Source organism: Physcomitrium patens, chromosome 12 (genome assembly GCF_059467195.1).
Source record: "Physcomitrium patens ecotype Gransden chromosome 12, ASM5946719v1, whole genome shotgun sequence".
In the NCBI taxonomy this organism is placed as follows: Eukaryota; Viridiplantae; Streptophyta; class Bryopsida; order Funariales; family Funariaceae; genus Physcomitrium; species Physcomitrium patens.
Window position 1 is genome coordinate 14,423,508 of NC_143421.1, and position 71,892 is coordinate 14,495,399.

The window sequence follows — 71,892 nt, forward strand, 5'->3', positions numbered from 1 at the left end:
TTGATTTTGACAAAACCTACTCTTCACTGGGTGTCAATGAGGCGAATGGAGATGTTCATCTCCGTTGAAAATTCAAGCAGTGAAATTCAATTTTTTTAGCAGCCAAATCTGTGTAGCACGCATACATCGACAGACATTGCATATAAAAATGCATTAGTCTATTGGTCAATGAGATGGCTTGTTTATATTTTTTATATTTTATCTTTGTTTTTATTTTCTTTTGTATATAAGCATATTATTAATGGTCTTGGACCCAATACCTCAACATGACACAAAAAAATTATATTGTACATAATGGTGATAAAAGAAGACAAATTAACAATTTTGGCTATAAATTAAATGTGATTTATTTGAACTAAATTTTACAATTAACATATAGAATTGTGTGTGCATATATATATATATATATATATATATGAAATTTATTTGGTTTAAGTTTCAATAATTATTTTGCATAAAATTAGCTAAATGTTATTCTATATGATAAACATAATAAAAGATTACACGATATTTGAGCTCTTCTTGCAAATCACTTAAGATAAAACAAAAATAATATACATTTTGAGTGCATAAAAAATAGATGAAAAATACATTAATTTTAATTTTATCAATTGTAGAATTTGACGTAAAAAAAAATAAAAGGCAATATTTATTAGAAAACTTGAATGAAATATTTTGATTGCAACAACAATGTTTCTGATTTCTTATGATATATGTACAATCTATCAAATTTTAAAGCTACAGCTTCTACAATGAGCTTTGAGCCAAGAATGTGCTATTTTGAATAAAAGTAGGGTCATAATATTTAATAAGGTTCTAACGACCAGCAATTGATCCACAATCCACGTTAACTATAGTAAAATGAATAAAAAATTACAATCAAACCTAAAACAAAGTATGGTTCATCGTTTTGATCACCTTCTTACAAAGTTGGCATGTACTATCTTACAGGTTGAAACTTTTGGTGGTTGTTGAAACAGAGTCATAAACAACATGAACATCACTGAGTAGCTCTTGACACAGGTTAACATGGCTGGACTTCTGACAGGTATCAGATAGCGTTCAAGTGCCTTCAGACTTGAAATCCTCCCCCACATGTTTCTCGTCGTAATATATTCCAACGAAGATTTTTCCCCCATCCTTCCACACTCTCAATGCACCAGTGAACTGAAAAAGGTATGCAGAGATCCGCAGTAGAATTCGAAATACAGAGACAAGGTGACCACAAACTAGCTCTAACTATGGTCGTATATCATGGTAAGCTGTAATCTGGCATCGAAGGCTAAACTCCGCAAGATCGCGGAGTGCTCATGGAGAGAGCAACTTAACAAAGCGAGTCACCAGCGTTAATCACAGTTGAGAGCATCCAAGAGGCAAGAGTGTCTTTTCTAATGGAATTAGTGGTCATGTCTGGTTTAGCAAGCAGGTTCTATCTCTGGGTTATCGGAGTCGATACAGAATACACATTAGTTCGTATAGTCTCAGATTTATCGCCAGCACAAAGGAATGATGAAAACTCCGCGATCTTGCGAACTCCATCTCATTCCTTCCATCATTGAATTTGCGATAGTCATGTGGTGAATTTGAGATGAACGGAGCAACCAACCGGACTGTGGTGAACGGTTTTCATAGTTTACCCCAAATAGTTGCTCCTCTGCCAACTAGTCATGAAAGCAAATTCGTACTTGTTTCCTTTCATATCAATGGTAAGAAGCAAATTTTAGAGAAACTGTTGAGCACCGCAAGATTGGATCTTAGGTTCTCCCTGGACGATAATGGGACCCTAGTCGAAGAAACATGAATATTGTTGTGGGATGGCTTCACCTCTCGATTTTACAATTGACATTGTTCTTGGTGCAATGAGAAGTCGTAGCTTGAAGAATATTCCCTAATGGGCAGCAGTTCTAACGAGCAGCACGAAAGTTATCTATAACCCTCCATCTCCTGTTCTGAGGGTGGTTCTTTCATGGTCCTTTCTGCAGAAAAAATACACACGAAATAATGTCGTCAGGAATTTCCTCAGAAGGACTCAATGATCTCAACACATTTTATTTCTGTTTCACATATCATGGAATGAAAGTTCAACCTGCAGCTATACATTTTGCATTCCGCTAAGAGAGTACAAGAAGAACTGGGTGGTATACTTACCTTGCTTCTCCCGGAAACGAAGCTCATGGAGCTCTTGTAAAACAGCACAACAGCAGCAGCAGACATGCGCCCAATAATCGCTAAAACAATCACCCTGCATAAATTCACTTCATAAGTATTTGTACGATAGGAATTTAGCAATAGGGATTTACACAACCATACCCTGGTATATAACTTCATGAAAGCATTCCCTGTAGCACTTTCTCTAATCCAGTTCAAATTCGTTGACATTCAGACGTACATGGATCCTATCAGTTTCTCCAGGTTTTTCAAGAGGCTTACTGGGATATCGAATCGGCGACGGACCTTTCTTCGTATGCAAGAAGTGTAACAACAGCACCCACCGTAGAGTGAGTGAAACGCCAGTTGACTGCATGCAGAGTCTTCAGCTGTATACAATCCCAAGTTAATGAGCAGTAACTTCTGCTCTGGTTTTTCAGAAACAGCAGCACAGTATTTACCTCAACAGTGGACATAAATAAATAGTGATATTCAGATGCTACTGACTTCCTGCGTTATAGTCACATCAATTCTTTTTCCTGAGCAAAAGGACGAGAGGTTCGAAAGAGCAACGTACAAGTGCCGCCATCTGTAACTGAACTTGCAACAAGAGTAAACGTCCCGCAAGGATAGCAGAAAGTTTCGATACCTGTTCCAAACCATACAAACCACAGTCTACCTCAACAAGGTGGAAGAAATCGGAGTGTGTATATTAGTAAAAGTCACTATTAGATTTGATGCGCTCCACGTTATCTCTACAGCCAAACGAAATTCTATCTGATACTGTGATATACACTTTACGTACACGTATCCATGTTGAATGTTCTAACTAAAATTCGAGGCATAGTAGATAATTTCACATGATAACTCACACAAGCAGGGGTCAACGCAGCAGTCGAAAAGGTCATAGCGCCAGTCTTTGACATAATAGTTGCTATAAACGCTGTTGCAGGGCAAATCTTTCCTAGCCACTTCATCGCACACAATCATCTGCTGGTAATCAGAAGGGAAGCCTTGCCTGCAGTAAAGCATCCCTCAATCCATGAGACTACAGTATATTTCCAAAAGATCCATGTCTACCTCACTGTCCTCATGTCTGCATTGCACAACTTTTTGTGAGGATAATGAAAGTGTAGAGCTAAGTTACATGAAGGTGCAGGATGCGAATTCAATTTAGAATTCAAGCTCGGCACTTACAACGACGGTTTTAGATGTTTCATATGGCGCTTAGATGACTCCACCACTTCGGTCCTGGTGTGAGGTTTCCGATGTCTCTCTTCCTCCTCGTTATCCTCTTCAGGTATTTCGGCCATGGCCTCTGCAAGGATTACCGGGTCAGCTGCAGCAGCTTCTGTGAAGTCTATCAAGTGCTCAATCACGCCGCATTTTTCTAGCTCCATGCATGCCTGCACAAAGAATACACCAACGCATCATCATATTGCACAGCAATATGCATGCAGGGGCCGGTCCCGAAGTACTCCCTTCCATCATCTTACGCTGAAAATGACATGGCCCTGAACTTAAAGTAGTTCCCAGATTCTTAGGATCAAGTTTCGGACCCAAGTTCAGAGCCTGTCATTTTGATAAAAGCTCTTTTTCGTTTTTAGCTCTATTCAACCAGAAAAGCACGGCTAGAAGGATACGAAATAATCGGCCATCACATCAGAAAGGTGGAGTCAAAATTGCAGAGTACAAAAAGTTACTCACCCTCATGTGTTCCAGCTCCTTCTGCAACTTAGCATTTTCTTCCCGCAAAGCGATGTCTAAGGGCATACCAGGGTAGCGGCGTGACAGTTGTCGTGATAATCGCATGGAATCTCTCCGAGTGTGCTCGGGCTTCAAAAGTGTCTCTTGCACCTTAACATCTGAACGTTCCATCGTGTACGACCGTTTATCTTTAACAATTGCCCGGATACGTTCCTGCACCATTAGACATTGTCTATTGAGGACAACAAAACAACTAGAGGAACTCATAAACATCTATTGGCATAAAAGATTGAGACAAACCGTTCGAGACAACTACACCACAATGTACTCTAAGAAACTGGTTCTTGATCAATGAGCACTGACGTCAGTGAAACCAGATAATGAGCTGAATGTTTAATTGCCACGCAAGCTTGTGTTTGGCAAAATTTCACAAGTAGAATTCTAAACGGCGGCACAAACCGGTAACGTGGTCTGAGACGATTCTGTGTCCTCTTCTCTCTTTCGCCGTAGCAGGTGCCAATTTTACATAAAACATTGTGTAGATTACTCACTGAAACTAGCTACAAAAAATCAATGTGAAGCAAAGGACCTGATTCTAAGAATCTGCCACGATTCCATGCATGAAAATTTAGCTGAAACCTCGGCACTGAAGATTTTGGAGATGATTCTGTGTTCATGTTTAACATTTCGCTTGCTAGCGCAGTCGATCATTTCACCGACGAATTTCTACGTCAATCTCTACGATGAAATGGTAGATAGACATACCCGACTATTTTCAACGAGGGAGATGAGAGGAATGAGCTTGAGATATTTGTCGATTTCGTCCTGGTAGTCGCGAAACTTGGTGACGTACATCCACCCCATGGCCACAAGATACAAGTAGCTTTTGTCACGGCAGCTTTCCACAAGCACGACCGCCTTGCGCAGCGCTTGCTCTAGGTGCTCCAGCGGCTCCCGGCACTCGGGACGCTCTTTAAGATCCGTGAGGTTGAGCTGCTCCAGCAAGTTGGCAATCAATTTGAGGTGTTGTGCGAATTGTCGGCAGTTCTTCTTGTGCATACGTGCGTTGTTGGCGGCTTTCACAATCATTGCAATTAGCTGCACTGCATTTATGCCAGCAAGCTGACCGAAGCTGGCAACGTCACCCAACGCGAGCCACGGCATCCAATTGAACAAGGCCGCCATTGTGACCGCAAACTTGAAGAGTCCTCTCCGCCTATTCAAGAGCCTTCTCAGCTTTCACTAGAAAATTTCATGTTCATTGAAGCATACTGAATGCGCAGCTCTCAACTTCCTCTCCACAAACAAGATCTAGGAGTGAATCGGACGAGGTTTAGACTTGTGATCCAAGGCTAAACCGACTGCAGTCATGACTTCTTCCTGATCTGCAGTAAAATGAAGCATCTCCTAAACTGCTCTTAAAATAGCACAATCGGAACTGTCATCCACGCCAAAAAATACATAATATTGAAGAATCTCAGAACTCCGAGAGCGACTCTCTCAAAATTACACTCCAGATAGGGAATGGAACTGACAATAATTCCACTACGTTTCTTTTGATTCACGAAACGAAAAATAAAAACAAAAATATAAGAGAGAGATGCGGGGTTCTATCTCGCATAACATCCACACATTCTCTACAAGACGAAGTTGCTTCCTCTGTCAAGTAAATGTTGTTTTCAGACTCTTACACACCGCCCCTACACCTACTCCCTTTGAGTACCTTCAAACGAAAGCCTGGCCAGAAATGGCACTTACACTTCAAGCCATTTCTGCAGGGACCTACACTCCGTGACAAACTTTCTGAGCAGACCTTCAGCTGCCATGCGTGCAAAACACATCCCTCATACACCTTGCCTGGTTTGCAGATTTCAAAGATTCAAGAAGACGCCATAGCCAGGTCCTATCGCGTCACGAGCATTAGCGACAAAGGTCGCAATTATGAGTTGCGTGGGTTCTCTTGTACAAGAAGCCAGACTATCAAAACCAAAGCAACAAAATCCGAAAGCCATGAGTACATCGTTGTCGCCAAAATCCCTCACTACGTCTACAACTGTAGGGAGGTCCCACCACATCCATCAACGCAACGACAGTACTGTCTTCTCTCCGCACTATAACACCGTCTCGTCGCAATGCCACAATGATCTCGTTCACTGTATGTACAGGCGTTAAGATTCACAAGTTCACCTCACAATTGCGCAGCATCGGTGCGTAGCGTCAAGGTTGTTGATTGAAGCGGGATGATAGATCGCCGCCGTGGTGCCGGTAATAATTTGATCTGCAAAGTGCAGGGAAAGAGAGTGGGAGAATGATTGATGAACTACGGGCTTCGCCATATCCCATCCGCACATCAACAAAATCCTCCGCTGGCAATGCCTCACGCCATAGCTCATCCCATCGATAAGCTCGTACTTATTGGAGCAACGGAGCTTCACGACATGTCCCGTATTAACATGTGCCTCATGCTCATCACTTATATACCACTATTTGAAACTCGTGCAGTTGGCTACTAAAAAAAACAATGTAAATATTGATTTTTTGTTTGAAGCTTCTCATGAGGTGAAACTCCATGTTGCATGATGTTCCACAATGTGGTGCTTTCAAGCTTCACTCTTAGTGATCTAGTGCTGCTACTCTAGGCAATCTCTATCAATGGCATGCAGCTTTTGATGTCTTATTGATCAAAAGTTGAATAGTTGCTTCACATTTAATGAAAATGATGAAATATGTTGCCATTTAGAATGGTTTTTGTTTCCTTTGGTTTATCCAGATGGTTTATCTCCTTGTACTGTTTTATATAAGAGATTCCTTAAAATAGAAGCCTAAATTAAGAATATTGCATTAAGGATTAAGAATGTTGTAAAATACCATAATATGTTTATTGTTTTGATATTGTTTAAAATATTCTTTCAAAGTGCTGTGTAGAGAGTTTTTTCTTCTTCTTTTTTTTTTTTTTTTTTTTTTCTTTTCTTTCTTTCTTTCTGTTGTAGAAGGTCATATTTTGTAAATTTTTTTTTCTTAGTATTCTTTTTTAGGTGGATGATGTACATGGAAGTGAGAGTAAATCCACCTTTAATTTTGTCAGTGTTTGTTTAGAATGGTATAGCTCTTGTGACTTTGTGCTTTTATGTGTACCTGATTCTGTATTATTGTACTATTGTGTCTATTCTTGATTTTTTATTTTTTTTATGTCATTAATATCAAATCATTTTTTAAAAAACTAAAATTCAAACACAAAAAATAAACAGTGAGGGTAATAATTTCGTGTGGATTTTTAAAATACTATAAAATGTCATCCATATCAAAAGCATATCAATAAAATAATTTGTATTTTTTATGTTTTTAAATGGTAATTTATAAATTAGGTATGCTTACAACATGTTTATTTTAAGATTAAAAAACAAACTAATGATATATTTTTCAACGATGTACCCTCAATAATTAATGAGATTATGAGTAAAATTTGAAAAGTCATTGGTAACATTTTACAAAATCAAAGTATGATTTAATATTAAGAAACTGTTACCATAGAAGTATGATTTCTTTTGTGGGTTCCAACATTTAACTACCAGAAATAAATTATTTAAAAATAATTTATTGTTGGTTTAATATATATACATATATCACCATATTATGCAATTAGATGCAGACCACTTTTGTCTTTACTATCTTTAACATTATTTGGTATGTGTTTTGATATTTGTGAAGCATAAAATGTAAAGTCTTATAAACTATTACAATCCATATACCACAAAAATCTAGGATCAGTGGGTTAGGTTTGGTAGTATGCAATAAAACACACACAAAAAGTTCATGACCCAGATATGTTCAATTTTTGAGGTAAAAAACAAATTGTATAATAAGATGAAATTTTTTGTATGTGAAAAAATGCTTTTGTGTGCACATATGTCTATGATACTAATATTCATTATAACTGTATCGACGTGAAACCTTTTTCTTGCATGAAAAACTTCTTAAGTTTCTGTTCCAACTAATAAATGTTATTTATCTAATTATTCTTGCCATGTAGTTTCCCAAATTAAAATTTCAATGGCCACTGTGTGCACATCAATTCATTTAAAAAACAAGGAACTGTCAACTTTTGACCAACTAAAAGAGTCATGAGAAAAAAACAAACAAACTAATAAACAAACAAATATGTGGTCATGCTCTCTTGCAAAAAGTAGAAACAAATCATTTTCAAAGAATTGTTTGTTGAATGTATTATCAAGTGAAAAAACACCACTTTGACTACGTAAAACAAAAGTTGAAATTTAATTTGATTATAATACTAATGGTAAGGTCAGGATTCGAGGGGACTGTCACGTCATGGACAGGACCTGACGACGTGGCAGAGCCCACCAGAGGCTTCCGGAGGGGGAGCAGTCTTTCTCTCCTTCTGTACGGCATTGCCAACTAGGATTGTAATTGACGGGTCTGGTACCCCTCTGGCGTCCTAGTTGGACCCCCCCCCACACACACACAACTCTGCATCCAATCAGAGGGATCCAATCCCTCAAAAGATCCAAAACCAAACAGTTGCGTGTATCAATTGATTTGTGCTCTACCATATTTGAGAACTCAAATTGTTTTATATATCTATATATATATATATATATATCTATATCTATATATATATTATGAAATGTGTTTTACAATAAGGAAGGAAGGAGTAGACATACTGATCTGTTTATTTATTCATTTGTTTTTGTTGTTGTTGTTGTTTTTTTCTTTTCTTTTCTTTTCTTTTTTTTTTTTTTTTTTTTTTTTTTGTTTTTTTTGATGCAGGGTCTTGTTGGACATTTATGTTCGCCAAGATGAAATGAATTCCCACAAATACTGTGACACCAACCTTGTTAGTTTAAAAGGTTTTTGTTGCATATGCACAGTAGCCAGAATTATGGGGTGCATCCACTTCATCTCTCAAATTGTCTATAAATTTTAAGAATGCATCGGGGTTTCAAGTGTAACAACATACACATACAGGGTCGGCACAAAGTCCTGACCCCACATGTAGGTAACACAAGAGAATGTTGAAGAGAAGCACATTTTTGTTCAATGGAGGGGGCATTACAACAACAACAACAACAACAAATACCACGAGATTGTGGAGGCTTTTTGATGTTCACAAGAAGGTGGAAGGTTCTCATCTTATCAAAGGTGCACTTAGCAAGGTTCTTCTAAAGGATTTCTTGGTTAGATTAATAATGAAATTTCTAGCAAGCTATGTGGTTATTGCTTGTTTTGTTGTAGGATCGCATCCCTTTGTTATCTTATTTTCCTATTTATTATTGGCTCTTCTAACTGGATCACAAAGTATAATGAATATTTTGAAGACTTTGCAAAGCGTACTACATATATTTTATTGTCTTTTCTATTTTTTATTGGATTTATATTAGTTTATTAAAGACACAATAATAAAACCAAACAAATAAGGACTTAGTTATAAAAATTGAAACATAAGATTTTCACAAACTGGTTCTATATTTTTTTCAAAACCATTATTTTCAATATATATATATTTTCTGTGAGTAGGAGAATTTGTATTGTGTCAATATCAAAATGTAAAAATTAACATTTTGTATCATAACATCACAATATAAACATTTTTAGAAATAAAATTTTAAAAAATTGTCATATTTTGTACAAGCTAAAGGATCTTCTTTAGAATCTCTAATGGTTATGTATATTAACCAAGTTAAATGTCAATATAATAAATTTATTACGTTTTTTTAAATGAGCCTCAATCAAAAACTAAACATAATATTGCAATATAATGCATCTTCCATATGATATTAAATTATAAACACCACCAACATACCAACAACATAGTAATCATAATTAAACAAATAAAAATATTATCAAAAATATGGATAAAACAATATTTATTTATGTAAGTTATATTTATATATATATATATATATATATATAATAAAAAATACATTGCTATATAGTTAATGTTTTTACAATTGTTAGTTTTTTTTTAAAACAAGCTCAATATTAGACTCCTACAAGTAGTAGTGTAAAATATAAATTATTAGTGCATGCAATAAATTACATCTTGAGCCTCCAAAACATTATAATTAATTTTAAATATTATTTATATTTAAAGTATCAAAAATGTCTTATATCCTAACTAGAAAGTAGAAGTAATAGCAAAGCAAAAATAAGACCATTGAGAATTGTTGTAGTACACATAGTATACATAAAACCATGCAAAAGGACAAAATAATAATAAAATTACATTAGAAACGCCAATTAAGTATTATTGCACAGAAATAATGGTAAAAAATACATGCATAATATTGCAAGTATATAAGGTTGTCAATCTCTTTCAGACTTAAAAAAATAAGTAAAAATATTATAATATGCCATGGCAATATATATTTTATATAAAAATATTGTTAAATTAGTTAGAGTTGTTACACATCCATTTTATCAAAACAAGCTTAAAATAGAAATTCTTAAAAAATCATACTATAATAATAGAATATTTTTATTTAATAATTTTAAAATAAAAAATAAAAAATAAAAAAATGAAATTTATAAAAACAAACAAATAAATTTTTATAGATACATTTTTTAACTGAGTATGCCGTAATATTTGTGGAAAAAAATTTAGGCTATTATCCCAAAATTATACAATCAAAATTGAAAATCAATTATCTGCTATGGTTGTAAAGAAGCCTATTTTTTAAAAAAATGGGGACCATTATCTTATCTCTTATTTTGTGGTATGCCATATCTCTTGTTATACCACATAATTGATTACTAAAATATGCAATTTTTGAAGAAATAGGAATTTATAGAAATTATCAAAAAAAAAAAAAAAAGTTATGCCTTTTTAGATTCAAAAATGAGTGAGGATTAATATAATTTTAACTTTTAACATTTTAAAGTCTATCTTCAATGCAAAGTATCTTCTTGAAGATAAAACTCAACCTGAATTTTTCTAAAATATCAAAATTGAAGTAATTAGTCAGCTCACAAAACGTACTAGAATAGACTAAATTTATAAAAAAATTACAAAATTATTGTGAAGTTTTTAAGAGCATTCTTTCAAGTTGAAGTTGAAGGTGAAAATGTAGAGGAGTTTTTTTTAACAACCATTTGACATAAAGAGTTTAAATAAGTCCTTACCTATAATAGAAGAAAGAAGAGAGTTGACAATTCTAATTGATACTCTGAAAGTTTTTAATTCCTTTGTGAAAATAAATAATAATAAATACATATATAATATTATTAAAAAATCTAAAGTAAGGATATTATTCTATTTGTATAAGATTTATATATTACACATTGGTAGAAGAAGAAAAACTTATGATTTATAAAATCTCAAGTCATATCTATCACATTAGCTACTATGTAATTTAAATAATATACAGATAAAAAGGTGACACAATGTCAATTAAAATATACAAATTATAATATATGAAAAATAGTCAAATTCTTCAAGATGCTATGGGAAAATATACCACCAAAGAATTTTTGATTAAAAAAAGAAGCATTTATATTATGCTATAATTGTAAATTAATTTCTACATATAATTTTTACCTTAAAAATATAATAACTATTTTTAAAAACTTATATTAGTTTCCTGATAAAATAATAATAATAATAATAATAATATAAAAATTAGATTTGTTTTTAAAGCTCAAGTATCAATACTTGCCAATGCACTTCAAGAATTCTAATTGACCAAGGTAGAAAATATATATATATATATATATATAACTAATTTCATCAAAAAAAAAATTGAAAAAAAAAATTTAAAAGAGTTCTCCAAAGCATAAAAGTCCAAATCAATTATGATGAATATGATACAACTAGCTAACAAAGGGAAGTAATTTTATTCCAATTAATTTTCTGTTAAACCCGTTTATAGCTCCTGATACCAAGAACTTTAAAATAACATTTTTTTTTTTTTTTTTTTTTTTTTTATAATAAAGACAAGTTTAGTATAATAAAAACTATTAAGTTATATTTTTAATAGCTTTAAAAATGACTTAATACTATTCATATTATTTGATAATAATAGAATAAAATAAATTAATTTAAAATATTTTAAGTGTGACCTTACAATGCACCCAAAATTATTAGAATAATTCGAAAAAATTACAAGATCTTATAAGATCTCTATAAAATCAAAATTTTCAATGAAAATTATGATATTGGTAAAATAAAAATTAAGCTCTCGGAAGGAATAATAAAAATAATAAATTGGTTTTATTTCACATGAACGTTCTTAGTGTATTATTGCCAATTACAGGCTGCTATTGCTCTTTATCATTTTTTTTTAATTTTTTAATTTTGAAAAAACATCATAAATTTAATAATTACAAGTTCTAATAAAAATAATCAATATAGACCAATCTAAATTTTTTCTCTGGTTATTTACATTTAATAATCTCATACTAATTCAAACAAATCTTATGCAAGAAAATTAATTAAAACAATCTTTTATCTTCTTGAAGCTTTACTTCACAAAAGCCTAGGTCATTATAGAACATAAACTTGTATTCATTTCAACGTACACAATGAATTTTATTTTAAAAATTATCTTTATTTTTATTTTTATTTTTATTTTAATGTATTGATAATATAAATGTACCATTTGTTTTGTTTCCAATTAAAAGGGAGGTATAGCAAAATTATTTTCTTGTCTTATACATCCTTTTTATTATTGTTAAATTTTGTAATGCAGTTGTTATAAATGAGGTAGAATTTAAAATTTATAAATAAGTTATCCTATCAATATAAAGAATAAAAAAAATTATTATAAAATATACTAACAACAAATTACTTGTGTTATTACTATAAATGAATTGGTATATTATATTCTCTATATTTTAGAAAATTCAAGTTATGTCTTTTACATGGTTATTAAATGCACAAAATCTAATAGCTATTAAATAACACACTAGAAATTACACAAAATTAGATAAAAGAATACATAACATAAAATAAAGGATTTTTTTAACATTTCGAAAAGTTTTTGAAAGATCTTTTACTATTTATTTACTATTAAAGACGTGATTTTTTTTAATTATTATTAAAAAAATTTATAAAAATTATCTTATTGATGCAACAAAAAGATCATTACTATTGAAAGACAAGAAATAGTTTATTTCTTCTTACTTTAAGCTTTGTATTATATTTTTTAAAATTTAAAGAAACAATCAAAAAAGATGTCAACAAAATCAAAACAATTACTATCAACTATTTAGCATCATCTAAAGACATATAGGACAATTGTGTAATAGTAGAATAACTTTAGTGGTGTTAGCATCAAAGAAAATATGACATTAATTATATTGATATACAAGTTGTAGTAGTGGTATGAATAAAAAGTAATATATTTAAAGATTATAAAAATTTGTCTTGTCCAACTTCTATCTCTTGTATAAAATTGATGAGGATAATTTTGGCTTTACAACAGTAGCTAAAAGAATCCACGCTAATTCTTTATTTTTCTTTACAAGATATTAAAATTTAAAAAATATGCTTTAATATAAAATTGCATGACAATGGCATAGAGAACTATATTATTTTTGCATGGTAGAAAAGAATAGTCTGATATTTTTCTTGTGATTGCTTCTAAAATTTGAAGTTGTAAGAGAAAGTATAAAATAAATAAATAAATCTATGGCATACTTGGCATAAGTTTCTAGTGGTCAATATGTAGATAGATGTGATACTACATGATGCATCTATTAATGAAAAAAATTAGTTTAAATTGTATACAACTTGTAATGTAGATGAGAAAGACATCATTATTTATCAATTTTGGAATTACTCATCCACACAAAAATCAAAGACTTAGCACACCAACATATAAAACTAGTCATTTTGGTACAAAGTAAACTACTATTTTGCAACTTCCTTTGTCCCACATAAAAGCACCACATAATATTTCTTTTGTCAACAAGTTGTGACTATTATTTTGTAAAGCAATCATGCAAAACCTCTAAATCAAATACAACAACAAGCATTTTGAAAGATTAATTTGATTTTCAACCAAATTATGTAGAATACATTTATAAAATATAAATAAATAAATAAAATCACCTAAATAAAAGCTACAAAATACACCAAGCTATGCAAAAACTTTCAAAACACATGATATAAAAATGATCTCTTTACCAAATAGATAAAATACTAGCTTCACAAGCATCTCTCCTATCCCAAAAACATTTCTACCACACAAGAAAAGAAGTAGCTAATTATTTCAACAGATTAGGTAGACATCTCTAGAATATCTTCATTTATCAATGAAAGTTCACTCTATCAGCGTTAATTAAAAAACAGAAAACAACAATAACAAAACAAGAATTCACAAACACACGAAGTGCGTGGGAGCTTGGAATGGCCATGAAAACCACACCGAATTGTGGAGATCTGGAGCTCAGGGTGAAGAAAAGCACAAAGAACAACAGCAACAACGAGATCGCGGCGTTATCAGCATGGGAAGGTCGCACTGGGATGTGATTTGAGAACCTACATTGCACGGGAACCAGAGGGGCGCAATGAAATCCGGTAACCTGCCGATGCTGGATAAGGCATCATCCCCAACAATTGATTGTGTGTTGGCATTCCAAATCTCACCTCACGAAAACTTTGCGCTTCTTTGCTGTTGTTGTTGCTCTCAATTTGCCCAACTGGGTGGGTCTCTCTGATAGGGTTTAGCAATTTCATCCCCTAAAACTGTCTGTTTTGGCAGATGCTTTCTGATAGCTAGATCAGCACTTGTGTGGGTTTTGTGTGTAGTGGGCTTCGGCAACTCCTCCCCAGTTTAGGAGTTTCCATGCCGTGGAAAAGTGGGTGGCTGGTTCTTTGACAGCCACATCGTTGGTTACATCTCTAGGGGATGTTGACGAGGTGTTTAGTTTCTGGGAATTGGCGTCGCGTATCCCAAAGCTGAAATGGACGCTGTCTTGTGAGGGGTTGAGTGTGTTTGTGGCGCTTGTGCAACGTGAGGAGTTCCATGCTGTGTTTTGGATTCAAGGTGAGGGTTGTTGGATTCAGGCGTCATTCTCGTTTCTGCGTTCTGTATGGGTTGCATTACAACCGCGTCGTGAATGGTTTTTTTTTTTTTTTTTTTTTTTTTTTTGTCTCTGGGAGTACATTGTAAGGAACGGTCCCTTCCCATTCACGACGCGGTTGTAATACCTTGGCGGTGTTTGTTCGTCGACTTTGTGCTGTAGTGAAATCGAGGAAGAATCCTGTGAATTGGGCGGTAATGCCAGCAGTCCTCATTCTGGATGTCAGGGGTGATCATGAGAGTTTGTCTGTTGCATTGCTGTTGAGATTTTATGTTCTCATCCTCGTGGTGGGTAGTGATCCTGGTCGTGTTTGACGAGCTCTCGCACTCTGGATTCTCTAGTGAGTAGCGCTGTCTTTGCTAGGTTTAGAGTTTTTAGTGACTAATTCGTAAACTGTATGTTATGGAGCCGCAGAAAGTTGGAGCGATGGCACATTCACGCGCTGCGATGAGGCTCGCTGCTTGTGAACCCCTCCAGGTGGAATTCCACTCCGCTCTATCGTGCTTAAGATTGTGTCCGGTCCTTAAAACAATTTCCGTTAATTTTCAGCTAAGCCAGTTACAGTTAGATAGAAATTGGAATGGTTCGCATCCTTGGGGGCAATATGAGAGCGTCTATGCACGTGCTGCGGTGCCTGCAGGTTTTAAAAATCCGATCGAACGCATCAAATTTGATATCTCATGGGGGTAATGGCGGATTTGACCCGATCAAGTTCATATCGTCAATTACTGTTAGAAGAACTGGAAACATTTCAAGTAGTAAGCAAACTATTGGTGTATCTCAATTATCTGGTGTGAGGAGATTGGGGGAGGGAGGTCTGCGAGCACCTCAATTGCCGAAAGCAGAGACAGTCCCTCGGCCGATTCTCAGAGAGAAACATTCCAACCTGTTGACTTGTTCACGTAAGTAATATGTAGATTCCCTCTTTCAGGCCAATTAGTATTTTAGAATAAGCATGTTAAATTGCTCAGAAATCTGGAATGCATCTAGACCAACTTTTAAAACATCTCTACATATACTCACCAGGCAAGGTTGTGGCACATTGGCGTCAAGAAAATCAGTCCTGGATGCCAATTCGGAATTCGAGGTTCCGTTATTCGTCTCTTCAATTTGCTTGTTCCACCTGTGATTGCATCCGATGCTTCAAGTGTGAAGAACATATTATCCGCAAAATTGGATCATGGTTTTAGTAATTTGACACTTGTCTGTGATGATATCAAGTGTCTCCCAGCAGTACTGTGCAAGTGGCGACCTCGATGTTCACTCTTGGCACGGCGTTCGTTGTACCATTCTACACAGCTATGGTTTTTGCCCCGAAGTGGAAATGGGTACTTTCTCTAACTTCGAGCTTTCCTCTTTTGAGAGATGATTTCCTGTAGTATTATATGTAGGTGGGTGCGGCCTACAATTCCCTTACCTGATCATTTGTACGGTTTTCGAAACAGACTAAGAAGCTCGTGGAAAACGATATACCATTTATCGTGTTGGGCGCGATGTACGTCTACCTTCTTTTCCTTTCATGGACACCAGAAACTTTGGGCCTTATGTTTGCAAGCAAATATTGGCTCCCAGAGGTAAATCACCTGTTCTGCTAGTGAATTTGACTTGTTATTACAGTATTAGCACATGTTTTATAACCTTGATTCTTTTCTTTTTGTCAGGGTTTTCGTATTTTTGTTGTAGCCTGGTTACTAACTCCATGAATTGACACGTGAAAGTAGCTTCCGGGCATTACTCGCATGTTTTCAAGCACTATCACGGTCGCTTCAGCATGGATCCATTTGCTTGTAGCTGACCTCTTTTGCGGCCGGTAAGTGACGTATATTTATTTACTTGTTCCTTTGATTATTATTCCCATGAGGTCCTTGTCGGATTCGCAAGCAAGGTCAGTCCCGCTTAGTGCTGGTAGTGAAGATTATATATTGATTTTGTGTAGGTACGTGTATCTGGATGGACTTCAGCACAAAGTAGAGACTCGTCATTCACTTGTATTTTGCCTCATGATGTGCCCTATTGGCATCATCTCTCATTTGGTCACCAAGGTGCATCTCCTAACTCACTCCTTTATTGTTCTGTAATGTTAAGAATTCCTTATGCCCAGAGGTTCAAGTCAGACGTAACATTGTATGCAAGTTAATTAAATTAGAACGGTGGAAGTAGCTCCCCTCAAATCACAATTAATGCATGAGGTTACGAGTAGATTCAGAGGCTCCAAATTAGACTTAAGCCTTATTTCAGTTTCACAACTAGACGTCAGACTTTTAGTTTTGTCAAGGCATTCGTAACATCTCATTCGTGTGTAACGTAAGTCGCGAACACAAGTATTTTGCGTCTCTATGATTTAGTAAGTAGAAAGGGTGTAACTAATCAAACAGGTATATGAAGCAAGTTTTTTAGCTCGAAGCGAATAGAGTGGTCAAGGTAAAGTTCACAGCTTTAAGATTTCTAAGCTCTTCGCTCCGTGTGGTACAAATCCCTAGTTAAAGTACACATTTTTCGAAACCGCAATTGCTTAACTTGGCAAGTTTTTACTCGCATGACAGAGAGAGAGGCTTTGTGTTACATGCTAAAATGGCGTTTTCTTCAGGTTCTTACATCCTTCGCACGGCGCATTGATGGCGAGAGCACAACAGACATAGGAAAAGTACTGGCGTAGGAGTGCTATTCTAGTGCCCCCCCCCCCCCTCCTCCTCTTCGGTTGTACTGGAACGACTGTGTGGTATTCTACCAAGACACGAAAACCGGTGTTCAACTCCTTGTACCACACGAGTGAGAGTCTATAGGGTTTTTATATGATTTAGAAGGTGCTTCTTGAGTTTGTACACTTCTTGTTTTCGTACCTTGTGTGTAGACCAGGAGAAAAAAAGTTAACCTGCCATTAGCATTATCGTGGCCGTCCAGACGCCGAATTTTCCTTTGTACATCAGTGGAAATGACTTGCAAGCAGAGTGATTCTTTGAATGAGTTCCACACTCAGCGGGATATGTCGCTCAGAAACCTCGCATCTACTAAAAGACTACCTACAAATTTCTAAATCATTGAAAATCAGTAAGAGTTGCGGAAAGTGTTGTCCACCTATATAGCCTAGTGTAGACCGTAAAATTGTGATCCTAGGCACATCAAGCACATCCCGGAGCAGATGTTGTAAATGAAGCTCCGGAGCTTGATCACATGTGCTCCATCGCTCCTCTTAAAAATTATTATTGTTATTATTCATCTGCTTACTCCTGTGTGGAGTTCCCCTTTCCCATCCTCAAAACTTCGCTTTTGTCATTACTAATTTTTGCTATTATTCGAATTTGCCTCACTACAGATAATAGTTACAAAGAGAGTGTGATACGAAAGCAAGTTGGTCACAGGTGTCACCCATCTCAATATCCACATTCCTGAACAGCCATGCTGATAATGTACAATACCACAAAAGAAGACGGCCAACTCAGACGAGTTGAGCTGTGACGTGGTATACGTTTTTTTAACTAACTTTAAAAGGAGAGTACTCTACACTGTGTAAATCAACACCCAATTAACAAGTGTGTTGGAGAGCATCAAGGTAACCACTACACTCTACAATTCAATTCACCATAATTATATTGTACATGCCACCTATCACACTAATAAACCATAATAATCAATAAATTTGCTTGACATTGATTACTAGAATATATGCTTGCAAACTATTATTGTATGAAAGCATACATATATTATTATTTATTGTTATTATTGTTATGATAACATATTCTTGTTTGCAAATAATTTATTGTAATATATATATATATACAGATTTATTTGCATATACATGTATAGGATTTAAATGTTTTTATTAATGTATCAACCAAATCCATACAAAATTATAACCGATTAGAATTTTAATAATATATTTTTGATATCACTATAATTTGATCATTATATATTACTGTATGATCTTTAATTACATATGATGTGTTATAAATAGGCCAAATTGTCTTTTATGTATTTTTTTTAACTACACATCTACAACAGATAGAATAAATAAAGATTTTGGTATTCAACACACAAGTATTATATAGGAAAAGACAAGTAGTACAAACGAATTAAATCTATGTTAAGTAAATGATTGACATTGTCATTCAAATTACTATTTTTACTATCTTGAGCGTTGTTATTTTCAGAATGTGTCGTTGGAATGAACTACTAAATGATATGTTGATGATTATGTTCATTTGTTCGAGTTTTATCACAAAGTCCAGCAGAGTTTTTTCGCAGTTCCGTGTGGAACCTGGGAAAACTGCACCCTTACTTGGAATAATTTGTTCCCTTGTGGAGCCTTCGGAGTGGGACAAGCGGCAGCAATGCGCAACCTCAAGCTGAATTCACGTGTAGCAAAGGGGAATTTGTTGTCCGATGTGGAAGCTTGACTTGCAGGGGGTAACAAATTTTGTGCGGCCTGTGCTGTGCAAGCAGGTGGGTCTGTTACTAAACTGGATTGCGGTCTCCCAGGTCTGCTTTTTGCGTTCATGTGAGCCGCCGCCACTGCCACGACACTCCCTCACGTAAAAGGATCTGTGGATACTGAAGATCCACAACGACTACAAGGTTCCAAGATGTGGCAGTCTCGGGATCCACCTCGCTTCCTATTCTCGCAGTTGACTCCAGGAAGTTTCCAATTCCTCGCAAAGTGCGGTATCTGGTAGACCACGGTGACCACGAAGAATCACTAGTAAAGACACCGTTTTGCTTCTCGTGGTAGCTGTGAAAGTTATCTATAGGTTGTGTAAACGCCACTTCGATGAGAATGATCAGACAAGGGTCAAGCCGCTGCATGAGGTTCATGGTGGGAAGGACATGAACTCTGAGTGCAGAAGATGTGTTGGAAAAGATCGCAACTACACAGCATTTCATCGATTGAAGTCTAGATTCTAGTGGAAGAGGTTGAGGGGTACTCTGGGAGGAAGAGGCGCAGTGAAATTTGTGGGGATTTGTGGGGGGCGTGTAACTGGATTGTGTTCGTTTTTTTTAATGCGTGAAGGCATGTGGATCCCAGCCTGAAGAGCTGAGAATTGGTGACAACCTTATAACAGGGCGAAGACACAGAAGGGGATTCCTCGCTGGGTAACAGTGGTGCGAACCATAAGGCGAAGTGAGAAATTGAAGCTGATGAATCTATGTTGAAGTTAGTGAGAGTAGACGTAAAACTGGTTAGAAGTGCGGTTGGGAGAAAGGTTATAATATCCAAGTGGGGGATAATAGAGTCTAGAGGGTTTGTTTTTGCAGGTACAGTTGAGATTCTTGCAAGACGAGCCAGCACATCCCTGACGATATCGCCCTGCTGTCACTCGCACTGCTTTGCGTAACCAGCGCTGCACAAGGTCTGCTCCCACTCCTTGCAGGTTTCAAGGCCTTCCTCTCCAAGTCGGTAAGGTGCGTGCATGAGCTGGCTCTGGCTTCCAAAGTTACACTAAAGCCTCCACAACACTCTACGGCCACCGCTCAGTATAGCACTCCGCGTACACCTCTCCTCTGGTGCTTTTGTGTGGATTTCACTTCTGTCTCCATTCTTTAGCTTTCGATGGCTTGTACCTGATCGACCGGCACGCCTGAAGAGTCGCTTCTCATGTCACTCCATTTCTGACACCCGCGCGGTACATTCCATGTTGAATTGCTTGCAAATAGTCCCTTTCGAGCTCAGACACCTTTTTGTATTCATTCGAAAGTATTAACTTTTGCAGAATCCTGAAGTTATACTCTAATTTGCAAACAAGGTTAAGGATCGAAATTTGTTTAAAGAAGAAAAAGAATAAGGTGGACTGTGGCCTAAAGCTCCTGTCTGAAACCGTGAATCTATTGTTTTCGGCTATGGGGGTTGTTCAATTATTATATGAGAGATTAGTGAGCCCCTGCACATGTCGCGATTGGTTCTGTAGGTTCCGAGCTCCGTCCTTGCGAGACATGGTGACTGTGTGAATCTTGGGTGGCGAGCCTGTCGACTGGTACATAGCTACTTTTCTTAGGTGCTGTACCATGTGGATTGGGCGCGAGTTGCTGGGGAGGTAACTAATTACCGCTCGGATGCGCATTTCAGCTTCTGACAAAAAAACAATCTGTATTCTAGACAAACAAACTATGGGTGTATTCATCCTCGAATCAAAGGAGCGAGCCCGGACTTCAACGAGGTCAGGACAGCCTTGTCATTGAAGATTTTAATTACAGTACACTTGTACAAGCCACTCTTGCAGCAGCTTGCTTTTTATACGGGAATTGAGAATGTAGTCTCGAAGCAACCAGGAGGAGTGATTCTTTTTACCTGTCGGCTGCGGCGGTGACTACCTAAAGGGTTGCTTTGCGAGGAAAGAGAGACATTATGTTTTGTAAAACAGGTACATGGGATGTTGCGCAGGTGGATCAGCTCAGTTCATGCCATGAATGAGAGATAAAAAGAGGGTTTGGGACAGGGCGAACTGGGGTGTGCGTGAATGCTCCACAGTTTCAATTCGAGGGATTGATTAAAATTTGCAGAGTGAAGGAGTGTTGCTTTAACGGAGCTCGACACGATGAAGTTCATGAGGTTGGGATCGAAGCCTGACTGCTTCACTACTCGTGGCAATCACACGTAAGCCTCTCCCCCTTGAATTATTGGTGCACTTTGTTCAATCCCATTTCTGTCGGATCCAAATTTGACGACACTGTCTGCGCATTTTTTTATTTGTGCGTATGAAGAAAGGAAACATGTTGAAAACTGAAGTGCTTTGGATAGTCAAACCGCAGCATTTGGATGACAGGAAATCTCTCGTAGTTGCATTTTTATATCACGATATAATCACAATTTCGATTATCTTGTCATCCTGGAAAATGGATGTGTCATACCTCCCCAAATTTTAAACCATCTGCTGCTCGAGTTAGACGTTCTTCTGAGGTGAATGAAGTGGCCGTGAAGAGGACAATAAGAAGTGTCGCTTTAGGATTGCCATCCATATCGTGTTGAATCGGTTCTCACTGAGGAAGTTGGTGGTTATTGTCGAAATCCAGGACGGTGAAATCCGACCTTGTAAGCGATATTATCATGGATGTAGATGGACACAAATTCCACCTTCACTTGGTAAGCAGAAATCTGGAAGTTAATAATCACTTGAGTTCTGCTGGAGGAAGATATTAGTGTGTGCGCATGAGAATGCACCTTTGCAAGCGAAGATCATGTTAATAAGATACACGTTAATCCTATACCCCATTTCATGCTTTCAGTTGTTTAGAGGTTTCAAATCCTATTAAAGGGATGCAGTGAGCAATCGACCCAATGAACTGACGACGGATTTTGGCTCGACAGTTTCCGCTTTTGGCGAAGTGTGGAGCTCTGCACAAAATTATCAGTGAGGCACTTGAAGCCGGCGAAGACGACGTCGAGATCAACGACTTTCCTGGAGGAGCTGAGTGCTTCGAAATTTGTGCAAAATTCTGCTATGGCGTTGCTGTGACTATAAACGCACACAATGTAAGCGCGGTCCGATGTGGAGCAGAGTTTCTGAAGATGACGGAAAGCGTTGAGCAGAGCAACCTCATTCACAAGCTGGAAGTTTTCTTAAACACATCTATCTACCGGGGGTGGAAAGACTCGATCATCTGCATTCAGAATTGTAAAGACCATCAGCCTTGGGCTGAAGATTTGAAAGTAAGTCGCAGTTTCCATTTCCGACCGTGTTCGTGAATAGCAGTGGCCCTTTTATTCTCGTTCTGGTCATCAGCGAGTGTTCCGAGACTCGCTCCTGGTTTTTTTCTGTACACTTTGTTGCCTCTTGGTTTGGTCTCATGCTTTGCCAGTGGGTGTCTCCAGATAATCAGTCGATGCATAGAATCAATCAGCTCAAAGGTGATGGTCGATCCTGCTAAAGTGGATTGGTCATTCTCGTATACAAGAGACTCTTCGGCAGTTGACCATGTGTCAATTAGCCAACATAAAAGTCCAGCCATTTGGAACGGGGCTAGTTCATCCCCATGGCAGTCCCCAGTGCCGAAGGATTGGTGGGTGGAGGACTTATGCGATCTGGACATAGACGTGTTCTGTAGAGTCATGGTGGCAGTGAAAGCGAAGGGAGTGGCGAGGGAGCTGGTGGGAGAGGCTCTCAGAGTGTATGCGCTGCGTTGGCTACCAGGGATATCTGACGATCAAGCTCTGTTCGACAACACGCGGATGATCAGTACATACTTCACAGACGATGTAGAAGAAGCATCGAAGCATAAGCAAGTGCTGGAAACCATTGTCGGCCTGCTTCCAACTGAGAAAGGCTCCTGCTCTTGCAGTTTCCTGCTAAAGTTGCTCAAAGCGAGCACGATTCTAAACGCTTCGACAGGTTTGAGGATGGAATTGGCAAGGCGGATTGGGTCGCAACTGGAGGAAGCTACGCTGCGTGATTTGTTGATACCATCTCTGTCGTATGCAAATGGGTCGATGTATGATATCGACGTAGTGATGCGCATTGTCGAGTACTGCCTCTTGGAAAGCCAAAATCCTACGTCCTCCCCGGAGAGTGGGAAGGCGTATGAGATCCGAAGGACACGGTCTGCGGAGAACTTTGACCTCATAGAAAGACGGGACTATACAGCTTCGGCCCACAACTCCATGTTTAAAGTAGCTAAGCTGATAGACGGTTATTTGGCCGAAATCTCGAGAGACCCAAGCCTGTCTCTTGAGAAATTCATGCGAGCTGCAGAGTTTGTTCCTGATTGTGCACGCCCTTTTCACGATGGGTTGTATCGAGCCATCGACATGTATCTGAAGGTTGGTTGAATTCTGACCTGAATGCCGTAGTTTGATTTGGATACGTTCACATTTCTTTCTCTTGCTTACCTGCTAGAGCCAAGCTTGAGAGTTTTAACATTGAAAATGGGCGGAGGTGCGAAGTTAGACCCTACCTGGAGACTCAAGTTTGATTTTGTTCTTCCTTTTAACATATTCTCCTTGTCCTCATGCAAACTCATTGCCTGAGTGAACTTTTTGTCAGGAACATCCGGAGCTGACGAAGCGTGAAAAGAAAAGGATCTGCACACTGATGGATTGCAGAAAGTTGTCGATAGATGCATCAATGCATGCCATACAAAATGAGCGATTGCCTCTTCGAACTGTTGTACAGGTACATACACAGTCAATCTCTTCATGTTGACGTTAGACTGTACTGGCTTGTTTGCCATGATATGCGACAGGATGTAAACTGAAATGATTCGCTATTCCTTTCATTCGAAATCCTTCGGTATTTATGTTCAATTACGGTAAAATAAGTGGCTCCAAATTGATGAGATCTTTGGTGATCCCTGCAGGTGTTAATGCATGAGCAAGTCCGGACAGCAGCAGCATCTGGAAGACTACTCGTCGGGGACATAACAAGCAACATCCGTGCACTGTTGGCTGAAGAATCTAGCGACGACCAGAGCCTCTTTGATATGCGCACTGATATGATTCCGTCCGCCCCGTCTGCTGGCGGTCAAGGCTGGGGAGCTCTGCACCATGAATTCTCCACCTTGAAGTGTGACTTGGCCGTTCTGGAGACTCGGATCGCCGAGGCAGAGAAGGATCGCACTTCATTAACTACCGATACTTCTTCGAAATCCCTTAAATCTGGAAAGAGTATTCTATCCAGACCTAAGAGGTTTTTTCAGAAACTCTTCAGCAAAAAGGTGTCAAACTCTGCCTCTTCCATAGAATCCGCAAGGCAGAGCCCCATGCCCACCCTTGGTTCCTGCGCTCTTGTGCCGCAGCGGCGGCGGGGGCGGCGTCATTCCATGTCTTGATCAATGCAGCTACCACTGCATGTTGCGCTTCTCAATCAGGCAATCTATAGAGATTTCACGTCTGCAGATGCAAAGCTTGCATCGGCACGACGCAATGTCGACAGTCGATCATGGCTCAAAAATTGTGATTTATCGTTGGGCAGTTGGAGAGGTTCTGTTCGAAGATTCCCACTTGAGCAGGTGGAGCAGGCCATTGCCGTAGTCTAAAATCCGGGATTGCTAGCAGATATCCAGTTCAAGGTCGAAGATTGACGATCAAAGAGGTGGGTCTCTCACTTATCAAGCAATAACTCACCAAGACTAATAAAGGAGGCGTTTCCTCATGCCTTTCTCAAGCATGCCATTATGAAGAACTCAATCACGGCACTGCAGCATTGCTCAAGGTTAGAAAGGATTGATCGACCTGAGTAGGCTTTGTTATCATATCAGTCTATCATGACTGATTCTGCTGCAGCAGTACCATTGTACCATACTATTCTGAGTAATCAGTTCACCCACCAAACCAGGAGCACAGCACGGCCTTCACGCAGGCATCTGCGAGCGCAATGTACCGAAACGAAATCTCCACAAATTTCTCTGCAACCAAGTCCTCTGACGGCAATACGTGGATTATTTTAATTTTGATGCAGTTTATTTAATTTGTTGGAGTTTCTGTCTCCCCTGTCGATCGGACCTGGGGATGAATTGGCAGCGTCACGTGATCATAGGTGGGTTTGGTACACTGCAACAGTCTCGGAGCAGTGGTCCCATCATTCAAAATCGGGTGTAGCAGGGGGGAAATCTTGGGGACTTTAGCTGGAGCTGCAGGCGCGAGTTCCTGCTACGAGCTCAATCTTGTCTGCCCAGTGCATAGTTGCCAGGACTTTCACACACATTGTGCTCTGACGCTTCGCTTGCTTCGCAAACCGGCGGTAGATCTGATTGGCGGCCTTCCATCATGCGCTCACATGTTTACGCGCCCTGCGCGCTGCGTTTCTGCCATACCCCTCCTGCAACCTTCAATTACACATCATCACACATTACAAGCGACGTTAACAAACTCAGAAGACACAAAACTGCAGAAAGTTGGATGCAAAACGACAACAGCAGCAGAATCAGAAGCCAGGCGACCCTACAAGTTAATTAACCCCCAAAAACACAACACTAATCACCTACGAACATGGCCCAATACGGTTCCAACCCCACAAACTTGAAATTCACCAACCATTCGAGCCGCGACACAGTAACACGCAAAGGTTGAGAAACAAGAAGCCAAACTCCTATCCCACTCTCTCTCGTAAGCAACGCTTCCTGTAGCACATATCGAGAGCATCGTAAATGGGAAGACAAGCAGCCCAGAGAGAGAGAGAGAGAGAGAGCGAGAAAAAACACAAAACAAAACAAGCTCCTGCCAAGCATCACCATGTTTTGTTGTACGCGCGAGTATGATGCACGCATGAGGACAAACAAGGAATGTGGTGCCAGAGAATGGAAGTGAGATCGCAATAGAGCCAGACAAGATTCGTCGCCTTTTCCTTTCCCTGTACTAACATTCCTGCTGTGCCCACTCACTTCCTTCCCACCCTCGCTGCCCCAAGTAGTAAACCCTAAAAGGTACTCCATAGCCTCACTTCACAGATTCACAGTGAACATGAATAGAATTCTATATATATATATATATACATACATATATGCATAAATAAGTGAGACAAACATGAATCATGTCACTGGATTTTTAGTGAAGAAACTGATCATGAGCTTATGGTTACTACCCACCTTGAGAAGCAGCTTTGGTTTTACCAAACAATGCTTCTGGCTGCACTCTCACATCATCTTGTGTGTGGTGTTTGTATGGTCTTGTGGTCTTAGGTTTTGTTTGTGAGAGTCTCTTGTTGCCTTTGTGGGTTCATGACATATGTTGCTATTGCCACCACCACCCACTCAACATATTTCTGTAGTTTTTTTTTTTTTTTTTTTCAATCAAAAAATAATAATAATAGTGTAACTTGTATATATATATATATATATATATTTATATATATTTATTGAATCATAAAGAAAAAAGTTGTGATAGTAAAAAGAAAAATTTGAATAAATTTTCTATCAAATTTTCATGTATTTGTGGTAGCAATAGTAAAAACAATGGTGGCATTAGCAAAATATATATATATATATATATATACACACACATACATATACACACATTATGGTTTTGTATGAAATTGTAACAAATAATATGGAATAATGACATCCAAAGCATGCACTCCCATTTCTCAATGATTGTGACTCTTGATGTATTTGCAAAATGAACAAGTTTAATCTCAAATCTAACCTCAACAATGAATCAATTTTGCTTTTGTGTTTGAAAACTCCATGTTATTTCAATGGTGGAGTTTCTTCTTCTCTTATTTCCTTCAACTCCTTTTTCTTCCATTTTGAAAATAGATGAGGTGAAAGTGATGAGTTGGAAATTCTAATCTCACACCAAGTGCATGAAGGGTGTCCCTTCCAACCCAATAACAAAAACAATTCTACAATTCCCTCAAAAAGAGCCCTTTATGTCCCTTTCCTCATCCACCATTGAAATGGCAAGTGGTTGGTGCAAAACAAACAACCACAAAACCTCTCAATTGTACCCCATCATTCCATAGAAAAAGTCTTGACACACTATGAATCTCTCTAATTGCACTCACCCACACTTCAAAAGTGCTCATAACTAATACCACCCCACATTCATTCACTAACACATTATTTATATATCTATAGCACATTTTCTTTTACCAACATGCTAAAATTTGTCTTTTCATGAATCACACTTTGATGCTTTAAATAAAGACTATCACCAAAATTGAAAAAAACAAAAACAAAAACAAACTACCTAACTAACTAACAAGTATCAATGATTTGTTTGTGACCAAAAATATATATATATATATATATGTGTGTGTGTGTGTGTGTGTGTGCATGTGGATATATATTTGGGGGGTATTAAAGAGGGACAAGACCATGTCATTGTTGTTGTTGCCCATTCTTTAGGGACCCAACAAGGCACAAAAAGGGAACACTCCAAGGTTGGTCTCTGATGGGACATGTTGAATCACACCCCATGGACACCATCAGTCGTGCACCCATTGGTGCCCAAAGTGTCTGCAGAACTGCCATCCATACATTCATCCACACATTCATCCACCCCTTGGGATGGGTCTGAGGTTATATGTTTCTCGTTCTCTCTGAGTGAGTATGTATGTATGTATGTATGTATGGAGTGAAGAGTATGTGACAAGACATAAAGAGAGTATATTTTAAAAGAAATGTATAAGAGTAGAGCATGACAGAATATAAAAAACAAAACAAAGACAGAGAAGACAACAAAGGCAAAGAATGATTGAAAGCATTATTTTATGTTTGGAATGCATTCAGTTTGGTGTAATGTTGTGAGTTACTTGAGAGGACTGGATCTGAGTTTGGTTGTTTCCAAATGCATAAAGTAAAAATGGGCTTGGCACTCTTTCACATGTCTTCAAAGTAGTTTCATTTGATAATGAGTTTGAGTTTTATTTATTTATTTATATATATATAAAGTTCCTTCAAGAGGGATTTCACAATGAAGGAGTTGCAAAATATGGCCTTATTGTGATTTGACTTTTTACACACAATGAACTTGGATGTTATCATACAGCAAATAACACATCATGGTAATGAAATGATATACAAGTAAAAAAATAATAAATAACAAATAATAAAATGCTAAGAAAGAAGATTATGCTGATTTTGTAGTGGATGATAAGCAAATGTATAAGCTAGGCTTACCTGGCAACATCAAGATTGAATTAAAATATACATGTGATTTAAATTGATACGTGTTCATTAAAAATAAAATATACATATTATGTGCAAATTTCAAGTGGATTATATATATATATATATATATATATTTATAGTTTTCAAATGAATTGAAAGCATATTGACATTCATATAATGATATTCATAAAAAATCAATAACTCTTAATAACTAAATCAAGATTTTAGAATTTGACTTTGTTCTATGGTTATTTGTGATTGAGTAAAGCATGGCCAAATGGCTGTTTGTGATTTGATAAGAGATGATTTCCATCTTGCCTTCAACACACCACCTCTAATAATTGATGACCTTTGATAACTAATATCTTTTTTTGCAATATATCAATTAAGAAAAAAATATTAATTAAGAAAAAAAGGGCCCTATATATATATATATATATATATATATAATTAAAATTAAAATTATTTTGAATAATTTTCTTTTTTAATATTTGATGCTAATATTATCTACTTATTTTGAGATTAAGTGATAGATTTTTTGTTATCTCTTTTGTCCATATTGCTTCTATTTTGATATCATAAATAACATTTGGTTGTAAAAAAAATACTTTATATCTGAATTTATTTATTTTATGATTTTTATCATAATAAATTATTTTGGTCTTGATGGCATTTGTATTCTTGATTATTGATTATTTAAAGAAAATTGACTCCTTTATTTTAATTTTTTTCTCAAAGAAGAAATGTTATAATGTAACTCTTTTACATTTGATTCATACTGATATGCACAATAAACTTTGAAAATTGAATTAGATGCAAAAAAATTCTGTACAATCTTCATTTAAGCTTTTTGTGAATTTTACATAGGAGAACTGAATATTGTTCTTATATATATATATATATATTTCTTATTCTTCTATCGTGAATTTTTATTTCTCATCTAAATGTTTACATTAATATTTTTAGATCATTACTATATTTTAGAAATTAATACACATTATTAACATAATGCATGACACATATACGAAGAAGAAAAAGAAAATCATAAATTAGTATTCTTTATAATTTATTTAGTTGAATATATCTTAAAGTTATGAAAAAATATATATATATATATATATATATATATATATATAATTTATTTATTTATTTTATTACCACCATCAAAAGTATCCAAGACCAGGTACAAAATTGCTTTTGTATGTAAGGTCAAAATATGACATTATTTCATCAGTTGACCTAACCACCCTTATAATTGATACCATCTTATCAATCACCATGCATGCTAATTGTATAACTTCTTTCAGTTGACTCAAGCCATATTTTTTGGATAGTAATGAAAGAACTATATTTGGTTTTTTTTATTGATTAACAGTGACCTAAAAACTCTTGTTTGATCTTGTTAATCTCAAGAAATTACCAAGTACAAATGAGTAGATTAATACATGAAAATCTAATTAGGACTTAGAGAGATAGTTTGATAAAATATATATCAATATTTTTATACTATCATGTGAGTAACTGTTTATATTTTTTAATTTTAAAACGGGTGAAAATAATTTAACATAACCTATGACATGATTACAGTTATCAGCTAAATAATTTAAACTAACAGAAAAAAACTTGACTTAGAGGAAATTATTCTTTTAGTTAGTGACTTCATGCTGTTAAGTAACATTTATGTGTGTGTATATATATAAATATAAATACCAAAAAAAAAAAAAACTTGTATGATATAAATAACATATTTATTTTTTCACATGTGCCAAATACTGTATATAACTTTTATGCATGATATTTGTATCTTAGACGAGTTTTTCTTTAAGTTCTATTTAAAAATCAAAATCAAAATCAAATCAAGAAGTGTCATAATAATTTCCAGTTATTTCAATGAACAATCATACAAAAGGTCCTTACAGTAAAATTCTAATGTTGCCTATTTTATTTGTTCTAATTTTAGTTTTGAAATTGAATATTTTGAAATATTTTGAAATACTTTGATAAAATTCAATTCAACATTCTAATTTAATTCAATTCAAGGTTATACTAAATTCTACTGATTTTTTTGTATAAAAAGAAAAAAGACTCTATTCTAAAATCCAATAATATATTCTTATTTTTATAACTGTACTATTCATCATATAAAATAATAAGTCTCTTATCCATTGGCTATTTGATAAATATACATACTCAAAAATAAGTGACACAGTTTTTTTAAGTTAAGTATGACATAAAGAATTTGTGACTTTTCAAGCTTTGACATTTAATTATGGATTATAAAATATTTTTTTAATAACACCTTTGAGGTATATATATGTATATATATATATATTGAATCTTTTCTACAAGGGCTAATTGAATTTTTTTTTTTAATAAACCAATCTAAATTACACATATCTAATTTTGACCAAATATATTAATTAGTTCTCCCAGTTCATCAATGTTGATATTTATTTAATTAATTCATTTTAAAGATTTTTTTTATATAATTCAAGTATGGATTTTATATTTAGTAAAATTTATTGAGGAGTTATGCTAGAACTTTAATACCATGTTTTGTTAAATTTTAAAAAATAGATAAGATGTTATTAGAGTCTTTTTTAATATGGTTTTAGTAGAGTTTTGATTTTGACTATATACAAAGTTGTTTCAATGCCACAATTTCATTTTATTTTTTATTATCAACTTTAATTTAAGAAAAAAAACTACTGTAAATCTAGTAATCATGTTTAAATATCATATGTCAAAAACTTTAGTAATTTTTTTTATAAACTCTTAGAAATAATTTTTTATTAATATTTGTATATTTTATTTATATGTAATATTAATAAAAAAAACTAATTTATGCTTTTTTTTACTTTTATTATTTAACTTATAGCATCTTCTAAGCATTTTAGCTATTTTTTCAAAAATAAAATGATCAATGCATTCACTTTCTTTAGATTTGAAAAAAATACTATTCATTACCATTCTAAATGTTTTTGATAATATCTTTGTGATAAGTACATGTTTTCATCTAACTTTGTGATCCACCCAATCATATTACTTATTGTACTTTCACATTAATATCTTCAATTAAAATACTACTTTTTAGGTGACATTCCTTGGGATTCATTAAAGTTTTTTGAAGATTATTCTTAAAAGCTCTTAGGGCTTATCTCAACTTACAAAGCAAAGTTAGATTTTAAAATATTTTTCAAAAAAGTAGAACTTCTCTACATCCTAGAGTTATTGGCCTACAATAGGATTTTTAAGATGTTCTTGTACTATCACAACTTAATGAAGAAGCAAAGTATATGACTTCAATTTTTACACGTCTTAGAATTAAATAATTATGAAGTAAAGCATCTCCATTGCATGATAATCTAGTAAAATCTTTTTAATATTCTTAACAATACGTTAGAATATACAATCTTATATTCATTTTACAATTATTTTTCAAAGTTTAGAATAATTATAACAAAATTGCAAGTAAAAAAATAATACTTGTAGTAAAACTTTACATATATCTATGTTATATTATAACTATTATATATATATATATATATATATATATATATATATATGTGTGTGTGTGTGAGTGTGGGTGTGTGTGTGTTTAAATATTTAACTAGAAATATATTATTTTAAAAAATAAAAATGAATCAAATCATTTTTTATTTTTTAAAATATCTTTTGAACTTTTCTATACAAAATTTGATGATATATTTTAATCAAAAAATATATTTTAATCAAAAAAACATATTTTTTCAATCACATGTGATAAGCAAAAAATAGAAAATAGAAAATAAAATACTAAGTTGGATTGTTATTATTTATTATTTAATAATTCAATAAAAATTTATACCATAATACTATTTATAATAATATACATATTTAAAGTCTCAAATATATATATATATATATATATATATTATCGTTTAGTAATTTAATTATATTATTTGCTTTGTTACCTTAATATCTATTTTCTATAGCTATTTCATGAGTTTTTAATATAACTCTAAGTCATTTTTAGTATAGTAGTGGCTATAAAGCAAGGAAACGATTTAATCATATATTATTAACTACTTGTAACTAATACTTAATATCATTATATGCTATTAGTTTAAAGATATGTAAAAACTATTCAATAAAAAATACTTTAACAATAGCTACACCATTCTATAATTGTTAATACTTCTTATGTTATAATGAAAAAATAAAAAGAAAAAGAAAAAAATCCTTAAATTCTTATTATAAGTTTTGACAAAAACAAATCCCAAAATAAATTAATAATTTATCTGTTTTACAATAATTTTTTTTAAAAAAAAAAATAGTTGGAAATATTAATGTTGTTTAAGATATTCTGGAGTCTAGAATTTATTTAACACAACTATAAAGCATACAACTTATTTCAAATCTTTTATTTTTATAGTAAAATTATAATTATTTAATTATTTAACATCGGTTATCTGTTGAAAATATCTTTAAATATTCCCAAGAATTTTAAATTCCCAAAAGAACCTTGCCACTTTGTTGTACAAAGTCAGTACCACCTTTAGAAATACAAAACCATTTTGTGTTTGATGTCAGAATTGCATAGACCACATGATGAGATTTGCACATGGTTGCCTTCACCATTTTAAATTAAACCTTGATTCACAGATGAACTGACTAAGATTTAAATTTTTATGAAGGCATGGTATTTGAATACATATACATTCATACATAAACGATTTGTGTTATGTAGGTATTCTTTGTTTTATTTGATTTGCTTTAAATTTTAGTTCAATACGATGATTATATGCCAATTCTGTTGCATTGGTGTCTTGAAAATTCTATCTGTAAAAGCATTTCAAAATTTGCCTTAACACCATAGGAACAATGACAACTCATTCAGTCTTTTCTGTTTGGCATCTCCACCAAATTTTAACCACTGCTTTCAGTCAATCACCAAACAAACAAGGTCTAATTATCACCACACTCTCACACACATGTGCATATATGTATATATCAAAATATAACTCTCAATGCAAAATTTGTTGTTTGGCAATTTCAAATGATAAGACCCTTAATCAGCCAATATAATCAATGCACATTGAACCCCAAAATAAAAATCACAAAAAAACTAAAAAATCTAAACTAAACTAAAAACAGGCATGTTATTATGGATGGCAATACCAGAGATGATTATTATACATCCAAGTATAAACACCTGAGTTATCTCATCACACAACCCACTCACATTTCTTTGGTATAAACACCCCCAACATCATGCAAGAAGCAAATACATGGAGAGCACAGTGGTCAATAAAACCCAAAAATAAAAATAAAAACATAAACAAAACAAGAACTAAACATAGGTGACCAACATCTGCAGAGGCAACAAACCACAAATCCAGTAAGGGAAGGGAAGAGAAGGGCAGTTTCTGTGGGTTCCCAACACTGCCCCCCACAAAACCCAAAGGAAAAGTAAAGTAAGTAAGTAAGTAAAGGGACTATGCTTCCTTCCTATCCTTTCATTCGTCCATGTTATGTTATGTTATGTTATATGTCCCTCCTCCATATTCCTGCATATTCCTGCATGTTCTCTGTCTGTCTGTCTTACAACCTGTGCCTCTCTCTCTCTCTCTCTGAGTCTGTCTGCTCGTGTCCATGAGTGTGATGCCACTGCTTTCTACCTGATCCTCTTCTACCCCCTTCCAGCCAGCCCCCCAAAGATGGCGGTTTTAGCATCCAGGGGGAAGAGGAAGAGGAACAGGATGCATCCTAAGGGAAGGCAGGCAGAGGGACTCTATCTAATCTAATGGCAAGAAGAAGAAGAAGAAAAAGGATAGAATAGTGTAGCATAGTAAGCAAGTAAGTAAAGTGAGTAAAGTAAGAAAGAAAGATATCGAAGCTGCTGCAACCATCTGGGCTGACGAGGAGGGAGGGCTCTTCCTCTGCACCGGGATGCGTGCCATTTTAGTTGCCAGGGGGGAGAGTGAGCTTAAGGGAGGGAGGGAAAGTAAGAAAGGTGGCAGGCAGGCAGGCACGGAGACGGGGACGGAGAAGAAGTGCGAGGGAGCGAGCGATCAGTGCCGAATTTTCGGCTTGGCTTGGTGCTGTGGTGGTGTTCTTATTATTTCTCGTAGTGGATGGTTTTGGGGCGCTTGAGTAGCAGGGTGTTGTGGGGGAAGGAAGCAGTGGCACTGGTGCTCTACCGTATTGTGTGCAGGCAGGCAGGCTGTGTGAGTGTGTGTGTGAGTGAGTATGTGTGTGTGTGTGGCAAAGGGTACAGGCTGCATCCATCTAGGCAGCTCTGTTGATTCTGTAGGGCTTAGTCCTTCTACCTCTCTCTTTCTCTCTCGCTCGCTCGCTCGCTTGCTGTGTAGGGCTGCATTTGTGTAGGTGAGTACCCAAATCCCCCAAAATAGCGCTTCTAGAAGTTGTGTGCTCTAAAGCTGCTGCTGCATCTCGCGGTGGTGTCATGGTCGTTAGTGAAGTGGTCGCGTGTTTGTTTCAATAGTGATGGAGGTTGGGTTGATTGGTAGGAGTGTTGGTGTTGTGTGCAGTGGAATGTGGTTTTGTTGTTTGTGGAGGTGAGAGGTCAGAGAGAGCTCGGGTGGCCTACTAGACTGGCAATTGTTGTCAGGCATAGATGGTGTGCCTGCGGAGGCGTCATGTGATGATGGTGTAGCTGAGGTAGTGAACTCTGTTCAGAGCTTTGTAGCCTGTAGGTTGCGTTGTTTTGGGTGTTTCTGTAGGAATGAATGATGACTGTGGCTTCTGTCTGGTTATGTGAGTACTCCATTTGTTTCACTAGGAGAGGCGGGCGGTTTCGGATTGATTGTTTTCTGATTCTGGGGCGTGGATTGATGAAATGATTGCTCGCAATCGGTAGTCAGCCTCGTGTTGGCGATTATGGTCCTGCGCTAGTCGTGGGATTGGAATGCTTGGTAGTTTTCTTAAGGGTGACTGAACGTATGGGTTGGGTGGGTCCTCCCCATGTGCAAGCCCTGCGAGGTTGATCATTGAACGTTTCGTTCACAGCAGCTGTGTGGTTGCTGCTTTTTTGGCGTTTTCGATGAATGCACCATAGCCTAGCGAGGTCGGCTCACGCCTTGCTCTTGAGCTCTTGGTTTTGGGATTGAATTGATTTTAGGTTGGACGTGAACAGCAGGATCGGCTTCCTCACACTTCCTTTTTAGCAACCTTCGTGTTCTTGAGGTTACTAACAATCGCCTCCCGAGAGTTCAATTCCTTTCCCTTGTGAGCTAGTTGTGTATGAAACACCGTTTTGGGAAAACATTTTGGCGGAATTGACACGGTTTGGAGTGCACGTCGGGAGATATGGTCTTTCTCGAAGCTTCAATGACACCACCTAAAACTTAATCACAAGCCAGGAAATTCCTGCAGACATCTAAGAAACACGTGATAGATCTGGTTGCTTCAGAGCACTAGGGTTCAAGGACCTCTGCAACGTTGCCAGCGCAGTTGGGTGTTACCAATGGGAAGTGCTCTTATGAAATATCACTGTGGGTCCTTTGGTCTAGGAGTTTGCTGAAGGATAAATTTAACTGGGAAATCGTTTAACGAAGAAGGGTCTGAAAGCCAGCGCACGGTTTCCGAAAGCCAGCACACGAAGTGTCCGGCCCCTTTGTTTTCAACCGATTTTGTTTGTCTCTTTAGGCACCAGTCTTTCTACCTTTCAAGCTATAGTAGGCTTGCTCGCTTATATCTTTTAAAGAAAAGCCTTTCAGAAGCTTTCGTACTTCCTGTGGGGTCGTTGTGAGATGCTTTCACTATCCTTTGATTGTTTCCTCGTCCTTTTCTTCTCTCAGATGTGTTCTGCAGACTGATTGAGATTTTATTTACTCCAATTAGCAGTGCTGGCCCGGTAGAAGCTGACACTGGAAATGACATAAGGCTGAGTGTACTAGAAATGTGGCTGGAGCTAAGTGCCGTGAGTTCTAGATTGATGTGTCCATCTGTTCTGGAGACACTATTGTGTACCAGCGTACATTGTCAGGGGTCAGGTCACTCTGGTGCAGTCAGTGGGATTGTGCCTCTCCTGCCTAATTAAATGAGACGTTCGAGAAAGTGTAAGTTGTGAGACTAGCAATTATGCTATAGATGAATTTTTGGTTGTGCCCTGTCTAAAATGCTACGTTGCAAGTCCCCTCCGTTTGATAGTTTACTTTGTAACGTAAATCACATTAGAGCTCTCCTTATCTCCTTAACTGAGTGTGTTGTTGTGTAGAATATGTTGGAGGAGGCTATCGGATGGTATCAAGAGGGAGTTGTAGTTAGCGCAGACTTTGCTTCTACATCTTGTTCCATCTTCGGGTCAATTTTGCAACAACCGATACGACTATTCCAATCTTTACTGCATTCCGTTGTGAGTGATTTCCCTATTTGCAAGGATCTCATATTTGTGTCGAAAGAAGGCATGCAATCTCTATGTCTACCAGCGTTTATTGTAATCAGAAGCTTGATTTGACTCTTAGTAAATTTTGAGCTATCTTAAAGTTCTTGTTAGCGGAGGGGTTTTAGGCTTTCTCGATTTAGTGAATGATTGAGTTTTAATTCGGTTGGTTTACGTCGCTGTTACAAATCACTAACATATTGAATGCTGCTTTTCATGCAGATTTCTGTAGCATTTGGGAGATCACACTCAGAGCTTGTGAGTCGAGGAAGCCGTGGAAATTTTGTGGAAGTATAATGAGACACGGATTGGGTCCTCTTGTGGGTGGCAAGTGCAAGCCTGGGTACGTGGAGAAATTTCTATGGCGTAGTCTCAAGAGTCCTGTTAGATGAAAAGGAGCGTGGACATTTAGCAAATCCTTATGACCGAGACTGCACGTATCAGTCATTCAGCGCTATGGTAACTCTTTAGTGTTGCTGGAGAAGGTACAAAGCAATATACCAGAACCTGGTAGTAGGAAACATCTTTAAGATAAATTGGGCAGAATGTCTCAAAATCACAAGAGAGGGTGGAATAGTTTGAAATTCATTTATATATTAATTAGAGACCATCTGAGCAGACTGGAGCAGTGAACTTACGATTTTGTTGCACACGTACATAAGCATGAATGAACTTCGGCGCGCAGGTTTAACAGGCTATTGAGGAGTATGATTGGGTAAAGGATGCATAGTACAGAGCAAGATTGAAGCTCCAGGTTGCTACAATGAAGTTCATGAAGTTGGGGTCAAAGCCGGATATCTTCACCGTCCGGGGCAATATTACGTAAGTGTGACTATCGAAGTGTGTTCATGGGTAATGTGTCAAATCAGAATGCAGGGGCTAGATTGCTACTCAATGCGTTTTCAACATTTGCTGCTCCATGTCATCGCTCCCCCTGAATTTTGAGTTGAGTTTGATGTTCGATGGGCTTCATTGTGATGCAGTTCGGTTGTCTCAGATCTGTCAAGTGACATAACCTTTGATGTCGATGGCCACAAGTTTCATCTTCACAAGGTACTTTTTTTTTTTTTTTTTTTTTTTTTTTGTGTGTGTGTATGTGCTGTATCTCATCCATATGAAATTCATAGTTTTAGCGGTGGCTATTATAACGTTCATTAATTCGTTCATTTATTTTTGGTTTTTCCTTATTATTTGATGTGTTGAATTTCTTCTTGTACATGCTCCCTGTATCGTTTATGCTCTACTTACAATTAGGGCTACAATTAATTAGGCCCCCAAAGTTCATTTTTTATTTCAAGGTATCACTATATTTTGATATTAGTTTCATCAAGTGCGGTGAATAACATCTCCTGTTGGCTGTTGTAAGTTTCCCTTGTTGGCGAAATGGGGATGCCTTAACAAATTGATTGCATCAGCGCTGGAGTCAGCAAGTGAGGAGGTCCTCATATATGACTTCCCAGGAGGAGTAGAATGCTTCGAGATGTGTGCCAAGTACTGCTACGGCATCACCATCACCTTGAGTCCCCACAACGTGGGTGAGGTGCGATGTGGCGCAGAGTTTCTTCAGATGACTGAAGCCACTGAGAAGAGCAACATGATATACAAGCTTGAAGTCTTTTTGAATTCATCAATACTGCGAGGCTGGAAGGATGCTATAATATGTCTTCGCAGCAGTAAACCCTACATGCCATGGTGCGAAGATCTTAAGGTCAGTCCACAGCTTATCTATTCACTTCACATTCAGCATCTGACTTATGTAGAACATCTTTGTCCGGTCGGTTGTCTATTGATCAATAGTTTTGAAACTTTGTAACAGATCATGGGACGATGCATCGAGTCAATCGCATCGAAGACTTGCGTCAACCCTGCTGAGGTAACGTGGTCTTTTACAAACTCCAGACCACTCACATCATCCACTCCACGTCAGGCGTCTTGTACTGAGCGGAGCAGCAGCCACAGAATGGCACCTGTGCCTGCGGATTGGTGGGTTGAAGATTTGAGTGATTTGGACATCGATCTCTATAAGAGAGTTATTCTAGCAATTAAATCCAAAGGTGTAGCCCAAGAGCTGGTGGCTGAATCCATCAGAATTTATACGCTCAAGAATATACCAGATGTATTACAGGAGCCACAAACTCAAGACACTTCGAGTGAGGGACGTTCGTATAATTTCATGGAGATGACAGCGAAAGACAAGCAAGTGCTGGAAACGGTTGTCAGCCTCCTACCCTCGGAGAAAGGCACATCCTCCTGTATCTTCTTGCTAAGGTTGCTGAAGGCAGCCTCCTTCCTTGACGCATCATCTTCCACCAAACTGGAGCTTGCTAGGCGTGTTGGTCTGCAGCTGGAAGAAGCCTCCCTACATGATCTGATGATTCCTTCCGTGTCATATTCAAACGATACGGTCTGTGATATTGATTTAATGATACGAATTATGGAATATTACATGATGCAGTTTCAAGGTCCTCAGGAGCATGAGAGAAGCGATCTCCTAACTGGCAATGTAGAGTTTGATTTCAACGGCTCTGAGCACCGAATGACAGCGGCTACTCATAGTTCGCAACTGAAAGTAGCGAAGCTCGTAGACCGCTACCTTGCAGAGATTGCACGGGATGCGAATATGCCCCTTGCAAAGTTTATCCAGCTTGCGGAGCTGGTGCCTGACTATGCACGCCCTGTCCATGATGGTCTGTACCGCGCCATTGACATGTATCTCAAGGTTTGACCTAAACTCATAATAGTTTCATTCTATGTGTTGGGCAATAAATCTTGTACAACTATTCCATGCTAGAGAAACTTTAATCCTCCCTGTAAATCCACACAGGATTATGTTCTCGAAATTAGATGTGAGAGGTCAGTTGCTCAGCTCGATCCAATTAAACTTGGTGTGTAGGAACATCAACACATGACAAAGAGTGAACGGAAAAAGATTTGCCGATTAATGGACTGTAAGAAGTTATCTATGGACGCGTGCATGCACGCAGCTCAGAATGATCGCCTTCCGTTGCGAGTTGTGGTTCAGGTCAGTTGCTTCACCCATTCGATGATGTAATGCCCAAAGCCAATTACGACGCATTCAATATTGTGTCACATTTTCTTTTGAAATAAACATGGAAGTGGTTTAGTTGCAAGTCAAGTATCAAGTAAACTTGCACATAATGGCGATTTGAGCAAATGATACGCCTTCAACCTGACGAGGGCGTAGATGGGGCTTAACTTGAGCATTTTTACTCTCTGCAAGCTTTTCGAAGATTGTGTCGTACAATTTGTTTCTAAAACTCCCTCTAAAGTAAAATTTTATGCTTGCAGGTCTTATTCTTTGAGCAAGTCCGAACTGCTGTAAACGGGGGCCTCCTCCCAGACGACCATCCGGGTAACATCCAGCAGCCTGAGTATGGCGAAGAGATCAGTTTTCCAGAAGCTAACAATGGCAACCACAGAGAGACCTCCACCGGGGATGAGAACTGGGAAACGGTGCACCAAGACTTCACTGCCTTGAAGGGCGATCTTGCTAGCATCAAGAAGCGCATTGCAGAAGCAGAGAGAGAGCGCGGTGGAATGCAGCACGATAACACCAGCAAGCATATGAAAGCCAAAGGGGTGTTGTCCACATTCAAGCCTGAAAAGCTCTTCAATAAGCTCTTTGCCACGAGGGGCTTCTCAAGCTCGGAGTCTTCTCGTGACTCTGTTAGCCCTGAAGTGACAACGGAGAAGATAACAATGAAACAGCAGCTTCGGCATAGCATTGCCTGACCTCAAATGATGGTGAGTATAGAATGAATCCTACTTTGAGGAGCCTACTGTGTTATGTGTACATTAAACCTTTGTATATTTAGTGCAGTTATGAATGCTCGATGTTTAGATGGACTTGATGAATGAACATAATTTTGGAGAAAAGGAAGCCTCGGAAGAATCACCTTGTGTCTCTGAAGATGTTGCTACATTTAGAGTATAGGTGAATAGGAGAATAGGTGCAATTTTACCATCCGGATACTGTACTGTTTCTCATACTACAGACAACACTCGGATCCTTGTACATGCGAGGAGGGGAGGGATGGGAGGTGGGGGCTTTCCCGCATACTTTTTGTCAGATAAACTAGGACCCTGTTGTCATTTATTCATGTGACTGTTGTATCAATTATTCAAGTTTCATCTTGTGCTATCATTCAAATCTGTACCTTCGCCAAAAAAAACTCAGTTTGGTCACGGAAGTTCGAGCTTTGCAGCTGTTTCAATTTCAGTAATTTACTAAATACAATTCTCCTGCCACGGACTACCACTATCTGAAGTAGGAAAAAAAATTCAAAGTCCCTTAACAGAATGTACAATTAGATGCTTGTATTTTAAACTCAATATTTGGAGCATATCAGTCTTGAAGGTTAGTAACCTAGACTGCGTAAGTTTCAGCCTGGTTGGAAATAATTTGTTCACAAGTCGCGAATCAAAGAAAAGTTTGACAGAAAAGTATTCTTTTAGTACAGTAACTTCAGTTAGGCTGCTTGTTTGTCTGTTATATATATATATATATATATATATATATATATTTTCTTGTTTCTTTATTTCTACATCTCCTTCAGAGTAATCATGATTGTCATTGATGCACGAAACAATGTTTTGAAATCCTATGACCATATGCTTTGTAAACAACGGTTCCTGTAATGAGCTGACCAAAGCAGGTGCTTCTACTCTCCTTCGGATCGTTCTCATGAGTCTTTTTACACACATAACATTAAAAGGGTAGTGAAAAATGATTAATGAATCGCACTGCATTAAGATTGATTTCAATTACTGCCTGATGCAATATCTCCTTTCATACTAATACTTGAAGTTTGGCGAGGCAGAAAGTACTGTATCTATTGAATTTGTTGACTGAATCTATACCAGTGTTATTCGTTTTAGTTCAGAAATAACGTGATCCTAGAATCGGACTATATGGTGGACGATGAAAAATATATATTTTCTGACACAGAGTGCTTTTTCCTCCCTCTTTCTCAGACTTGCTGTGCAATCACTCTTTTCTGAAGTATTTCACTCTGCTTGAATTGCTTCCAACACGGACATTGTGCTAAGGTAGGTTAGCTCTCATCCATCGAATAAGACTGACAAATATTTGGCATATTCTTGCATATATGAATCCAGTCAACGGGTCGAACCTTTCGCCATTCCATCGGCATTCAGCACATATTTGACTATACCTTTCTGATTTGTTTGCTAGTCCGTTGACATTCTTCCGTGGGCACCATGTCAGTGGTTAATAAATGCAGGATAGTGAGGACAAACCCATCCTAATAAGGAGTTCCATGTGGGCTGGGATTTGTAGGATAAGGTTCTGAGGTGACTACTTTGCCCTTGCTGATGAAAACACCAGTCACTAGCAAAATAATGTGGATTAGATTGCATGGTCGTTCATCTGGATAACACAGGAAAAAGTGGCAGTCGATGAAATTGCAGTTGGCGTTGAATGCTTCATGCTTCATGCTTCATGCTTGCGAATTGATTAAGCTTGGTTCCGTTACCATGTCTAGACGACACTTCAGATGTCTCTATATTCGCTGGATGTTCAAGTATAGGGGTGGCCGTTAAGTTATGAGTAACTATTTGATCAGTCGTCTGATTTGATCGGCAAGTGCAAGCTATTTGAGTCTCTTGAACATCCTGATTACACAAACTCAATGTCCTCGCTCACTGGGAGAGTAGATGTGAACAAGTTGTCTATATTACTAAATGACTTGTGTTGATACAATTGTGATACCTGAATGTTGCAGGTCAGTTATCTGTTGAACCTAGTGTACAGTAAGTCTCCCGGATTCCTTTGTGGTTTTTCGAATTTAGAAGTTGCTGTGATTTTTGGACTAGATGTTTTTGCTGTCACAGTTGTCTGAAGGAAGACCTAGTGATACCAAGCTCTGATTTCGGACAGCCATAGTAAATTTAATCCAAGTGGCGCCCTTTCTGTTCGATGTTCGAATCTGGAATTAACTATCGTATGTAATTGTCTGTTATACTAAAGTGAAGGTCCCTCTTGTACTATGAGCTGCGTTTTGTGTCTGGGTTGTCTTAAGTTTGCCTAAATTTGTGTCCTGCGATTCCCATGTGACAAATATCCTCCTCGAAGTTCAACTTCTCACTTTCGACACCTCAAAAATTAGAAGAGACAAATCCAAATCATATTTCATCATGAATTCTTTGGTGACTAAGCAGAGCTGTGCGGCATTCCAAGACTAGTCCTGCTAAAACCAACCGAGTGGGAAGCGCAGAACTCCGCGAATCACATCTCCCAAGAACGCAGCCACGGTTGCAAGCCCTCATTGGCTACTGCATTTCTTCACCCGAAGATCATCGAAAGAATGCATGATCTGACATTTCAAGTGCGTCTGGAGAGTCTCAACTACACATTTCTTCACGCCCTATCTTTCTTCTCCATGCTCCTATCGAGAGAGTCCCTTAGCTGTAATCAGCCACGCCGATCCAGAAATGTATATAGCAAGCCCTGGTCCCCACGATCTTCGCTAGAATTGTCTAAAAGATACCACTATAAAGTCCGCTCGCCTCCAGATCTCTGTCGAAAAGTAGCGGCCGAATCAACAAGCTCTCTCTCTCTCTCTCTCGGTTTCAAATCCAAAGCACACCTGTGATTATGAACCTGGCCTTGACCTGGTCCACTCCTTAAAATTGAAGGACAGAGCAACTATTCATCCATCTCTGCACAACAACAACAACACCCTCGAATGCCCAATGTCCAAGGCACAAAATGAAATCCAACTTAGCATAGTGTCCAGCAATACTCCCAACCTCTGCACAGTTACGGAGCAGGACAGTCGATGAATCAGAACTGCAGGTGAGCATCCCATGTTATGGAATTCCACCCACAAAGCACAAACTTCCCAATGATCTGCGTACTATCCTCGCCGAGTTGTATGCTTCACCATTGTGGTGGTGGCGGTGCTGGGTCATCTACATCCACCCAAATTTCATTCTCATGTGCTCATGAAGAGATGGGTTCCTTGGACCCTTGCTTGCTTGCTTGCAGTCCTAGAAAGCCTGTAACCTTGTTTGCGAGATTTGCTTAAAGTGGCTGTGTGTGGATGCCGTGGTGCATGGTGTCAGAACTGAAGTGTGTGAATTGGAGCTGAATCTGGGCTAGTATGAGTAATGCATGCAGATGCTTTTCTTTGTGGCGTTTAGAGGGTTAAGCCAAGGAAGATGTTATCTAGTAACTTTTTCAATATAAGCAATGAAGATAATGATAGAATGAGTTTGATATCTTTGGTGGAAAAAGATTTTGATTTTTACTAGAGATCTTATTTTATCTTTAATCAATGTTTGATTGTAAGAAATTAGCCAACAAGGGTGAGAGGCTTTTTACCGAAATTAATTAATAATAACTAATCAAGTTGAGGATTTTTTTATTCTATTTTTTACTTTCAGAAATGTAGTAGTATTTTATGTTTTTTTTAAGTTATAATACTTTTAATAGATTATTTTTATTTTTAATATTTTATAAAATTAACCATGAGGTTGTAAAAGATTTGATTTGGATTGATTTTGGGAGTTAAGCAAATATTGAAGAAGTACTAATCAAGCATGTAATTCAAGATCAAGACATATTGGTTTGTTAGATTTTAAAAATTAAGATATTGGTTTACTTAACTTATATTTTTATTTAGATTTTAATGAATTTATTTTATTTTTATTAAACCTTATTCTAGGTAAAATAAGTTTATTTTTTTTGATAAATTAAATGTTAAATGATTATTAATGTACAATAAAAATCTTATAGAAGATTTTTTTATTAATTTACAAAAACTTTATTTATTCATATTTCTAAATTACATATATAATTTAAATATATAATATTATATATTTATTTAATTATATTTTTAAATGGTTATTATAAATAAATAAATAAATTTTAGTTGTATATCAACTTAAATATTAAAATTAAATTTAATAAATTATAAAACTAAATTTTATTATTTTAAATATTTTAATAATTATATTTTGAGTTTTAAATTTATTGTATCAAAATAATATTTTTGAGAATATATTGTATAAAAATTAAATAATTAAGAAAGTTTACAATATATCTAAGTCAATCAAATTTCTTTTTAAAACAATATGTATATATTTTTAGTGTCATATTTATATAACTATACTTGTTCTATATTATTCTTATTATGAATAAATAAAATATTTGAATTATATTATATATATAAGTAATTTTTTACAAAAACTTTATTAGAAAGAAATTGGATAAGATATCATAAGAATTTAAATCCATCTGATTTATTTATTTATATATTCGTGTTTTTATAGATAATATTTTATATTTTCTATGTTAAATAAATATAATTAGAAAATATTTAATTTAAAATTCAAGTTGAATGCCTTTATTTAAAGAATTTTTTTTGAAGTTTTATTTCCCTTTATTATACTCAAACTAATATTATAAATAAATACTATATTTTTTAATAGAAAATATAAGAAACTGAATTTTAAATTAGATAATAATTTTTAAAAGTGTGTTATATGAGTATCTCATATTTATTTTTAAAAAATAAAATTTAAATAAGTAAATAAATAAATATTTTTATATTTAACATTGTTCTATTTTATGTTTTTATTGATAGATGAGTGTGTGTAATAAGTATGTATAATAAGTATTTTTTTTAATAATTTTATTTTTTAAAAAAATATGATGTATTATTAATCTCTCAGATCTTTCAAATCTTAATTTTATTTTATTTTATCCTGAAACATCACTTTCAACAAATTTTATTTTAGTAAAAAATAAATCTTTATTTATTTTATTTTTTTAGTAGTTCTAAAAATAAAATAATATTATTATGATTCAATACTTTGTATTTTTTTTGATTATATATATATATGTATATATATGTATGTATATATATATATATATATATATATATATTCTAAATCTATTTACATAATTGATTATGTTTAATTATTAAATATATAAATTGTAGATAAAAATCAACAAAGATTTAGGTCCCTATGATTCTAAACCACTAGATGATGGTAGGTTGGATCCAAGAGTTTTGAAATTTATTCCAAAGAATCTAGTTGTTCACATCCCAATTGCAAAAGCCTAAGAAAGCTTGACATGAACTTGCTCATGGTTCACCTTTTGCAATGTCAAAAAATAAAAAAATAAAAATTATAACAACAAAGATTTTATAAAAGTAAATGACATGAATTTTTTTTAAATAAAAAATTTAAAAAATATCAACATTTCTAATTCTACCAAATATTTTAAAAAGATTACTTACTAATTACTAAATAAAAACTTGACTAGGAATAGATTTGCATAGAACTCATGTCTTTTATATCTACAGTTGCTATTTCTATTTGGTATTTATTACAAATTTTATTTCAACTTCTTTTATTTTTTAAAAATATATTACCTTATATAGTAGGTTTCAAATTGACACTTTTATATTATTTTTTTAGTTTTTTAACAAAATCTTAAATTGGTATTTGCATATTATTTGTTATTTGAGACTTTTTATTTTATAGCTAACAATAAATTATTTGTAGACTTAAGCCTAGAAAGAATAAAAATTTGTAGTAATGTTCATTCTAATAAAAATTCAAGCAAGGCCAAAATCCTTTAATGTACACACTTATTTTAGATAGTGAGAGCAATGAGTCCATTGACTCTAAGTAAAGATACTTAGCCTTCAAAACAATACTACACAAGTAGTTGTAAAAAATAAACACTTAATCACAACTACCTTGTTGAAGTCCAAATTCAAATTTAAGACATTATTATAAATAAATATCACCTCAAACTATAATTCCAAATGCTTACTTTTCATTTAAATATTTTCACTTATCATTTGAGTTCAAAGGAAGCAATGTCTGCGAGCAAAACCCTCTACCTAATAGTTGTTTTATGGATAAAAACTCATTGATTGCATTGTTACAGGGTTGATAAATCTGGGGGTTGTTTGCCAAAGGACTTATCATCATTCGTGCATATATATATATATATATATATATATTTATTTTAATTTTGATTTTGATTTTTTTTTTTTGATTTTTTTTAAAATTATCGTTCATTTTCCAAGAAAATTTCCAGAGAAATGTTGCTAAAATGCCCACAATGTAGAGTCAAAGTCTCACTCGAGCAACCAACGAAGGCAGCACTGAAGAATTATGCACCAATTTGAAAGAGATGACTTGAGAGCACTTGAAGCCTTCGACGTCGACAACGGAGGAGAAACTTAACGACAGACTGGCAACGCCGGTCTGTCAATGCAAGTTCAATTGGGAATAGCTCAGCATCAGGATCAGGCAAGCAGCACACACATTGGAATGAAATGTGCCATGAAGCCCAGGGCGACGTTGTTTGCGACTAGATCCGCTTGCTTGATGATGCTTCCATCCAGGTTACTGCCATTGCAAGTGCACTTAGGATTCTTCCATGACTTTCTGGGCCTTTGGATATTCTTCGATGATGCCAGGACTAGACCCTAGTTCCTATTCTTCTCACTGGAAGCATGTACTGTGTGAATCCTATCACTGCAAGAGCTACGGTCCCTCCACTCGTCAGGGTCTGGATTGAGTTATGTGGAACTTTGAGCTGGAATTCGTTGGGTTAACCAGTTTTGGGTCCATTGCGTGGGCTACAGCTTTCCATAGTAGCACAACCCTCACTACGATGCGAGACTGGGATTTGGAGAAGCCCGAGTGTCCTAGATTACTTTGTCTCGCACCAGCTGCGGAGATTTCTACGAGAGTTTCTAGCATCCATCGATTTGAGTGGTGATTTGCAATGCAAGGAATGATGTCGCTCACATCATCCACAATCCGGAGCGCTAGGCGTGGGTGTCAACACCAGTCTAACTGGGGTACTAGATCATTTGGCTGATTATATCACGTTCAATATGGATCGCAATGTCGAGACTGGGCAAGGTAATAGGTTTTACGATCAGGTTGGGTGCATATTTCCTCTTTATTGCTCTTGGCGTATGCATTTTGTTAGGGCTTAGACCGCTGCTCTGTGATTGATTTCCGACGTGAAGAAAAAAGCCGATAGGATGGTTTTGTTAGGATTCATAGATGCTTGACATGTCGAAGTTCCGGAATTATTGAAGTCGATTTGAGACTTTAAGGAGGTGATTAGTCACTCTGATTACAATTTTGGTCCTGTCGGTGCAAATCGGAAGCGTCAATTTGTCACCTCGACCTTTCATCGGGGTTACGTTCAGAGTGAGGTGCAAGCAATTTCTAAGAGTATAGGACTGCAGATTAATGTTGAATTGTGGGCTTTTACGAAGCACTTCTTTGCCAGAGAACTTGCGGAGGTCGGTGCTCAAGGAAAAAATGAGAGATCGAATCGACGCTTGGGAATATTCTGCTCTCTCAGTCGAAACTAACATCTTAAATTTTTTATAGCATTGCTTCCAGTAGGTGGCATCACCACGTAGTCAGCATAACCTTGCGGCATGTGGAATTGCAGAATGTTTCATGCCTTTGAATTTAGAATGCTGCACCCTAGAAACGCTTGTTTTTAGCAAGTTCGGCGATCGTGTTTGAAAGGATGCAGTGGCAACCATGTCTTAGGATTGCTGCAATCTCCAGCTATTTGGTTTGATCGTAGCCAATAACTCCTTCCAAATACAAAGGTCGTAGCCAAATACTCAACTGTTTCAAGTCTTGCACATAAAGTTAATTCTTTCTTTGGATATCTCATTAGCTGCCCTTCGTGTTAGAATCTATTTGTATCCATTGTTGCGATTCGTCTGACACGTTGATAGATACTGATTGTTACGTCGGAGATCATTCCGACACATGATGCATATTCAGCGAAAAAAAACCTATTGAAAATCACTAGTCCTTGTGGATAGCTATGCATTTGTGATTTTTACATCATCATTTTAGCCAGAACAGATATGCCATTTGTGTGCAGTTTATGACTTAGTTTTTGGTAAGAGCTCTGTTGGCTTAGATACCTGCAGTCTCTACATTTTTTGTATGATAGTATCAGTGTTTCTTAATTACAAACCCCCCTTACAAATCAGTGTCACAGCTTCATCTACGGTTATTTTGATCTGAAACTTGTTCTACTATTATTGATTGTAGGTTATTTTCATATGCTTGTCATCCACAATAAATATTTTCGAGCACATCATCTTAGAATGAAACTGTATTTGCTGGCGACCAGATTTTAGATCTCTCATTAGTGGTCTCTTTGTGGTACATCACAATAATAACAATGTAAGCAAAGCTTAAATACGATTCTAAAGCACTAGTGTTGAATACGAAGCATTTTTATATGTAGTCAAAGATGGTCTATGGTTCACGTACCATAGCAGAGTCTATTGTACAGTTGTTTCGATGCAGAGCAACAGTTACAGTTCATTTGATAAAAACACGAGTTAGCTGTTGCTCCCGTAAGGGGAAGGTTGGAAATACCATGTGCAGCTACACTTATGACTTCTGTAAGCAGTAGGGATTTCTAAAGTGTAGTTGGAGACAAAAACAAGTAATTTTATGTCTAGTTTTGTCTTGTTTCTCTACTATGTGTGAAGTCTGCCTCCACCATCAGTCTATTAGGCTGGGAGGCGGTTTTGGATAAGTTCTAAATTGATGATGAAATGAAAGAGAAGGATACGTTTCCAACCTTTTTCGTGAAAATGTAGTATACACACACAAACGTATCTAAAGAAAGTGTATTCTAATTTTTTGCTTCAAGGAACCTTTTATTTTTTATTCATTGAAAGAGTACCAAGTTATAAATCATCTTCCAAAATAAAAAAACTAAAGATAGCTTAAGGGATTAAGATCTCTTCTAAGAAGAATTGGGATTATTAGAACTTGTTAGTTACTTTTAAGATAAGTAGTTTTATTATTAATAATATATATATTTTAAAATTATTTTATTGTATTTAAACATTGTGTTTTATATTTTCAAAGAAGATGCCACCAAAAGGATTGTGATTACTTGACATGATACAACTCTGTATTTCTAAATACCACAAATTGATTATTATAATTTTTGTTTTCTAATATACCCATTTAAGTTGATTGTGCTCATTGTAATGGAGGTTTGGTTGTCTTCTAAGTATGCTAAGCAGTGGAAGATGTTAAACAAGCTTTAGATTGGATAAAGGTTTTATAAAAATGTTGGTTCTTATATTGCTATTAAGACAATAGTCAAATGTGATTTTCTTATGAACTAAAATTTATCAAATAAAGTGATAGAAAATAGCAATATATTTTTTATGAGAGTAAAATTTTGTTATATCAATCAAAAGTAGCTTTGAATGATTATCAAATCAAATGAATATGGCATTGATTAAGATTTCAAATTGATGAAGGTTATGGAACAAATTATAGAGGCAAATGCCTTCAAAAGTAGCCATAGCTATAGCCATAGCCATATATTCCACCTATATTCTAGAAAATGTGATAGAATATTGAAAGTTCAAGTCCAACCAATAGCATCTTAATAAAATAAGAAGACATATTCTAAGATAGAAAAACATTTGTTTATCTTGCCAACCTAATTTGCATGGCTAAAATCAAACAAGGGGCATGAAAGTAAGCCATAAATATTACAAAAAATACATTTATAGACTTAGACATGTTTTGGGCTAGAATTGTGCATATACTACATCAAAATATCAATCACAAAAGTAAGATCAAGAAAAGTACAAATATTGGCCCAATTTAAAGAGTCAATTGTATTGGCATATGAAAAGGATTTTGAATTTTGGTTGTCTTTGAATATTATAGGATAGTTGGCTGCAGATAGTTTAGTATTAAAAGTGATTAAGGTGGACTCTAGTTGAACATCAAAGAAGCCAAATCCTATGGATTTTTGTTTAAAAAACTAGCTTTAAATAACCTCAAGTCAACCACCATAGATGTTGCCAATAACTTAAAGCTTGAATATATATTAGAAATCTTCCAAGTTGAAGAGTAGAAATTAAAAATATGATTGGTTTTTAATGAATTAGAGAAGTGATAAGTTATTGATTGTAATCATAGTATTATCAACATATAAGGTAAAAATAACAAAGTCTTGTCGATGACTTAAATAGTATATATTTTGATCAATAATAGAGTTGATAAATTTGAAAGTAGCAAGAAAAGAATTGGTAATCTTAAATTACTCTTGTAGAAATTATTTTAGGCTATAGAAGGACTTTTGGAGATGGTAGATTAGATAGAAAATGGAAGAGGGGAGAGAAAAATAATATCATCTAAAACTTGCATAAAGATTTTTTTGCATATTAAGCCATTGAAGAAGGTAGATTTGACGTCGATTTGGTGAACATAGAGATTGAATTTGATGGCTAGGATCAAAATCAATGGAATAGACTAAATATGTACAACAAAAAAGAATGTTTTGTTATAATCAATTCCTAAGATCTGATTGAAGCCACCAGTAAAAATTTGCACTTTGAAGCAATTAATATGGCTATTATTTTATAGTTTGACTTTAAAAATTTACTTACATATAATTATATAATTATATAATAATTATGAATTTTTTTTGTAAACACCTAAATATTATTTGATGCATGGAATTTACTTTATTTGCTATGGCCTATTAACTAGTGATAAGCATTGATTAAGATGATGGCTTGATGGTATGTATTAGATTCTAGGGGCACATTGACTAAGATGAGCAAAATCCATTTAGATATTGAAGGTGGTCAAGGATTGATATTGGGCCTAGATAATTCAATATTATAGTTCTTTGGAAGTCCTTCAAAGGAAGCACATCCTTTGTAATATGAAAGGACATTTTGAGCTAAATAATTGATGGTGATTGAAAGATTGGCTAATCTTTGGAGTCTTTACCAAAAAAGTTTGGATGGTTGAGAAATTGGCTAATTTTTGGAGTCTTTATTAGAGAGTCTAGGTTGCTAGATTTGCATTAGAAAGAAAGTGGTGTTGTAATTGCCGAGGTTGATAGGCATAATATCCCACATATGCCATAATTTTGAGGCTCAAGCAATAGTCAATGAAACAACATGAATAAAATAAAGTTCTAGATACATGACTACTATGATAAGATAAGGGTGGATTTATTGGAATGAATTTATAGAGGCTTCTATACAACAATGTTGTATTATGTGAAGTCTTGTTTAAGAATGCATTGGGCACTTAACTATAAAAAATAAAATAAAAATTGCAACAACAAGATCTTAACTATTCTAATAGAATTCTAAATAAAATTCAATTAAATCTTAAAAATCTTAATCAAACCTTATTCAAATCTAAAAGAAGTCTTAAATCAATTACAAAAGAAATATAAATAAATCATAAATTAATCTTAAAAAAAAAAATATATATAAATATAAATAATTATAATAAAATAATAAAAAATCCTAAATAAATAATAAAAATAAAAATTCTAAATATATCCTAAATAAATCTTAAAAAAATCCTAAGAAAATCCAAATGTGGCCTTTAAAAAATCTAATGAAATCATAAATAATCATAAGTAAATCCTAATAAAATCCGAAAAAAATTCTAATTAATTTTCTATATCTATTTTAAATTTCCAATAGCAATTAATTAAATTGCTGATTTCAATTAATTTTTTTTCATATTGAAATTTTTAGACTAAAAGCAAGGATAAAAAGTTTGAAAAAAATTGAACTTATCCATGAGAAGAAGAAGCTCTTAATACTCTTGGATATTAGTCGTCTTCCTTCTCCAACCTAAATGTTGATCTTTATGCACTTATTACTCCTTATTAAATTATTCAAATGCTCTCTAAATTAAAAAAAAGTATAGATATGCAAGCTTACAATGCTTTCACAAATTTTTGCTTCAATCTAACTTACAAAATTTTAAGATTATTAAAAATCTTACTAAATCTAAAATTCAAATATCTGAGATCTTAATCCAATAAAATTGCCATATCCTTAAATTTAACTATTTTATTGACTTTAAATTTTCAAAGTAAAACTAAGTCAAGTACAATAATAAATTCAAAAAAATTCATCTAAAATTTTCTTATAATATATACAAAGTCTTCAAATATATAAGTCTTTCTTAATTTTTTAAAATCCAAAATCTCTAAATACATCTTTCATTTTGAAAAGCTCTTTAAAATTCATAATGAATCCAAATCACATAAAATAAATGCTAAAAAAACCCTCTTAGATTTTTCTTACAAACTATATTTTTTAATTTATAAAAGACATCGAATTATCATAAGTATAAAGTTTTTTTCTTGAAGATTTGATTTCAATCTTAGTTCATAATTAGTCCTCTTTGGATATCAATTCTTGGTTTGTTAAGGTAATTTTTGCTACAAATTATTCTTTAATGATGTCTGTATTAATTATTTATCTCATCTATTTTTTTTTGTCTTATTTACAACCATACAAAGTAATTATAAGTCTTTTTTTAATTAAAAAATAGAATTAATACTAAATATTTTTATTACCTTTTCATATTTTATTCATATTTTGCTACTATATCTTTCAAAAAAGCTCTTTTATAATAAAACCAATATTTTTATCTTTTACCATATAATTATATTATAATACAATAACAAAGAACTTGGCAGCAGAGATAAATTTTTATAGATTAGACTTAGTAGGTGTATAGAAACCATGTCATTATATAAAGTTTGGAATAGAAAAATTATTTGTAATTGAGCCGGGGGCAAAGATTAGATACTTTAATGTGATAATGGTAGTAATGTTAGCAATGTTGGTTGTAAATCTAGTCCATGTAGTGATTGCATAAGCATTGTAGGAAATGTTTTGATAGAGAAATACTTAAGCAGTGGTGCAGAAGTAGTCTTTATAATTGAAGCAAGGAAAATTGTGCCATTATTGTAAAAGAATAGTGGTGCCAATTAAATGTTGGTTTTAATATGGATCAATGAAGGAGATATAATAGAAACATATGCATGAAGCTCTTCTTAAAATACAATATTATAATATATTACTATGGCTTGAATATTCACATTCTAAAATTTGTATCCCCTTTTTTTATCAAGTTGAATTTTAATAGATTACATTTGTAAGATTTTTCAACAAAATTTTGTCAAAATTCTAAAGAACATCCAAAATTTTGACAAAATACTAGCTATCAAATATACAAAAGTAAAAAATATCAAGTTTTAAATTATGCCATAATTTAAATAAAAACATTAAAAAAAAAACTATTTTGATAGGACTTTGGTTCTAGAAGTAAGTTGTATATGTAATTGCGTCTTTATAATATGGCTTTACTAATATTACATTATGTAATATACAATAAGTGTTGGAAGGAGCAAAAGCAAAGCTTTGGCCATGGCAATGATTTATTTTTGAATAAAATTAGTCTTATAGTTATAAAATATTTAGCTTAGTTTTATCCTTGTTCTATCAATTTTTTTAGTTGGTTATTATATCTTAGTTTTTAGGACTACTATTTAGCTAATTTAATAGTAATGGTTTTTTTTTTTAAAGTAATGAACTTTATATTCTAAAGAATTTGGAATATAGATGGTAACTAAAATAAATATTACATCTTTAATCAACAAATAGTATTAATCAACAATATCCATCTTTAAAGATCTAATATAAATAAAAATTCTATATTTTTCAATTTTTATGGCTTAGATATTAGCATTACTAATTAAATGCCTATATACCTTGATACCCTAAGTTTCAAAATTAGGACAATGCAATACAATTAAATTGAAGCCATCTACATCTAAGTCATACAACTCACTATCATTGATCATATCTCAAGAAAAACTCTAAGACAATCAACATTGAAAGAATAGGCATTTACTACTCTATTCTACTTAATTTAATTATGTTTATCAGTATTTTTTTTTGAAATCATATTCTTATTACTAAAAAATATGTACTATGTTATTGTATAGTAATATAATCATTAAGTAAAAAAAAAAAGAAAGTATTTTATTATAGAAGAGTTGAAATAAAAAAAATATATAAAAAATTTAAATAAAAGATAGGTAAGTAGGAAAAACTTATAATTTTAGAACTATTTTAGTATAGATCTTTGCTTGATTGAATTGGTCAAGAAGTCCTGAAATCAAAGGCAAAAGATACCTATTTTTGATGGTGATCTTATTGTGTGAGTGTAAATTTTCACTCCTCAATCCAAATTACAAGATGGCCTCAATTAAGAGTTGCTTGTAATTGGTGGTGTTAAGTGAAGTAAGCAAACAACAAGAACAAAAGAAGAACAACCACAAAGCAATTGAAATAAATGACATGAGGCAATTACAACATGTAAAACTAAGTTATATTCTGTTTACTAAATTTTCACCAAATAAAAATAAAAGTAAAAAGTAAAAAATATATTTTTAGATATTTAATTTTATTATATTTTCAATGACATAAGAAACATATAAATCCGAATTACTGTGAATAAGTTATGAAGTTTTAAAGATATGAAGTAAATAATTGAAAAGTGAAGTAAAAATATTTTACCTCAAAGGTAACTTACTTATAGATCAAGGATTCGAGCCTCACCAAGGCTCACATGTAGTATATAAGGGTATCTAAGAGAGGCCACGAGGCCTTAGTCTTATCCTCCTAACTACCTTCAAAGTGATACAACCGATAAGGAACTTGTGCACTCCTCTTCCTGCAAGGACTACAATAGCTATTGGTTCTCCTATTTTTTATTAGAAGGATCAACATTTTTGTAATTTTGACCTAACCATGGTGTTCAAAAACACCCAATTAGCCTTAGAAGCTTACGTGGCCCTCAAATCTTGCTCCATTTCTTCATAAAGGCTCCTAAAGTGGAAAAATTTATTTTTACCAAGATCTTAAAAATTGCTCTAAAAATTCCTAAAAAAATACAAATAAATTCTAAAAAATTCTATAATATTTTCATATTTCTAAAATCTATTTAAAGATATATTTTTTTACCTTGATTATTTTTGATAATAATAAAAATCAATTTAAATCCACTATAAATCTTATTTTTTATATCAATAACTAAAATGACATGTGGTTCTTTCTCATGCTTCTTCTAACTACTAACATTTATAGTTTTTATAAGTATTACATATAGATAGAAGACCAATATAAATATTGGTCTTAATAAATAATCCTTAATATTCAACAATAAAATAAAAACACTAAACCAACAAGGATAATTGCCTCCAAGACTTATTAAGACTCCATTTTCACCACTAACATTCTAATTTTCTATTTCTCTAAGAATTTCTATACTATTCACTATATATTGTGATTTAAATAATTTTAAATACACATTTTTATCCTAAAATAATAAGTGAGTCAATTTGATGACTCACAAAAATAAATTCTATTTACTTTGTATAGCCATAAATAAGATAAAATAGAGTAGATTAAAAAAATAAAAGTTATAAACATATGTAGTAAAAATTTAAGAATTTATTTTAATAAAAATTACTTCAAATTACTAAAAATTGATATGCAAAGAAGACCAATTGCCAACTACGGTTGAAATTAATCCTTGAGACACAAAACCAAGCACCTACATTATTTTCAAGGATTTTTTGTCAATTAAAGAATAGGACTTGAAAGCAAAATCAAGAAGAAATTTTTGAAAGTTAGTTTTATGTCATTTTGAGTGTTATTGAGGTTTTGAGGGATTTTCAAAGTTAATAATATACTTGGTGGATATAGATTTTTAGAAATAAAAAAATGTTTACAAATTTGAAGGTTTCTTGAATTTTATAGTATGAATATAGGTGAAATTTTTTTTGTTTGTTTTTGTACTTGTTGTAAATGTGTGTAAAAAATTTGAAGTCGATTGAAAAATTATAATGAAGAGTATAAGAGTTTTTGTAGGTTATAGTCTCAATTAATTGAGATTTAGGATCAGTGAGGGATTTTGCAATCTAACAATATCAGCTAGTTTGATTGAAGCAAAAATTAATGAGAGAAATTTAGATTGAAATATCTATATAAAATCCAAATTTTAGAGCAATTGGACTGTTTAATAAAAAAAAATCTTTATTGAAAGATCAATATTTGAAGGAAAGCAGTCAACAACCAAGAGGTTTTGGGAGCTTTTTTTGCAATTGGTATGTGAAATCTTCTTCAAATTTTTCGTACTTAGTACTAAGTTGTTGCAAAGTTTATAAATTTGGAATCAATATCAATAGTTCAAGCATTAGTTATTGAATTTTCAATATACTATAGGATTTATTAAGAATTTATTTAAGATTTAGGATTTGATTAAAGATTAATTAGCATTGATTTAAGATTTAGGATTTAATTAGGATTTAATTAGGATTTGATTTAAGATTTTATTAAAGATTAGATTTTATAATTCGATTAATATTTATTAAAGATATAATTATGATTTAGGATTTCAATACGATTTGATAATGATTGATTTAGGATTTAGGATTTTGTGAAGATTTTATTAGAATTGGTCTAAGATTTTAGATTTGGTTAAGATTTGGTTAAGATTTGGTTTAAGATTTAATTAAGGTTTAGAATTTATTTAAGATTTTTTAAAGATTTGATTAAGATATAATTAAGATTTGAATAGGATTTCATATAGATTTTACTAGGATTTAGTTTAAGATTTGGTTAGTATTGATTTAGAATTTTATTAGAATTTATTGAAGATTATATTAGGATATGATTAGAATTAAATTAAGATATCTATTTTTGATATTTCTTTAATATATATATATATATATATATATATATATATACATATATATTAAGATTAATTTATTATTTCTTTATTTTTCTTTTATAAATTATTAAGACTTCTTTGAAATTAATTAAAGATTTATTATTATTGTTATAATTTAATTGGAGCTTTTTAGAGATTCTATTAGAATTATTAGAATCATCTTATTGTAAGTTCCATTTTTTCTTCTATAGCTAGGTATCTACTTTCTTCAAGTAGACTTCATATAATATGACAAAATACTCTAATTGGTTGTAAAATTTGAAAGTAAAAAGATACTTTTCAACCTATAAAATCATTTATTTTTTCAAAAAATAATAATTCTTTTAAATGACTAATTTATTTGATCAAGATCCAATTCTTAAGTTTGAGCAAATATCTGTATTATACGAGTTGTTTATAGATCTTTGCCTCTAATATTGATGAAGTCATATTTTTTAAAAGAAAATGAAGACTTAGAATCAAAATCAAAGTCAAAGACATTGCCATAATTCTAAAGAATATCAATCTTCTCAATTCAATATCAAATATATCTCAATTCTAAAATATATTAGTCTTGGATTACCTTCATCAATACTTTAGATGTAGAGGATTTAGGCACTTTCAAGGCAAATACAAACAAAGAATACACAATCAAGACATTCTTCAAAAATTCGAATGTCCATCATTTTGAGGATTTATATAAAAAATTTGTAATCAAACCACATCAAATACCAACTATACTAGTTCATATTCTTGTCTATACCAAAGCAATCCAAGATCTAGAGATTTGAAAGAAAGCTCCATTCAATAACAATAATCTAAGGAGACATGCAAATAAACTGAATCTTTTAGAATCAATCCTCCACAATAACAACCACCTTCATCAATATGAGTAATAAATCATACAATAAGTTCAAGCACCACAATAATCTCTCTTTTCTTCTCTTCTTTCTTCCTCCATCCTCTCTCCCCTCCTCCTCTCCCCCTTCTTCTCTTCCTTCTCCCTCTAATTTATGCCAATACCACCTTAATTGTAATTCACAATCACATAAGACTCAAGTCTACAATATCTCTACCTTATATTTTTGTCAATACTACCAATGATATTTGGAGCCTTATCATCTATGAAGATACTTCATACTCTAAAAATATCTCAAGAATAGATCAATTCATTGCGATCCATCATCAATAACTTATAGAATAATATTATAGAATCTTTAAGTTTTTAAAGATAAGAAACACCTCTTTGAAAAAATACAACATTAGCAAACATTGAAGAACTAATGGACATAAAAAATAATACATATTTTAGTTAAGATGATGGAATCTATTTTGAATGGAAAAAAATGCCTTGGTAAGAAGTGCCACCAAAACAAAATCCTTCTTTCATCAATATACAAAGCCATTAAATCATATATTTTTCAATCAACAACAAAATAAATCATTGTATTTATTTAATATTTATTTTAGTATTACTATCTAACTTCAAACTATAAAAACCTATCTACTACTTATAGATACCATTTGACGCTATCGTGATACAATATGACTAATGAATAAAAGAAAGAATAAAACATTATATTATAGAAGAGCCTATTTTGAAAAAAGATAGTATTAACATCTTTTAGTTTTACTACCTTTTTACTATTTTTTATATTTTAAAGATAATTTATTATAATATTTTAAAATTTTATAAGTATTGTCAACTACAACAATAATTATACTACAAAAATTTAATTGTAGGAATTTCAATTATTACTTTTATAAAAAAAATTTTAAATTCAACTTCATATATATATATATAAATAGATAAATAAATAAATAAATAAAAATAAAAAATATAAATATATATATTTTAATAAAGATAATTTAATAATTTAATGATTAAATATTTATAAATTTTATTTATTTATTTTTATTAATAAAATATAATATTTTAGAAAAATTAAATTTTTTATTATAACAAGTTATTGTAAAAATATTTATAATCATGATCAATAAGAATATATAGATGTAGAATATTTTTGTTAAAGTGTTGAAGCACTTATTTTTATTTTACTAATAATATATATTTTTTCTTAAATAATTAAGTGATAAGATTTTATTAGAATTTTATGGAAGTATAATTTTGACACTTAAAAGCTTATTTGAATTGTATGGTAGAACATGTGCCATTGTGAACAGTTGAGCTTTAACAATGAATTAGAGAGCAATTACTCAATGACAATATAGGAAATGTGAGAGAATACAAAGAAAAATTGAAATAGTTTACATTGGTTTAATGAAAATTTAGCTTAGTGGCCAAAAGAATTATCATTATTTGGACAATGTTGTTGTCAAAGAAAAATTTCTCCACCATCTCTACTTTCTTTGCTTTTATTTTTGAGATACTTATTTAAGAACCAAGATACAAGAAGAAGGGAATTTTCAGAAAATATCCATTAATACAATGTTCTAAATGTGTTTACTTCTTTAAGTATAAATATTAATTCGTTTGTATTTTATAAAAATAGTCCATATAGTTTTAGAATAAGTAGAGTGTTGTACCATTTAGTAAGAGAGTTGTTACTAAAAGAAGGTATTAATCTAATGTGAAGGTAAATTTCACCCCTCAATCCAAATTACAAGATGGTCTCAATTAAAACTTTCTTGTAATTAGTGGTATGAAATAGAAGTAGAAAGAAAAAAACATAAAAGAAGCTCAATACCCAAAAAGTGGAATAAGTGCAACCAAACAATTGTACACTACAAAACTAGTCATTGTTTGTTTATTGAATTTTTATCTAGTCAAATATAAAAAATAAAAGTAAAAAATATATATTAAAAGAGATAATTTTCTTATCTTTCTAATGGTATAAGAAACATATAAATCCAAGTTATTATGAGTAATTTATAAAGATTTAAAAATAATAAGTAAATAAATAAAAAGTTAAGTGAATAATTTTTACCTCAAGAAAAGCTTGCTTAAGAGATGAAGAGTTCATGCCTCACCAAGGCTCGCAAGTAATATATATGGCTATTAAGAGAGGCCACAAGGGCTTAGTCTTATCTTCCTATCTATATCCAAGGTGCTACAACCCATATGAGACTTGTACACTTCCCTTTTTACAAGGATTAGACTAGTTGTTGGTCCTCCTATTTTTTTACTACTAAAATTAATATTTTTCCATTTTTGACTTCAATATGGTGTTTAAAAACATCCAATTAGCCTAAGAACCTTTTATAGACTTTTAATCTTATTTCATTTCTTTATAACGGCTCCTAAGGTGATAAAACTTAATTTTACTGAGGTCTTAAAATCTTCTATAAAAATTCCTAAAAATTCTAAAAAAATTCTAAAAAATCATGTAATAATTTTAAAATACTAATATCTGTTTAAAGCTATATTTTTCTACTTTTTTAAATTTTTGTAGTAATAAAATTAATTTACATCTATTAAAAATCATATTTTTTATATAATTTATTAAGAAGATATGAAGTTCTCTTTTATGCTTCTTTTAACTACTAATTAATATTTATGGGTTTTTTTTTTTAAGTAATACATGTTGATATAAGGCCAATATAAATATTGATCTTAATAAATAATATTTAATCTTCAATAATAAATAAAAATACTAAATCAATTAAGATAATTATTTCTAAAACTAATTAAGATTCCATTTATACAACTAACATTCTAATTTTTTATTTGTCTAAGGATTTCTACACTACTTACTATATATTGTGATTTTAAGCACTCTAAATGCATCTTTTTTTCCTAAAACAACTAATGAGTCGATTTGATGACTCACATCCAACTTATGCATAATTCTATATCCGTGACGCATCATTTATACAAGGCAAAAGAATGAAACATAGTTGTAGTTTATTGGATCAAACTATCTGAAAAATTAAAGAATTTTTGAAGAAAAATACTCTATTTATTGGATTATATAGATAAGTACATGAAATAATATCTTAGGCATAGAATAAAAAATAATAGAAGTAGATCTTGTTATTATTTTATTTTTATAAATAAAAACATTAAATATTGATATAATCTTTCTACTAATTTTAAAGATATTGCTATAATATTGGTTGGAGATGGATTGAAGCATAATACATTTTATAATATTATTATTCATTTATGTAGTAATTAGCTATTTGAAAAGATTTGTTTAGTGTCAATTCTTTAAATAAAACATGGAAAGAGGTGATCATAAATTTACTAGCCTAAATACATTTGAAACTAATTTTATACTCAAATATAAATTTATATAAATATATAAATATAAATATATATATATATATATATATATATCTATTGATAAGGTTATTAATATTTTTTAAAAATTATATAAATGCATTAAAATTTATAACTTTGATATGTATGATATGATCTTGTTCACATGTTAAAATTCAATGGCATTTAAAATGAAGTAACAATTATGTCATTTAGAAGGTTTTGTAGAATGGTTCGGCTTTGATTTATAGAAACTTCACTGCTTGAATATTCCACATTCAAGAAAGAAAAGAATTTATTCATGCTTTAATGAATATACATCAAAACATCTAATTTACCTTTCATAGCAAAATTCTTCATAAATATTGGAAAAGTAGAAATATTCTTGAATTGAACTATTTATTTATTTTACCATAGTCAAAAGTAATGAATAATTGTTAAGAGACTTTTGAATAGTAGGTGAGTGTAATACTACTCAATTTATTAAAATTTTGGAATAACTACAATTTCAAATGTTAATAACAACTACATGTTTGTGTCATACAATATCTAAGTAATGCAAATTACAATCTTATATACCACCAAATATAACATCATAAAAGTATTGAAAAATAATATATTAATTTGGTGGTATATATCTAATATAATTTGGTGGTATACAAGATTGTAATTTATAAATTATAAATGAAGTTCTATAATAAGTATCAAAAAATACAATCTAGTTTATAATTTGGTGGTATATAAGATATCAATTATACTTTTTAGTATAAATTAAGTGCTATAATGTTTTTTGGAATAATAGTATATGGAATAGCTGACAATATATCTGCTTTTACTTCTTATGCATTTGTATTTCTATTATCAACTTATATAGGAATGATTAGTATTCTTTAAAAGTAACTAAAATGACAAGATTGTCAATAATATGGATTCTTTGAGGTCCTCAAAGTTCAAAGATAGAAGTTGGAGCAAATCTATTACATACTACAAAAATAAAATATTTTGTCATTGACTCTCATTTTTCCATCCATCAAAGTCTAAATTTTCTACAACTTCCTTCTACTTTATAATTTTCTATAAAGATAAGTTCTTCACAAAATTCATCTAATTAAAATTGTAAGGGCTCATTATTGAGATTGATTTGCAAAGCCTCTTGGCCTTGAAAAAATGTGGCTCTTATATCTTTTTTCTTCTTGATTATTCATTTTTGATTTTTTTTGCCATAATTCTTATACCACCTTGTAAATTTGTGTATGTAAGTGAGAAAGTTAGAAGATTGATTTTGAGCTTCTTTCCATATTTTTGCAACTACATTTTTAACTTTTAGTACTGATAAATATTTTATCTTTATCTTATAACTGCTTTTTTTTTTGTACCAACATCTTGTAAAATAATTTTTATTTTTACAAAAAAATAATCAGAGACAATACTATCTCTTTTAATAATATAATATTATATTGAATTTTTAAGACTTGAAGATTGACCAATTAAGATATAATGGTGATCAAGTTTCTTAAATTTGACAACTATCTGTCAAGGATAAGAACTTGATAAAAACAAATAAACAAGTGAGTTTTTTTAAAAAAAGATGTCTAAATAGAAATAATCAAATATTTATATTAAGAAAGAAATTGGAATGGCTATTGCCAAAAGACAAGAAAATTAGAGACCCTTGAAACTAGACTAGAAGCAAGAAAGGAATAGACAAGAATGAAGAAGGCTTTACTCTTGCCTCTATCTATACTATCTACGTAAGAGCTACGTGGCGATGTGCTATAGGATCTCGAAAAACGTGTTGACTTTACACAACACATATCTGAACTTGCAAGGTAAGTTTTCTATATAGATGCCACATAATTAGCTTATTCCACAAGCTACCAATATGTGTTGCACATGATTAACTTGTTGACCAAGTTTCTAATGTACCAATCAAGTATGAATACATGTAAAGTCAAAGCAGCATCTATGAAGCTTCTAAGAAACTTTTTTAGAAAATATTATGAAATTAATCTACTTTTATCTACTTTTACCTATTCATATCATCTAGGTAATAATTATAATAAATATATGTCTGTGATACCATCTCTCTTTTAATTATTTTATGAGTATTTAAATTTATCATGAAATTTAAATTTATTATGAAATTTAAATAAATCTATAAGTTGGAGATGCCTTATAAATTTCTTCTATGCATGTTTCTCACTTCTTCATAAACAACAACTTAAATTGGAAGATTTATCCTACTTCCTTTCACCTATATAAAACTTCTTGCTAATTTATTAGAAATAATTTGTTAGAAGGCCAAGTACTAATTCTTGCCATAAGATACTTCTTTAGTTAAGGCAATTAAGAGCATGGAAGTTGAGGATTTTTAAATCTTTATATGATAACTCACTAAGTCTAATCTAATTGTCCTATTATGTATAATAGTAGCATGGTTGATAATTTGAAGAATGAGCTAATTGGTGATAAGTATTTTCACATTATCTTTTTTATGCCTCTCTAAGCCATCCACATTATATCGTAGAATTGTTTCCATAGTCCATTGTTTATATTGTGGCTAAATAGATTTATCTAATACTTAAATTTGGTCTTTATATAATTTATATTCTATGCAATATTAAGATGTCTATTGTACCTTCTAAATTATAGATGTAGTTTCTAATCTTATTTATATATTAATGGTTATTGAAACTTTGGATGTTAAATGTAATAAAATTTATTATCATATAAAATAAAAGAGGTCTAGAATCAAGAGAGCACCTTGTTTGCACCTCATTCTAAGAGCTCTTGGAGATGAAGGTTTCTGTGTAATATCAAATACCTTATTGCTAGAGCATGTAAAGATCTTACTATAGCTCTTATTCTAAGATGAATTCAAGGTATTGAAGTCAAAATTTGATCTATTAAAAACATCAAAACAATCTTTTTTAAGCAAAGTCCATGCTATTAGAATACAACGTAAGGTCGCAAGATTTCTATTGGTAAATGTTGGACAAGAATTGAGAGTAATTGCTAAAAGGCTTTGAGATGCTCTTACTACTATGTTAGAACTTACAACAATTGTTAGCATGAAGTTGGAATTAGAGTATTGAGATGTTGTAATTGCTCCATCATCCTCAAATATAATTGATTACATATTCTTATTAACTTTTTTTGAATTATATTCTATCAATTATTGAATAAAATATTATATCAATTATTTTAAGAAATAGAACATTGTAGTTGGATATTGAATTGTGGCATGCAATTGAATCAACTTAGGTATTTGTTGCAAGATTGACATCTTTAATAAGATAGAAGAGTTGTGCCTCCAAGTAAAAGGCTATGGATAATTTGATCTTTGGATTTGTACTTCAAACCTATACCTCTTAAAAAATGAGTGTAATTAATTTGAATATTTTAGTAAAATAAAAAGATCTTATCTACAACAATAATTGATAGAGATATTATTTGAAATAATTTTATTTTATAAAGGTAGAATCTTGTTCCAATATATTCTATTGGAAGTTAAAAAGATTTTTAGATTTAAAAGATACATTAGAGCTTTGTTCTAAATAAATTTGGGACTAATATTTAGTATAGAGTTGCAAAGAGGTTATAATGTATGGTGGTGTGTTGGCCTTCTTTTGTTGTTTTCTGGCCACCTAAGTAAAGCTATTAATATTAATGAGAAATCTTAATAGCAATATAAATGAATTATTAAAATAATTCTTTTAAGATGATTTAAGTAAAAATTACATATCTCTTTTTGTATTTGGTCTTAACTTGGAAGATTACAATTAAAAAATATATGTGATTCTTTTGGCTCAGTATAGAATTAAAACAAGTAATTCCAAGATCACTTCTTTTCTAGGAGTTTTTAGCAAAAAAAGACCCTATCTTATGTTGTTACTAATCACAATATTGCTGTTGCTAATGTGTACTTGGAATCTTGCCAACTATGTTGCAAAGATTAAAGAAATTAGTTGCTTAGTGAAAAAACTAACAACAATCATGTAGTCTTTTAGAAATTATTCTTTTATTGCAACAATCTTTTTTGACATGTGAATCCATTTTTTATTCCATTTTATGAAAAATCCTACATAATCCTTAGTTAAGATGTTTAGTAAAATCTTCTTTGCTTGTAGTTTTGTAGCATTTAACTTAAATCCTTTATATTTTTGTCAAGCTACCATAGTTGTTGCATCTCTATCTACCTCAATTATGTTAGATGGAGACAACTATAGATAAAAAATTTTATGTGACATCCATGACTTTAAGGTTTACTCTTCATGCCATAAATTAATATTTGTGTTAAAAAAGTGGTGAAATAATTTTAATTTTTTAACATATATAGAAACATCAAAGCACATGAATTGTATTATGCATAATACCAATGAAATAGATTACATTATAAATATATGGATTTTTTTTATTTACTTTTGAAGGTCTTATTATACATCTTGTAATATTTTCATATCAATATTTTTGGCCTTTTGTAAAGAAATTTGATATTAGATATTGTATGAAAACAAAAATTCTAAGTCTTTTTTAATTCATCTATACAACTTTCTAAAGACTCACAAGATTCATTCAAACATCCTATATTTTATTAGAATTTATATTATACTATTAAAAAGTAGTATTGAAGTATTAAATAATTATTTTTAATTATATAAGATATATCCAAATTATAGTTATATAAAAATAGATATTATAATAGAATATTTAAGTTAATATTTTAGATTTTTGACTAATAATAGTTTGAAGATACATTCTATATTTATGACATGAATCTCAATTATATTTCATTGAAGAAAAGAAGTCTAAAAGCTACAAACTTTTAGCATCAGCAAGGATTGTACTCTAAGAGAAGTATGGAGAAAGATGTTTCTTACTTCCAACACCTTTTACTTATAGGTAGAGTTTACACCTTAAGTACATAAACTTTATCCAGAGTCATTTTCATCCTCTCAATCTAGATCTAGATCTAAATTCATCTTAACCTAGCCGCCACCTTAAAACCCTAGCCATCGCCATAGTAACTTCTTTTAATCCTTTGGTGCCTTTTGACTATTAGCAACTTATTATGCTTAATCTTTATATGGTGGTAAGTAAGTAAGAACTTGCTGATCTTCAACACTCCCACTTTGCTAATTTTCAAAAGGCTTTTAATCTTAATCTCTAAATCAAATCATGATGTCTATCCTTTACTAATGCCTTTGTAAGCACATCAGCAAGCATGTCATTTGTAGCACAATACTTCATACCTATTATTCCATCTTCAATCTTCTCTCATATGAAATGATGTTGAACATCCATGTGCTTGGTCCTTGAGTGGTGTTTTGGATTCTTGGCAAATTCAAGACATCCTTGATTGTCACACATAATTAGAGTTGCTTCTAATTACACTAAACCAATGTCTTTTAAGAGTTACCTTATTCAACACACCTCTATTACACAATGACATGCTGCCATGTACTCTACTTCCATCATTGATCTTGCAATAGTAGGTTGTCTCTTGTAATTCCATGAAATGGCTCCCACTCCAATGAAGAAGACATATCTCATTGTGGATCTTCTATCATTTGCATTTCCAATCCAATCTGCATCACAATAACCTTGCAAAATAATGTTCTTACTACCAAGGTACAATTTAAAGTCCTTTGTACCTTTTAAGTACCTCAATATCTTTTTTACCATTATTCAATACATTGGTTCAGCCTTAGACATGTATTGGCTTACAACACTCACCGCATATACAAGATCCACTCTTGTAGCCACTATTGCATACATGAGTGAGTCTACTATTGCTTTATATAGAACACTTTGTATCTCACTTTCAACTTGTGTAAACTCCTCGTCCGTGAGCTTCATAAACTTCAAATTTACTTCCAAGGGTGTTCCAATGGGCTTGCACTCCTCCATGTTGAATCATTTCAACACTTCTTCAATGTACTTGGTTTGGCTCATTATAATGGTCTTGTTACTACAATCTTTTATAAATTCCACTCCCAAGCAATAGTGTAACTGTCTTAAATGACTCATCTCATATTTCTTTTCTAATTTGGCCTTCATTCAATCCATCTTTTCTATATTGTTAGCTAAGATGATCAAATTATCAACATAAAAGATTACAATCAGTAAGAACTCTCTAGATTGGATCACATATAATGAATGATTAGCTTCACTCCTTACAAACCCTTCATTGACAAAGAAGGTGTCAATTTTTTGGTACCATGCTCTTGGTGATTGTTTCAATCTATACAAGGATTTCTTCAATTTGTACACAAGAAGTTCTTTGCCTTGTTGTATAAATCCTTGAGGTTGATCCATATAGATGTCTTTTTGGAATTCTCCATTCAAAAAGGCCGTCTTCATATCTATTTGGTATATTTTCAAATCCATTACTGCCATAATTGCTACAATGGTCCTAATGGTGGTGAATTTGGCAATCGGTGCATAAGTCTCATTGAAATCAATTTGTGAGAATACTTGTGAGTATCCTTTAACAACTAATCTTGCCTTATGCCTCACTACTACATCCATTGCATCTCTTTTAGTCATAAACACCTACTTACAACCAACACTAGATCGATTTGTTGGAAGAAGTGCCAATTTCCATGTACCATTGTCTATAAGAGATTGGTACTCTTCTTCCATAGCCTTCTTCCTATTGATTGCATCTTTATACTTCATAGTATTATACAAAGATAATAGATCAGTAAGAGGAGCAACATTTGCATGTTCTTCACTTACTTGAAGGAAGATGTGATCCTTCCACCATTCGCCACATTGATTTCTTTCTCTCAAAGATAATCTCTTTTCACTTGTAGAATATTCACCTTCTTGCAATCTATGTTCTTTTCCAACCTTCTTTTCTTTTAAATCTTGTTGTTTCTCATTCAATGGTTGGTATTCTTCATCATTATTATCATCTCAATCTTCAACATCTTCATTTCTTTCATTGCTGGTCCTAGCAATTGTAGGAGCTTTCATCTTTTCAACCTTCTTTGGCTTTTCATCTTCATCATCTTCATTCTCTTCATCTTCTTATTTCTTTGCTGAATTCAAAGATGTATCCACAAATACACCATTACTCATACTTGGACACATCTCCAAGTGCTCACAGACATTCTTGTGCTCCAAAAACTCAACATCACGACTTTTGATGATTTTCTTGGTTTCCAAGTACATTAACCTATATGCTTTAATACCTTCACAATAATCAAGAAACACACACTTTGTATCTTTTGAATCAAGTTTGGACCTCATACAATGTGGTATTTTTACATATGCAATGCAACCAAAGGTCCTCATATGAGAAATACAAGGTTGTCTCCTACTCCATGCTTCTTGTGGTGTCATTGATGCAAAAGCACTTGTTCAATATCTATTTCTTGTATACACTGCATTCACCATAGCTTTTGTCCAATACTCATAGCTAAGGTTTTGAACATGAAGCATGCTCTTTGCCATCTCTACAATGGTTCGATTTGTCCTTTCAGCAATACCATTTTATTGTGGAGTGTATGGAGTTGTGGTTTGTCTAGCAATTCCTTCATTCTTCAAATAAACATCAAATTTCTTAGACATGTACTCACCTCCATTGTCCGTACATAGCACCTTGATCTTACATTCACTTTATTTTTTAACCTCCAAAAACATTTATTCTTGGCTTTGAGAATATAGATCCAAATCTTTTTTGAATAAGCATCAATGAAAGTGAGAAAATACCTTGATCCTCCAATACTTATATTCTTCATAGGTCCACATACATCCAAATAGATAATCTTCAGCAACTTGGTAGCACATTGTCATGTTGTGGTTTGGCTACTATATGAAAATAATGTAATTATGTATTTAATATATAATTTATTAAGTAATATGGTGAAAGTCATATTAATAGATTTTAGTTGGTTTTAGAATATAATTTGATTATTACCATGAGAAGAGGTTGTTTAAAAAGATTATTATAGAATTTGTATATCTTTAATTTCTTTTGATAGTGGCTTTTAAGATTGGTTTTGATTGATAGTAACTTCTAAATATTTAGAATCACCTTTGTTAGATATTGGTGACTTTTAGAAACTTATTTTTGGTTCTTTTATTTGGTGTTTAGAGCATAAATTATGTAAATCTTATAAGAAAAAGGATTGAAGAAGGGTTTTGGTAGCAAAAGGAGTAATTAGGGCACCAATATAGATGAATGGAGATGGACAATGAAAATCTCCATTCCTATTGGTCAAAAATCATGACCAATAGGCTTTGAGGAGGCTGCCCGAGGCCATATTAGGGATTAGGGTTAGTTTCTCGGAGCCATTTGAGCTTTGAAGACTAGGATCAGCAAGTTTAGGTTTTTTGCTATGGTTTTGGTGCAAGTTTTGTATGGTTTGGAGTTTATAAGTAGGAGATATAGGCGCTCAAAGTTAAGGTGTTGATTTGGGAGCTACTTTCACTCTTTTTAGCATAACGCACGGGTATAGACAGCAATTAAGGATTGATGACTGCAATTGGAAAGAAAACTTTTGCGGCTACACTTTTTGCAGATTTTTTACTGGATTCCGAGTTGAAATGAAGGAGTTATTGGATTTTGAAGTTAGTGCATGGAATCTAAAGGTAGTAAGTGACCCAATTTACTAGTGGTTGTGTCTTGAGCCATATCTTAAGCAATTTGATAAGGTTTTAGCTCAAAATTTCAGAAAATATGTAATTTCATGTTAATAAACTTTGTACATAATTTTTATGATATTTAAGTATTGCGTTCTTGAGATATTAAGAAAATAGTGCTCAGGTGCTTGTAAATTAGGGTTTAGAGCGTCTACTAGGATTTCTTAGATGCTAGAAGTTTGGGAGTGAATTTGTAGTTGGTTTTTTTTTGATAAAAGTTAAGAATAAATCTTACCTATTCTATAAATTTGAAACAAATTGAATAATTAGATCAAGAGATATGAATTTTTAAAGTTTGAGATAAGAAAACCCTTTGCGGGAAAAATATGTTTTGAAGGGATTTTGTTATATTTTGAGTTTTATGCAAAATAAAGGAGTTTTGTAAGCTAAGATAAGATTAATATAAAGATTTAAGCTACATTCTCTATAGCTAGATATCCAGTGTATTCCCAAATAGCAAATCACATCATACAACAATGTCTTGTCGAGGTAGAGAGAGTTTGCCTCAAGAAAGCATTGGGCTTTTGGTTGCCCCTAAATACTCAATCAAGTTTAAGATATAAAAATAAAAAATTATATATATAATTTTTTCTTTTTTTAGGCAATTACATCAAAACACAAGCCCAAGTACCAAGAAAACATCCAAATATATGATAAAGATCTTAAAACCTTATATATCTTTATGAGAGATGTTTCTCGAGCTTCAATAGCTCATATCTCATGATTGGACCATCCAAACAATCTTAAATTTTACATAAAGTACTAATATATTTTCAAAAACTTCCACAAAAAAATTCAACTACAAATTCGTTACGGATCTTGAGATATCATCAAAACCCTAACAGTAGCTTTAAATCCTAGCTTACATATATCCATGTTCTAATTTCTTCATATCTCACAAAATAAGTATTCAAATGCCATGGAACTTTGATCAATAGCTTTTTGACTTAATAAAACACACTTATAGAAATTTTGAGCCAAAAATTCGTCCAGAAATTCAAGACATGGCTCCAACCATTACTATCAACAAAATGACTCACTTATTGCCTAACTTAATAACTCCTTCATCTACACTTGGAATTCTTCAAACAATATATGTATAGTGTAGCCAAAAAAGTGTTCTCTCCAACTTCAGTCGCCGATCTTTCATTGCTCTCCATAGGCATATGTTATGCTTCAAAGAGTAACAATAGGTACAAATTTAACACCTTAACTTTGAACATCTATATCTCCTTCACAAAAACTTGAAATCATACAAACTCTTCATCCAAATTATATCCAAAACCCTGAACTTTTTGTTCCTAGCCTCCAAAGCTCGAATGAATTCAAAAGAGAAATCCTAATCCCTAATAAAGTCTCGGGCAGCCTCCTTGAAGCTTATTAGGCATGGCCTTCGACCAATAGGAATGAAGTTTTTCATTCCTTGCCTTCATCCAACCATGCCTTGCTTTCATCCCTCCCAATAAGCCTTCTACTAGTTAAAAATTTCTTCTTTAGGCTCTAATCTCCTTTCAAGGCTCCATATTAAATATTTAGGTTCTATAATATTTTTTTT

General features: G+C 33.2%; 5 protein-coding genes across 18 annotated transcripts; 3 read left to right on the forward strand and 2 right to left on the reverse strand.

The window, feature by feature from the left end:
• Positions 1-778: 778 nt before the first annotated feature.
• On the reverse strand, positions 779-6,075 carry LOC112289273 (protein MID1-COMPLEMENTING ACTIVITY 1). Its single transcript, XM_024534366.3, has 8 exons — positions 4,621-6,075; positions 3,856-4,068; positions 3,346-3,554; positions 3,021-3,166; positions 2,726-2,797; positions 2,431-2,537; positions 2,149-2,242; positions 779-1,976 (listed from the first exon to the last, which is right to left on the reverse strand). Exons 1-8 carry the CDS (start codon positions 5,038-5,040, stop codon positions 1,924-1,926), a joined length of 1,314 nt encoding a protein of 437 aa, XP_024390134.1. The 5' UTR covers positions 5,041-6,075; the 3' UTR covers positions 779-1,923.
• Positions 6,076-14,253: 8,178 nt separating this feature from the next.
• On the forward strand, positions 14,254-18,114 carry LOC112290057 (protein ABA DEFICIENT 4, chloroplastic). Of its 7 annotated transcripts, XM_073537915.2 has the most exons (10): positions 14,257-14,392; positions 14,624-14,861; positions 15,313-15,375; positions 15,539-15,800; positions 15,925-15,985; positions 16,130-16,226; positions 16,344-16,472; positions 16,620-16,708; positions 16,835-16,940; positions 17,486-18,114. In XM_073537915.2, exons 2-10 carry the CDS (start codon positions 14,841-14,843, stop codon positions 17,552-17,554), a joined length of 897 nt encoding a protein of 298 aa, XP_073394016.1. In that variant the 5' UTR covers positions 14,257-14,392; positions 14,624-14,840; the 3' UTR covers positions 17,555-18,114. The 7 variants fall into 7 exon arrangements, with proteins under 7 accessions (XP_024391768.1, XP_090111097.1, XP_073394016.1 ...); XM_024536000.3 differs by lacking the exon at positions 14,624-14,861 and having other exon boundaries at positions 14,254-14,392; XM_073537916.2 differs by lacking the exon at positions 15,925-15,985 and having other exon boundaries at positions 16,120-16,226.
• Positions 18,115-19,524: 1,410 nt separating this feature from the next.
• Positions 19,525-25,164, forward strand: LOC112289333 (BTB/POZ domain-containing protein At1g67900). Of its 3 annotated transcripts, none has more exons than XM_090254972.1 (7): positions 19,525-21,047; positions 21,272-21,484; positions 21,901-21,970; positions 22,196-22,537; positions 22,700-23,644; positions 23,868-23,996; positions 24,181-25,164. In XM_090254972.1, the coding sequence occupies exons 2-7, from the start codon at positions 21,426-21,428 to the stop codon at positions 24,649-24,651; spliced, it is 2,016 nt and encodes a 671-aa protein (XP_090111098.1). In that variant the 5' UTR covers positions 19,525-21,047; positions 21,272-21,425; the 3' UTR covers positions 24,652-25,164. The 3 variants fall into 3 exon arrangements, with proteins under 3 accessions (XP_090111098.1, XP_024390247.1, XP_024390249.1); XM_024534479.3 differs by having other exon boundaries at positions 19,525-20,516; positions 20,799-21,484; XM_024534481.3 differs by having other exon boundaries at positions 19,525-20,295; positions 20,799-21,484.
• Positions 24,071-27,704, reverse strand: LOC112289334 (uncharacterized). 2 transcript variants are annotated; one of them, XM_073537517.2, is made up of 5 exons: positions 26,963-27,704; positions 26,407-26,582; positions 26,053-26,260; positions 25,856-25,941; positions 24,071-25,647 (listed from the first exon to the last, which is right to left on the reverse strand). In XM_073537517.2, the coding sequence occupies exons 3-5, from the start codon at positions 26,251-26,253 to the stop codon at positions 25,587-25,589; spliced, it is 348 nt and encodes a 115-aa protein (XP_073393618.1). In that variant the 5' UTR covers positions 26,254-26,260; positions 26,407-26,582; positions 26,963-27,704; the 3' UTR covers positions 24,071-25,586. The 2 variants fall into 2 exon arrangements, with proteins under 2 accessions (XP_073393618.1, XP_073393617.1); XM_073537516.2 differs by lacking the exons at positions 26,407-26,582; positions 26,963-27,704 and having other exon boundaries at positions 25,803-25,941; positions 26,053-26,253.
• Positions 27,705-34,153: 6,449 nt separating this feature from the next.
• Positions 34,154-40,988, forward strand: LOC112289893 (BTB/POZ domain-containing protein At1g67900). Of its 5 annotated transcripts, XM_090254974.1 has the most exons (10): positions 34,647-34,800; positions 34,965-35,094; positions 36,653-36,790; positions 37,040-37,302; positions 37,503-37,639; positions 37,801-37,870; positions 38,184-38,525; positions 38,634-39,536; positions 39,711-39,839; positions 40,127-40,988. In XM_090254974.1, the coding sequence occupies exons 5-10, from the start codon at positions 37,581-37,583 to the stop codon at positions 40,568-40,570; spliced, it is 1,947 nt and encodes a 648-aa protein (XP_090111100.1). In that variant the 5' UTR covers positions 34,647-34,800; positions 34,965-35,094; positions 36,653-36,790; positions 37,040-37,302; positions 37,503-37,580; the 3' UTR covers positions 40,571-40,988. The 5 variants fall into 5 exon arrangements, with proteins under 5 accessions (XP_024391371.1, XP_024391372.1, XP_090111100.1 ...); XM_024535603.3 differs by lacking the exon at positions 34,965-35,094 and having other exon boundaries at positions 34,154-34,800; XM_024535604.3 differs by lacking the exon at positions 34,965-35,094 and having other exon boundaries at positions 34,326-34,800; positions 37,040-37,160.
• Positions 40,989-71,892: the final 30,904 nt, after the last annotated feature.

Coding starts and splice junctions, on each gene's coding strand:
- LOC112290057 (XM_073537915.2), top strand. CDS start 14,841: ATGCTGTGTTTTGGATTCAAG. Junction 15,376..15,538: donor CTGCTTGTGAACCCCTCCAG/GTGGAATTCCAC, acceptor CGGTGCCTGCAG/GTTTTAAAAATCCGATCGAA. Junction 16,709..16,834: donor GCTGACCTCTTTTGCGGCCG/GTAAGTGACGTA, acceptor GATTTTGTGTAG/GTACGTGTATCTGGATGGAC.
- LOC112289334 (XM_073537516.2), bottom strand. CDS start 26,253: ATGGAGTACCTTTTAGGGTTTACTACTTGGGGCAGCGAGGGTGGGAAG. Junction 25,942..26,052: donor CGCGCGTACAACAAAACATG/GTGATGCTTGGC, acceptor TATGTGCTACAG/GAAGCGTTGCTTACGAGAGA. Junction 25,648..25,802: donor GTATTGGGCCATGTTCGTAG/GTGATTAGTGTT, acceptor GTGTAATTGAAG/GTTGCAGGAGGGGTATGGCA.
- LOC112289333 (XM_090254972.1), top strand. CDS start 21,426: ATGAAGTTCATGAGGTTGGGATCGAAGCCTGACTGCTTCACTACTCGT. Junction 21,485..21,900: donor ACTACTCGTGGCAATCACAC/GTAAGCCTCTCC, acceptor GTCGAAATCCAG/GACGGTGAAATCCGACCTTG. Junction 22,538..22,699: donor CTTGGGCTGAAGATTTGAAA/GTAAGTCGCAGT, acceptor GGGTGTCTCCAG/ATAATCAGTCGATGCATAGA.
- LOC112289893 (XM_024535603.3), top strand. CDS start 37,581: ATGAAGTTCATGAAGTTGGGGTCAAAGCCGGATATCTTCACCGTCCGG. Junction 38,526..38,633: donor CATGGTGCGAAGATCTTAAG/GTCAGTCCACAG, acceptor ACTTTGTAACAG/ATCATGGGACGATGCATCGA. Junction 39,840..40,126: donor CGTTGCGAGTTGTGGTTCAG/GTCAGTTGCTTC, acceptor TTATGCTTGCAG/GTCTTATTCTTTGAGCAAGT.
- LOC112289273 (XM_024534366.3), bottom strand. CDS start 5,040: ATGGCGGCCTTGTTCAATTGGATGCCGTGGCTCGCGTTGGGTGACGTT. Junction 4,069..4,620: donor CCCTCGTTGAAAATAGTCGG/GTATGTCTATCT, acceptor CTAATGGTGCAG/GAACGTATCCGGGCAATTGT. Junction 2,243..2,430: donor GTCGCCGATTCGATATCCCA/GTAAGCCTCTTG, acceptor GAATTTATGCAG/GGTGATTGTTTTAGCGATTA.